Source organism: Carcharodon carcharias, chromosome 2 (genome assembly GCF_017639515.1).
Source record: "Carcharodon carcharias isolate sCarCar2 chromosome 2, sCarCar2.pri, whole genome shotgun sequence".
Taxonomy (NCBI): Eukaryota; Metazoa; Chordata; class Chondrichthyes; order Lamniformes; family Lamnidae; genus Carcharodon; species Carcharodon carcharias.
This window is the reverse complement of record NC_054468.1, coordinates 149,392,701-149,464,789: the sequence shown is the minus strand read 5'-3', so window position 1 is coordinate 149,464,789 and position 72,089 is coordinate 149,392,701. Positions and strand designations below refer to the sequence as shown.

The 72,089-nt window shown below is 46.1% G+C and overlaps 1 protein-coding gene across 1 annotated transcript; it reads right to left on the bottom strand.

Moving 5' to 3' along the window:
• Positions 1–40,434: 40,434 nt before the first annotated feature.
• On the bottom strand, positions 40,435–41,526 carry LOC121288370 (5-hydroxytryptamine receptor 1E). Its single transcript, XM_041206927.1, has one exon. It carries the CDS (start codon positions 41,524–41,526, stop codon positions 40,435–40,437), a length of 1,092 nt encoding a protein of 363 aa, XP_041062861.1.
• Between the last annotated feature and the right edge of the window lie 30,563 nt (positions 41,527–72,089).

The window sequence follows — 72,089 nt, the reverse complement described above, 5'->3', positions numbered from 1 at the left end:
TTGCGATTGAGGTGTGTTGCAGGGGGTGGAGCAAGGGCTACCTGAGGTTAAACATAGTGCATAAGGAGTGGGGGAGAGGGAAACGGCCACACTTTAGGGAAACCTTTTATAAAGTGACCATTCCTCTGTGGCTGAGACAGTTCAGACGCAGCCACATTGACATGCGTGGAGTTGGGCCTGTAGCTTATCCGCCCAATCAAGCAATGCAGAGGCATGCAAGTGCCACCAAATGCTCCAGATCTTTTCACCCCTTGGGCACAGACTGCAAACTAATGATCATTTTAGTGGACTGCAGAACAGTTGGTTGACTGGGCACATTGTACAATCTCCTTGCTAAAGCTGGCCGTGGAGCTGGTGGAGGCGCTCACAGCCCCTTGCGAAGTCTCCCCCATGGTTCAAGCTAACAGTGCAGCCATATCTGCACCTGAGCTGAGAACACAGCATGCAGTCCAGTGGGCAAAGCTGCTGCTAATCGGTCAGGTGAAGTGGGGTGGAGGTTGTTGTAGTTTTGGGCAGCCATGCAGTGCACTAAACTCTGGCCATCCATAGGGTGGCCAGCACTCTCTGGGATGTGTTAAGGGGCCTTCGGACTTAACCAGGATAGATTCTTAGTATACCCAAGCTACTCACTCATCTCTCTCTTTCATCCTGCAGGAGGGGTAGCTGTATGGCTTGTGGCTTATAGAGAGTGGAGACGATGGAGAAGACAGCGATGGAGGTACCTGGTAATGCAGAGAGAGGAGCAGTACCCTCAGGAAGAAGGGGTGACTGGGGCTCCTGTACATACTGCTGAAGAGCCAGAGTGAGCCGTCACTTTTCGGTGCCTTCTAGACCCAGGACCTATAGATCTATGCCTTACATTCCTGCCAAGAACCGGTGTCGCCGAAGACTGCACATGTCTAGGGAACTGGTTAGTCACATCTGTCAGCTACTGTGGGATTTGGTGCCATGTGGTCATGGAGGGCATCCACTGGCAGTGGCCATGAAATTGACAGCGGCGCTCAATTTTTCCACCTGTGGCCCCTTTCAGGGCTCCACAGGTGACCTCTGTGAGATATCAAAAGCCCCCACCCATGAATGCATCCATGAGGTCACTGATGCCATCTTCATGTGGGCATACAACTTTGTGCGTTTCACCGGGGCCAAGAGAGCCAGGATGCAAGAGCGCTGGGACTTGCCCAGATCTCACATGTGCAGGGTGCCATCGACTGCACTCACGTGGAGCTCAGATCTCTGTCACAACAAGGGTCAACTATGTCAACTGCAAGAGCTTCCATTCGCTGAATGTGCAGCTGATGTGCAACCACCACAAACGCATCCTGCAGGTCTGCGCACGGTTTCCAGGGAGTGTCCACGACTCCTACATTCTCAACCAGTCACAGATTCCTGATGTCTTCCAGGGTCCACAGAGGCTGCAGGGTTGGATTCGAGGGGACAAGGGCTACCCACAGAGGATGTGGCTGATGACACCCATGCACGGCCTCAGACTTGGTAGAGCAAACCATCGGGATGCTGAAGATGCGGTTCTGGTGCCTGGATCGGTCTGGTGGAGTCCTGCAATACAATCCACAGAGGGTTTCACACATCATCGTCGCCTGCTGTGCCCTTTTCAATCTGGCGCTGCAACAGGGAGAGCAGTTGGCTGAGGAGGAGATGCAGGAGCTGGAGGTCTCCTCTGATCAGTGAAAAGGACAATGGCGGTGATGAGGACCTCACACTGGCAAGACAAGGCTCGGGAAGCCCTCGTAGCTGCTAGATTTGTGGAGGACAATGACAACATGCGGTGAGGAGACACCGTAAATCTTCAAATTGCATCTATGAATGTTTAACTCCAGTCTGGCCCATGGCAGCGCACATGCCCTTTATGATAATGCTGCTGTCATGGAGATGCAGAGGAGGCCTTAAAGTCGCTTGATCGCAGGAGGATGATGACGACATGCAGTGAGGACACTCCATAGATCTTCACATAGCATCTGAGAATGTCTGACCCCTGTATGTCTGAGCGCAGCTCCCTTGAATTCTGTGATCAGGGTCATATCATAGTGACACAGCCATGAAACTTTAAAAGCATCTGATCCTTTGGCCACCTTCAGCACCTGAGCCCTTCAGGAGCTGATGCACAGCATCACTGGTCACATATGCTGAAGAGATGGGGAGCCAGCCCCACCTTAAAGGTGCTGAGAGCACACTAGAGAATGATGAAACACCTGCCCAAGACATTCTAGCAACAATGACAAGCACTATCGAGGTGCAGGCATCAGTAAAATATCCAGGGAGCGAGAGGCTGGGCCATCACTTTGGTCTGAAGGCTGCACAAAGCACAGGGAAGAGGCCCTGGACTGAGATACCTGCCTTTATCTTATGCAGAAAGGTTCACATCTGAGTGACACGAACACTGCTCATCAGAACAAGGAGCCAAAGGCAGTGGAGACATTCTTGGGAGTTTGTTGACAATAGTGAACATTATGTACAAGTGATTAACACCCATGCCCAGGGTGTGCTTCTTGATTGGTCTCAGCAGCAGCTTGTTACTGCTGAGCTATGTATGTAGCTGTGGCTGTTGCTGCTGCTATTTTCCTGTGGTTGTTCCTATCATTGTGCTGCTGCGTTTCCTCAAACCTTCTTCAACCCTCTGTGTTGCTGGGGACCTAGAGAGAGAGAGAGAGAGATGGGTATCCTGTGTAAAACAAAAACAGAATCACCTGGAAAAACTCAGCAGGTCTAACAGCATTGGTGGGGAAGAACAAAGTTGACGTTTTGAGTCCTTATGACCCTTCAACAGAACTAAGTAAAAATAGAAGAGGGGTGAAATATAAGCTGGTTTAAGGTGGGGGGGGGAGTCGGGGGAGAGAAGTTGGTGGGGGTGGGGGGGTGGTTGTAGGGACAAGCAAGCAGTGATAGGAGCAGATAATCAAAAGACAAAAGAACAAAGAGGTGTTGAAGATGGTGATATTATCTAAAAGAATGTGCTAATTAAGAATGGATGGCAGGACACACAAGGTATAGCTCCAGTGGGGGTGGGGTGAAATAAGATTAAAAGGGAATAAAAGGTATAGATTTAAAAATAATGGAAATAGGTGGGAAAAGAAAAATCTTTATAAATTATTGGAAAAAACAAAAGGGAGGGGGAAGAAATGGAAAGGGGGTGGGGATGGAGGAGGGAATTCAAGATCTAAAGTTGTTGAACTCAGTATTCAGTCCGGATGGCTGTAAAGTGCCTAGTTGGAAGATGAGGTGCTGTTCCTCCAGTTTGCGTTGAGCTTCACTGGAACAATGCAACAAGCCAAGGACAGACATGTGGGCAAGAGAGCAAGGTGGAGTGTTAAAATGGTAAGCGACAGGCAAGTCTGGGTCATTCTTGCAGACAGACCGAAGGTGTTCTGCAAAGCGGTCGCCCAGTCTGTGTTTGGTCTCTCCAGTGTAGAGGAGACCGCATTGGGATCAACGAATGCAGTAGACTAAGTTGGGGGAAACGCAAGTGAAATGCTGCTTCACTTGAAAGGAGTGTTTGGGCCCTTGGACAGTGAGGAGAGAGGAAGTGAAGGGGCAGGTGTTGCACATTTTGCGTGGGCATGGGGAGGTGCCGTAGGTGGGGGTTGAGGAGAAGGGGGTGAATGAGGAGTGGACCAGGGTGTCATGGAGGCAACGATCCCTACGGAATGCCGCCGGGGGGGTGAAGGGAAGATGTGTTTGGTGGTGGCATCATGCTGGAGTTGGCGGAAATGGCCGTGGATGATCCTTTGAATGCAGAGGCTGGTGGGGTGATAAGTGAGGACAAGGGGGACCCTATCATGGTTCTGGGAGGGAGGAAAAGACATGAGGGCGGATACGCGGGAGATGGGCTGGACACGGCTGAGGGCCCTGTCAACGACCGTGGGTTAAGGAAGAAGGAAGACATGTCAGAGGAACTGTTTTTGAAAGTGACATCATCAGAACAGATGCGACGGAGGCGAAGGAACTGAGAGAATGGGATGGAGTCCTTACAGGAAGCGGGATGTGAGGAGCTGTAGTCCAAGTAGCTGTGGGAGTCGGTAGGCTTATAATGGATATTGGTGGACAGTCTATCACCAGAAATTGAGACAGAGGTCAAGGAAGGGAAGGGAAGTGTCAGAGATGAACCATGTGAAAATGATGGAGGGGTGGAAATTGGAAGCAAAATTAATACATTTTTCCAGGTCCCGACGAGACCACGAAGCAGCACTGAAGCAATCATCGATGTACCGGAAAAAGAGTTTTGGAAGGGGGCCAGAGTAGGACTGGAACAAGAAATGGTCCACATACCCCATAAAGAGAGGCATAGCTGGGCCCCATGCGGGTATCCATAGCTACACCTTTTATTTGGAGGAAGTGAGAGGAGTTGAAGGAGAAATTGTTCAGTGTGGAACAAGTTCAGCCAGACGGAGGAGAGTAGTGGTGGATGGGGATTGTTCGGGCCTCTGTTCGAGGAAGAAGCTAAGGGCCCTCAGACCATCCTGGTGGGGGATGGAGGTGTAGAGGGATTGGACGTCCATGGTTCGAGGAAGTGGTTGGGGCCAGAGAACTGGAAATTGTTGATGTGACGTAAGGTGTCAGAGGAATCACGGATGTAGGTGGGAAGGGACTGGACAAGGGGAGAGAGAAGGGAGTCAAGATAACGAGAAATGAGTTCCGTGGGGCAGGAACAGGCTGACATGATCAGTCTGCCGGGACAGTCCTGTTTGTGGATTTTGGGTAGGAGGTAGAAGTGGGCCGTCCGAGGTTGGGTGACTATCTGGTTGGAAGCTGTGGGAGGAAGATCTCCAGAGGAGATGAGGTCAGTGACAGTCCTGGAAACAATGGCTTGATGTTCAGCGGTGGGGTCATGGTCCAGGGAAAGGTAGGAGGAAGTATCTGCGAGTTGACTCTCAGCCCCCACGAGGTAGAGGTCAGTGCGCCAGACAACAATAGCACCACCCTTGTCAGCGGGTTTGATGACAATGTTAGGGTTGGACCTGAAAGAACTGAGTGCAGTAAGTTCAGAGAGAGACAGGTTAGAATGGGTGAGAGGAGCAGAGAAATTGAGATGACTAATGTCACGCCGACAGTTCTCAATGAAAAGATCAAGAGAAGGTAAGAATCCAGAGGGAAGGGTCCAGGTGGAGGGAGAATATTGGAGGTGGGTAAAAGGATCCGCTTAATGGGGAGAGAACTCCTGCCCAAAGAAGTGAGCCCAGAGACAAAGGCGGCGGAAGAAATGTTCAGGATCATGCTGAGCCCGAAATTTATTGAGATGAGGGCGTAAGGGTATGAAACTAAGTCTTTTGCTGAGCACTGAACATTCAGTGTCGGAGAGGGGAAGGTCAGGGGGTATAGTTGAATACACGGCCGGGGCTGGGATTGGAAGATGGAGTGGGGACGGAGGGACAGGCAGGGATGGAGGCTCCTAGATGGGTGTTGGTGTCGATGAGTTGTTGGAGCTTGCATTCCTTAGCACTTGTGAGAAAGAGAAAAGCTTTCTTGTTGAGGCGTCGGATGAGACGAAGAATAAAATGAAACTGGGGGCACGCGCAGTTTTGAAAAAGGGTACGGCGGTGCTGCTGGAGGGAGAGGTCGAGTGTGTTCATATGGCGGCGCATGGCACTGAGTGTGGATCTCAGAATGCGACGGGAACAGCATTTCGAGAAATGTTTTATGTCCCGGATATACCTGTAATCCTGGGTGGGTTCGAAACATGAGGGGTGGAATTTCAGTTGAAATCTTCGTGGGGTAAGTCGGTGACGGAGACAGTCACTGAGGAAGGAAATATGGCTGTGAAAGCGGGTTTAAGTAAACACCTTGTCAAACACCAGGAGGGAAATGGAAAGCAATGAAGCTGAACAAGGCAAAAGAGAGAGACAGAAATCCTGTCGGAGAGAAGAGCAATACTTCTTCAAAATAGGCATTTCTTGAAGAGAAGTGGAGTCAATTAAACACAGAGATAAAAACAAAAAACTGCGGATGCTGGAAATCCGAAACAAAAACAGAATTACCTGGAAAAACTCAGCAGGTCTGGCTTATTACTTAGTTCTGTTGAAGGGTCATGAGGACTCGAAATGTCAACTTTGTTCTTCTCCGCCGATGCTGGCAGACCTGCTGAGTTTTTCCAGGTAATTCTGTTTTTGTTTTGGATTTCCAGCATCTGCAGTTTTTTGTTTTTATTTTTGTTTTTATATATGGGTATGCTGTGTGCCAGGCAGTATCAGTTGCCTGATGAAGACATCGCCTTCCCCCTTCAGGAAGAACATCGAGGCCCCACATACCCTTTACCCTTTACCTCCCATCTTTTAACACTCTCCCTCTGTTTTTTGTCATCCTGGAGGGGGAGTTTACACCATCCTTTCTCCCTGTCCCCGGGGTGGGATATTGTTGAATATAGAGCTCGGGGTGGGTGTTGCTCAGCCCTGTGGCTGTGACAGGGTCTCCTGTAGCCAGGCCTTCCCGGACGAATGTGAAGGGGGTATTGTCACCAGTGGCGGGGCCCCCTAAGAAAACCCATGCGGGTGCAGCTGCTCCAGCGGCCCGGTCACCCTTCTGCCTCCTCACCAAGGTCCTGGGGGTGAATAGCTACACCCACCCTGAAATGATGATTGAAGCATGTGTCAAGGCAATGGCTGGGTTTGCCGCCTCAAAAATGTATGGCAAAACCGTACGGGCAGTGCACCTGGCCCTAGAAAAGGGGCCACTATGGGTGGGGCGTTTCTGGTGATGGACCACTTGGAGGTCACCGCCCAGAGAATAATCATTTTCAATGTCATGTCTTGTCCCCAGTGAACTCCTCCTCCCCAACCTCCATCAACTGGGGTAAGTTAGGTCAGGGGTTGCATTGATCCCGCTCAGCTTCATGGATCCAGCCCTCCGACATGTGTACCCCTTCCGGCGCCAGGTTTTTTTAATCCACCTAGCCTGGGGGGGGGGCGGAGGAGAATGTGTGGAGGGGGGCTTTAATGTGGAATATGAGGGCCTGGCATCGTCCCCGCGTGGGTTCCTGGGTCCGGCAGCGGTGTGCTGGTGGTCCTATTAAAGCAGGTGGGTCTGCCCAAACCCAAACAGAGGGTAGAGCGTCCGGAGGGGCTGGACGAGGCGGCAGGGCCCTCGCTGATGGAGGTCTCCTCAGCCTGCAGCCCACCCTGGAAGAGAGACTACCCCTCGGAAGGGGAGGACCTCGTGAGTCACGAGGTTGGATGTGTCCCCTCCCCCCGTGAAGTGGTAGTGTTAGCTCCGTCCTGTAAGTCCTCGCTTTGTCCTCTGGGGGGAACCTAAATCCCTGACCCCTTGCTGCAGTCCCCTGAGCAGGGCCCCTCGGGGCTCAGTGAGGGTATCGGCCTTGGGGTGGTGCCCCACCCTGACATACCTCGTACCCCCGAAGTGCCATCTGGCCCACCAGGGTACTGCGACATGGCCCCGAACGCTGGGTCATTGGCCGGCGGTGGTGAGGAAGGTCTCCCCGCTCCCTCCCAACCTTCAGCCTCGTTCCTCCGTGCTAGGTCAGGCGCTTTCTCCGCAATCACCAGGTGACCTGGTGCCGCGGTGGCAGGTGGGGGGGGTGGCGGTGGGGTCGGCTGTGGGGCCCTGAGCTGTTGCTGCCTTTTGGTCAATATCCTCGACAGGGGACCAAGGAAAACCCCTCTACCCTTGCTCCTGGGGGTGGGATTGAGCTGGAGGTGGAGCCGACTGGCAGCTCCAAACCAGCCCCTGTACTCAATGCGGGTGAGGGGTTGGAATCTGGAGGTGACGACCTGGAGGAGGATGGGGTTTCAGTGGTAAGCACCGGGGTCGACTTAGAATCATTGTCGGGTGAGGTGGTGGATCCCCTGGTGCCCCCCCCCCCACCAATTCTCCCCTAATCCCTTTACAGGGTCCCCAGTCGGCCCTGGACCAGTGGCATTCTTTTCCTCTTGTGTTCTGGTTCATCCGCAAGGCCCTGCACCGGAACTCTAAGAGGGGGGTCCACACATTTCTCGCTGGGCTCCTGGAGGAGAGGAATGATTAAAATGATCCTCTCCTTCTTGCACTTTGCATTAGGCGTTGATAGCACAGACTTCTGACAATGAAGACTACCATAGCCAGCCTCAACGTCCACGGCACCAGGGATGCACAGTGCAGGTTCCAGAACTTCTCAATCCTCAAAGACTATTGCGGTGTGCTTCCTGCAGGAAACCCAGGAAATTCCAGGAGAATGGGGGAAGGTTGGGGGGTGGGGGGTGATAGAGGACATCACAGTGGGCCCTTACTGCATCCAAAAGGCACTTGAGGGATGTGTTATTAAACCTGGGGGCTACAGTCTTCCTATCTTTTGGGACCATGTCTTCCATGCAGCAATCGTGGGCTGGGAGTACTGAGAGGTGTGCGCGCAGTTGCACTTTAAATATGGTGCCTGACGTGAAGCTGCAAGGTGATGGCGTGGTGTGCAAATGAGAGCCCACCCGCCATGGAAACGGCGTGTTTCCTGGAAATGCATAATTAATGCAGCGGGTTTGGGATGATAGACTGTGAGAAGCCGCCATTGCGGCCGATGGGCAAAGCGCGTTTTATCTGCCCACTACCGCACTTAGTGCAAATCTGGGACTATGTCTCTTTAATTTCAATCCCTCTCTGTTTAACTCTATCCTGATTTTTAAAATTAATTAGTAAGCATATCTATGGAGCATATGTCAATGACCTGAATAAAAATGTTATCTCACTCTCCTGTGTGACATTAACCATTTCATGCCACATTATTGTCAAGCAACTGATTATGTCTGAGACCTGCTTTTCAGTACATTTTCACCATTTATCTCCCCATGCTAGTTGCCTCATATCTGCAGACACACCTCAGCATCCCAATATCATGCCACATATGACATCCAATACAAGTCTTTCAGGTAATTTTATCAACAGATTGTTGTGGGAGGTTGGAGGAAGGGGGTGGGTGGGGAATATGTTGTCTGGACATTCTTGCTTATCATCCCCTGCATTATCCTGATGTCTTGTGTACTGACTGCCCTAGCATGCACAGTTTTCTTATGGTTCAGTATAGACAAGGACACAAACATTTCCAAGAGAAAGCTATTAATTCATTATTTGTAACTACACTTTCCTGACTTTTGCTAGAATGTACATTGTTACCATGTTGAATTGTGGTCCAGTGATTTATTCCAATTCACCCAAGAAAATTATTTGAGAATAATTCCTGTTTTTTGGGTAATTTTCCTGTTTCTATCCTATATCCATTGTGCTAGAATGTGGGTTGGAGACACTCAGGCACAAAAGGAAGGGGGAGCAGTTTCTTTCTCCCTGGTGCTCGGGTCAAGGATGTCTCAGAGCGGCTACAGGATATTCTGAAGGGGGAGTGTGAATAGCCAGTGGTCGTGGTACACATTGATACAAACGACATAGGTTAAAAAAAGGGATGAAGTCCTAAAAGCAGAATGTAGGGAGTTAGGAAGTAAGTTGAAAAGTAGGACCTCAAAAGTAGTGATCTCAGGATTGCTACCAGTGCCACGTGCAAGTCAGAGTAGAAATAGCAGGATATATCAGATGAATACATGGCTGAAGCGATGGTGTGAAGGGGAGGATTTCAGATTCCTGGGACATTGGGACCGGTTCTCGGGGAGGTGGGACCAGTTCAAACTGGACGGGTTACACCTGGGCAGGACTGGGACTGATGTCCTAGGCGAATATTTGCTAGAGTGTTTGGGGACAGTTTAAACTAAAATGGCAGGGGGATGGGAACCTATGCAAGGAGTTAGAGGAGGGGGAATCAAGGACAAGAACAAAAGACAGAAAGGGGGATAAGAAAAGTGATAGGCAGAGAAATCAAGGGCAAGAATCAAACCGGGCCTCAATGAAAAATAGTGGGAAGGGGACAAGTAACGTTAAAAAGACAAGCCTTAAGGCTTTGTGCCTTAACACGAGGAGCATTCACAATAAAGTGGATGAATTAACCACGTAAGCAGATGTAAACAGGTATGATATAGTCGAGATTATGGAGACATGGCTGCAGGGTGACCAGGGATGGGAACTGAACATCCAGGGGTATTCAGTATTTAGGAAGGACAGACAAAAACGAAAAGATGGCGGAGTTGCATTGCTGGTTAAAGAGGAAATTAACACAATAGTGAGGAAAGATATTAGCTCTGACGATGTGGAATCTCTATGGGTAGAGCTGAGAAACACTAAGGGGCAAAAAACATTAGTTGGGGTTGTATATAGGCCCCCAAATAGTAGTGGTGATGTTGGGAATGGCATTAAACAGGAAATTAGAGATGCATGCGATAAAGGAACATCTGTAATTATGGGTGACTTTAATCTGCATATAGATTGGGCAAATCAAATTATTAACAATACGGTAGAGGAGGAATTCCTGAAGTGTATATGGGATATTTTTCTGGACCAATACATTCAGGAACCAACTAGAGAACAGGCCATTCTAGACTGGGTATTGTGTAATGAGAAAGGAATAATTGGCAATCTACTTGTGTGAGGCCCCTTGGGGATGAGCAACCATAATATGATGGAATTCTTCATCAAGATGGAGATTGACGTTGTTGATTCTGAGACTAGGGTCCTGAATCTTAATACAGGAAACTAAGATGGTATGAGATGCGAGTTGGCTATGATGGATTGGGAAACGTTGCTTAAAGCGATGACGGTGAACTTCAATTGTTTATTCCTGTCTGGCACAGAAGTAAAACAGGAAAGGTGGCCAAACCATGGCTTACAAGGGAAATTAGAGATATTATTAGATCCAAGGAAGAGGCATACAAATTGGCCAGAAAAAACAACAGACCTGAGCATTGGGAGCACTTTAGAATTCAGCAAAGGTGGGCCAAGGGATTGATTATGAAGGGGAAAATACAGTATGAGAGTAAGCTTGGAGGGAACATAAAAACTGACTGTAAAAGTTTCTATAGTTATGTGAAGAGAAGAAGATTGGTGAAGACAAATATAGGTCCCTTACAGTTAGAAACAGGGGAATTTATAATGGGAGCAAAGAAATGGCTGACCAACTAAATACATGCTTCGGTTCTGTCTTCACAAAGGAGGACACAAATAACATACCAGAAATGTTGGGGAGCACAGGGTTTAATGAGAGGGAGGAACTGAAAGAAATCAGTATTAGTGGGGAAATGGTATTGGAGAAAATGATGGGATTGAAGGCCGATAAATCCCCAGGGCCTGATAATCTACATCTCAGAGTACTTAAGGAAGTGGCCCAAGAAATAGTGGATGCATTGATGGCCATCTTCTGAGATTCTATAGACTCTGGAACAGTTCCTACAGATTGGAGGGTAGCTAATGTAACCCCACTATTTAAAAATGGAGGTAGAGTGAAAACAGGGAATTATAGACCAGTCAGCCTCATGTCGGTAATGGGAAAAATTCTAGAGTCCATTATAAAAGGTGTAATAGCTGAGCACTTGGAAAACAGTGGCAGAATCGGACAGAGTCAGCATCTATTTATGAAAGGGAAATCATGCTTGACAAATCTGCTGGAATTTTTTGAGAATGTAACTAGTAGAGTTGATGAGGGGGATCCAGTGGATATGATTTATTTGGACTTTCAGAAGGCTTTTGACAAAGTCCCAGATAAGAGATTAGGATGTAAAATTAAAACGCATGGGATTGGGGGTAATGTATTGAGATGGTTGGCAGACAGGAAACAAAGAGTAGGAATAAACGGGCCTTTTTCCGAATGGCAGGCAGTGACTAGTGGGGTACTGCAGGGATTGGTGCTGGGACCCCAGCTATTCACAATATATATTAATGATTTAGATGAGAGAACTAAATGTAATATCTCCAAATTTGCAGATGACACAAAGCTGGGAGAGAGGGTGAGCTGTGAGGAGGATGCAGAGAAGCATCACTGTGGTAGCTGAGTGAGTGGGCAAATGCATGGCAGATACAGTATAATGTGGATAAATGTGAGGTTACCACTTTGGTACCAAAAACAGGAAGACAGATTATTATCTGAATGGCTAAAAATTGAGAGAAAGGAATGTGCAACGAGAGCTGGGTGTCCTTGTACACCTGTCGTTGAATGTAAGCATGCAGGTGCAGCAGGCGGTAAAGAAGGCAAATGGTATGATGGCCTTCATAGTGAGAGGATTCAAGTACAGGAGCAGGGGTGCCTTGCTGCAATTATACAAGGCCTTGGTGAGACCACACTTGGAATATTGTGTGCAGTTTTGGTCTCCTTATCTGAGGAAGGATGTTCTTGCTATAGAGGGAGTGCAGCGAAGGTTTACCGGACTGATTGCTGGGATGGTGGGACTGACATATGAGGAGAGATTGAGTCGGTTAGTGTTATATTCGCTGGAGTTCAGAAGAATGAGGGGGGATCTCATAGAAACCTATAAAATTCTAACAGGGCTAGACAGGGTAGATGCAGGAAGGATGTTCCCGATGGTAAGGGAGTGCAGAGCCAGGGGTCACAGTCTGAGGATATGGGTTGACCATTTACGACTGAGATGAGGTGAAATTTCTTAACCCAGAGAGTGGAGAGCCTGTAGAATTCATTACCACAGAAAGTAGTTGAGGCCAAAACATTGACTGTTTTCGAGAAGGAGTTAGATAGAGCTCTTGGGGCAAAAGGGATCAAAGAATATGAGGAGAAAGAGGGAGCAAGCTATTGAGTTGGATGATCAGTCATGATCATAATGAATGATGGAGCAGGCTCGAAGGGCTGAATGTCCTCCCCTGCTCCTATTTTCTAAGTGTCTATGTTTCTATGAATGCAGTGACAAAAGCAGATTCATATCCTATATTGCAGTTGGAAGATTGCATTGAGAAAGTGGGACAATCAAAGTTTATCACAAAAATGGACTTGCTGAGAGGATATTGGCAAGTACCATTATTGGAGAGAGCAAAAGTATTGGCTTTTGTGATGCCAGATGGACTATATCACTTTAAAGTCATGCCATTTGGCATGAAAATGCACCAGCAACATTTCAAAGACCGACAAAGTAAATGCAGGACTAAGCAATTGTATTGTTTATTCATCAATGACTTGATAGTTTTCAATCAAACATGGGAGGAGCGTTTACAACATCTGGAAGAACTGTATAATCGACTGCAAGAAACTAATTTGGTGATGACCTTGGCTAAAAGTGAGTTTGAAAAAGCACAAGTTACATATTTAGGCATGGGACATGGTAAGGTGGCTCAAAGAGATGTGAAAATCAAAGCCGTTGTGGATTTCCCGGTGTCTACAACAAAAAGATAAGCTTTGAGATTCCTGGGGATGAGTGAGTTTTACTGAAAATTTGTACCAAATTTTAGCAATGTTGTTGCTCCATTGACTGAACAGTTAAAAAAGAACAAGAAGTTTCAATGGGCACAGAAGTGTCAAAAGGCATTTGACAGTTTAAAAATTGTATTGACTATGACACCAGTTTTGGAAGTACCTAATTAAGCCAAGCAATTTAAGTTGGTCATTGACGCAAATGATGTTGGCATTGGTGCTTTGTTGTTGCAAGATGATGAAACTGGAATTGAGAAACTGTTCGGGTTTTTGTCACGAAAGCTGAATGTACAACAGAGAAGATATTAAACAATCGAAAAGGATACTCTGGGGTCTGGTGTTAGCATTGCAGCATTTCGAGTCTTGTGTTGCAAACATTTCATCAGAAACAATTGTTCATACAACCACATACCTTTAAAATTTCTGGACAAATTTCGAGACCAAAGTGCAAGGCTGTTCAGATGGAGTTTATTGCTGCAGCCATTTAATTTACAGATTATACATGTGGCTGGATGAAACATCTAATTGCAAATGCATTGTTGAGCGTTTAAAGCTCAAAGGGAAATTGAAGATTTAAATCCTGGACACTGAACTGAAATGACCTCTGTTGATACAAAGGATTTATTATATATATATATTATTTTAATACATGCATTTGGTAATGTAATAGTTTGGGTGTATAGTAAGTATTGTAAGGTGGGTTGAGAAAATGAAGCCATCTTTTAAAATTATCATGATTCATTTTCTCATAAGGATGGAGGTGTGACGAAAGTATAATAATTTTCATAATATTTTTCTGGTTTAATGTGAAGTAGGCTTATGGGGGTAAGTATAATTGGTTCTGTCTGTGTGATTTAATTACATTTGGAGTCAAGTAGACAGCAAGCTTGAAATCATCAAAAGAAGCTAAGTTTTTGACATGCTAATGAGTAAACATGGATGCTGGCTTAGCATGTAAAGTGTGAAGGGAATTTGCATTTTTAGATAAACTAAGAGATTGTAGGATTTCAAAGGGATCTTAGTCTGTTTACAACTAGCCAGCTAAGCAAGGCTAAGGAGTGTGTTTATTTTTCCTAATGGTTACTGACAATATTGGCAACATGAAATCTTTTATATTATGAGCAAGATACAGTTTCAAAGACAGATGGAACAATAGACTTTACATATTAAAAAGAGAGAAACATATATAAAGACAAATGAAAAGCTATATGGAGAAGGCCATGTAAGATCTAACAGGAGTTTATGAAACAGCCTTCAAGAAGCCTCCAGCCATTTGTGCATAAGTCTGCTATGTAACAAAACTGAAGGTGGGAAAAGTCATTTGGAATTCCATCTTCAAGTGGGTATTGTGCTAACTTGTTGCTTCTGTTTTAAATCTAAAATCTATTTTGGACTGTTGCCTTAAAGGTGTAACTGAGAGTCAGATCAATTAGGAATTTTAAGATTAGTTATAGTAGTAAGTAATTGTAATCTTATGTATGTGCTTGAAATCTTTTGTGAATAAATATTTTAATTTAATATTTAAAATCTCTGAAGGTCTTGGTGGACTCATTACCTCTGAAGTCAGTGCACATATCTCCTAATAAATACAATTTGCAAAACCATTGTGATAGCATGACCAAGTTTCCCTTGTAGATTTGGACTGCCTGACATGCGTCATCTGCCACATCATAACACATGGCATCAGGTCAAACATGAGCAAGGAAACCTCCTGTTGATTACCATCCCCAGCTGATGAATCAGTATTCCTCCATGTTGAACACTAATTGAGAAAAGCACCGACTGTGGCAAGGGAACAGAGTGTACTCTGGGTGGGGGACTTCAATGTCCATCATCAAGAGTTGTTTGATAGCACCGCTACTGACTGAGCTGGCCAATTCCTAAAGGACATAGCTGCTTGACTGGGTCTATGAAAGCTGGTGAGTGAACCAACAAGAGGGAAAAACCTACTTGAGCCCACTTTCACCAATCTACCTGTCACAGATGTATCTGTCCATGATAGGAGTGATCACTGCACAGTCCTTGTGGAGCCAAAGTCCTGTCTTCACATTGAGTATAACCTCCATTGTGTTGTGTGGTACTACCACCATGCTAGATGGGATTGACTTCAAACAGATCCTGCAACTCAGGACTGGACATCTATGATGTGCTGTGGGCCATCAGCAGCAGCAGAATTGTACTCGATCACAATCTGTAACCTCATGGCTTGGCATATTCCTCACTCTACCATTACCACCAAGCCAGGGGATTAACCCTGGTTCAATGAAGAGTGCAGGAGGGCATGCCAGGAGCAACACTAAACATACCTAAAAATGAGGTGTCAACCTTATGAAGCACCAACACAGGACTACTTGCATGCCAAACAGCAGAAGCAGCATGCGATAGAGCTAAGCAATCGCACAACAAGACCTAAAGTCTGCAGTCCTGCTACATCCAGTCGTTAACAGTGGTGGACAATTGAACAACTCACTGAAGGAGGAGGTTCCATAAATATTCCCCTCCTCAATGATGGGGGAGCCCAGCACATCAGTGCAAAACACAAGGATGAAGCACTTGTAATCTTCTTCAGTCAGAGGTGCCGAGTGGATTATCCATCTTGGCTTCATCCTGAGGTTCTCCTAGCATCACAGATGCCAATTTGATACACTCCACCCTTGTGATATCAAGAAACAGCTGAAGGCTCTGGATACTGTAAAGACCCTCACAACATTCCGACAATACTACTGAACACTTATGCTCCCGAACCAGCTGCACCCCTAACCAAACTGTTCCAGTACAGGCACAACACTGACATCTTGTAACATTTCACCAAAGCTCCTTCAACAGGACTTTCCAAACTCACAACCTCTACCACCTAGAAGAACAAGATCTTGCCACCACCCGCAAGTTCCCTTTCAAGTCGCAAACCATCCTGACTTGAAACTATATCGCTGTTCCTTCACTGTCACTGGGTTAAAATCCTAGAACTCCCTTCCTAACAGCTCTATGGATGTTCCTAGAACACATGCAGTGGAATTGTTCTAGATTTGCACTAAATGTGGTAGCGGGTAGGAAAAAGAATGTTTTTCCTGCTGGTCGCAATGGCAGCTTTTCACGCCGTATCGCCCCAATCCTGCCTCAATCATGCATTCCCAAGAAACACGCTGTTTCAATGACAGGTGGGCTCTTGTTTTCCCACCGTACCATCACCTCACTGCTTCATCACACCGGGCAACATATTGAAAGTACAGCCACATGCACATCTCTCAGTGTTTGCAACCCAGGACCACTGCATGGAAGACATTGACCTGAAAGGCAAGAAGACTGCAGCCCCTCAGTTTAGTGATGTGGCCCTCGAAAACTTTTTGGACGCCGTGGATGTCTGCCATGATGTCTTCTACCCCCACTCGGGCTGCAGGAGGGGCAGCAACATCAATCTGACATAGGAGGCAGTGGCAGCAGTGGGCAGTGCCAACGCCCTGCAAAACAGGACAGCCACCCAGTGCTGCAAGAGGATGAATGACCTCCTCCATTCCACAAGGGTAAGCTACTCTTCTCATTACCCTCGACTCATACAGTTACAAACCTATTACACATCCACAGGGCCCTCACTCACTGCCGGTTCAAAGGACATCACCATTCACTCTCACAGAAGCCTTCATTGTCCTCATCCCATCTGTAGGACCATTCACCTCCCCACACATGCCAGGCATACTCATCAGCTGGCCTGGCAGGCACCCTGCTTACACTGTCCCCATCTGTATTCATGCCGGACAAGCTGGCACAGAACAGGAGGGAGAGGTCACAGGCTGATGGAGGAATGCCTGAAATCTAAGTCCTCACAGGCTTTGAAAATATAGTCATCCAGCTGGCCAGCGAGGATCTGAACCCTTCCTGCGCTGATGGCGAGGTTGACAATGTTCAATCAAGTGAGGGTCCAGCAGAGCAACATCCATCAAACAACCATGCTGTGAATGACGTGTCCTGTTTCACAGGCCACTGCCATATACGAATTGTATCTCCTTCCTTTCGCAGCCACATCTGGGAAACAGCTGAGGGAGTCCATGACCCAAGGCTTCCAATCAAGCTGCAAAGACACCTTGGAAGAAGAATCTGAAGGCACCCTCATTGAAGACCCGTCACAGCGCTCACGCACACTCTCCACTAGCGCCGAGATACACATTTCGCTGGGAAGTAGCTTTAGAGTTAGCTTCGGGGTCACAATATGTTGAGCACATCACATTGTCTGATCCACAGCAGGCGGTGGCAGTGACTTCCCGGGTGTCCGGCACTCGGAGGACTGCTGGAGGCCAGAAATTTTCTGAGTCCGAGTCAGGTGACAAGCCTCTGGACTTGGTCATATCACAGTTGCTGGAGCTGCAAAGGCAAGCTCGGGAACATCGGGAAGGGATATCCACTGCACTCCTCAGATTGCAAGGCAGATTGGAGGAGACTGTCTGCCTTCAGTTTGAGGTGATAGCGCCAGCATGCCAACATACTGAGGTCAATACAGGTAGGATGGCGGCTGCCACGGAGACCTTGGTCCAGGATATCGGCCCTGCAATGCTGCATGGCTGAACTCCATCCCTGACGCCATAGTTAGCTTCTAACAGTGTCAATGCGAGAGGGGTGCAGGACTGTTCGATCTCACTCCTGCTTCCCCTTCTCAAGGAGTCAGCCAGGGGCCCTCAGGCACCCATAGGAAGGAGGATCAGCGGGTGCACACCCCGGGCCATCCACCCAGGTGACTCCGGGAGAGTCCCACCGAACCGACTCCCCTCTTCCTGTGACCCCAGCAGCTTCAGTTCTGCAGGCCAAGGTGGGAGCCACTGCCACACAGCATGACCCCAAAAGCAGGCTGGGGCCCTACAGATCTCAGCTCTCCAGAGGATGCCTGTCAATGTCATCACAGACAGGGCGTTGCAGTCAGCAGGCAGCCTCCACCTCCGCTGTGGATATTGGGGGAGAACCAAGATGTAGCGACAGGTTTAGGAAGGTTCAGAAGTAATTTTTTTGAGTCAACCAAGTAAAGTAAATTAATAAAATTGGAGTCAAAATAAAAGGTAGCCCCTTAAAGGGAAACTGCAAAAACACACAAAATTTAAAGGAAAATTGCTAATATTAAACCAAAATTTGATTAACAGGGTCAATACAACACTCCAGTCCCCGCGGTGCCCACTGAGCCTCAACAGTGCTAGCAGACACTGTGCGCTCCCTCTCCAGACACATCCGGCCGTAAACATAGCCGCGGAAGAGGGACAGACAGTCGTGTTGGATGCCCACTGCCTGGACCTGTTAATGGCCAACTTGGCCAGGCCCAGGAGCAGGTTCACGAGGAGGTCCTCCTCCCTCCTGGTCCCCCTCCACACCAGGTGCCCATAGATCAGGAGCGTGGGACTGATGTGCAAACAAAACAACAGTAAAGGATTTTTTAAATAACTGAAAAGGAAGTGTAGCTTACAACACTCTATATAGACATGGTCCACGGACTCCACAAGGCCACAAAATACGCAGGTATCTAGGAAGTCCCTGAACTGACACAACCTACGATCTTATGGGCTTGCTGCATGCAATGCCCTCCATCCCAGGTCCCCGATGGAAAGTGGGAGGACACCCCTGTAGAAGCTCCTGGCTAAGGACCTCCGCTGCTTGATGGCAGGCGAGGGCAAAGAAGTGAAGGGTGTGCAGCAGCAGCCCATACAGGAAACCCCTCCACGACATGCTTAAGGCTGAGGCGACTCAGTTTGCAGGGCATTGTTACCCGAGGGAGGGTTCGGAGCTTGGGGCCAATGTGGAATTCTGTCCGAACAGGGGAATGCTCAGACGGAGGACCATGCGCACCTGCGCCACCTCAAGGCTCAGTATGACGTCAGGGCCGAGCATGACTGTCCTAAGGTCTTGGATGACATTGGCCGCGAGCCGGATGTCCACGGACATGTGAAGCGCCAACTCCTGTGGAAGCATCCAGCCCACTCCTCCGCCACCCAGCACGTCCCCGATACTGGTCATCCCAGCAGCCACAACACTCCTCTCCACCAGCCACCGAAAAGGGCGGAGCGGCTGATTCCTGAGCAGCGGCTCTCTGACGATAGCTGCTACTCCTGACGGGGGAGAGCTGCATTGCGAGGCGACCATGTTCCAGACTTTGTTCAGGTCCTGGTAAAAGACGGGCAACGCCTGCAAGGAGCCACCGAGGCCCCTCTGTTCTATAAACAGGAGCTGCACGTCATAATTCAGGCCGTGCACCTGACGGAAGAAATACTTTGCCAGGGCACACCATCTCGGAGGGAGCTCGACTTAAAGGTATCGCTGCAGGGCCAGAAGGTGGAAGGTTGCCACAAGGGTGCATAGGCACACCAGTGCCTGACCACCCTCCCTAAGCGAGAGACTCAGAGCCTCAGCAGTGACCCAGTGCAGCCTCTAGTCCCAGAAGAAGTTGACAAGCATTCTTTGGATTTTTGTGACAAAGTCCGGGGGAGGGGTCAAAGTGACCAGCCGGTACCACGACATAGCAGCAATCAGCTGGTTAATGACCAGAACTCGACCAAGGTAAGACAGCACTCAGAGCAGTCCTGTCCAGCGCCGCAGGCGAGCGGTGTCTTTCGTCTCCAGTTCCTTCCAGTTTGCCGGCCAGGATTCCTCAGCAGGGCAGAGATGGACCCCCAGGTAGAGGAGGCTGGTCCTGCTCCAGGTGAAAGGCCTGAGCTCCTCGGGTAGGCGATCCATCTGCTATGGACCGACCAGGAGTCCAGAACATTTACCCCAGTTGACCATGGCAGAGGACGCGGCAGAATAGTCCTCCTGGCACTCGCACATTCTCCGCAGGTCAGCCGGGTTGGTGAACATGAGGACCACTTCATTGGCATAACTCGAAAGGACCACCCCGATGCCCGGCCAGTGCAGAGCCAATCCTGATAACCTCCTCTGCAAGAGGCGCAGGAAAGGCTCCGTGCAGATAGAATACAACTGGCCAGACAGGGGGCAGCCTGATGCATTCCCCTCCCAAAATGAAGGGGCACCATCAGGGACCCGTTAACCTTAACTAGACACTCTGCAGCAGTGTACAGAAATCAGATCTGGGTGACTAAATGCGTCCTGAACCCGAATGCTCGCAGAGCTCTGAATAACTATTCGTGATCCACCATGTCGAACACCTTCTCCTGATCAAGAGACAGGAAGGCACTTGACAGACCAGCCCTCTGGGAAAAATGAATAATGTCCCAGACCAGATGGATATTATCAAAGATGGTATGGCCCGGGACAGTGTGGGACTGGTCAGGGTAGATCATGTGGTCCAGCACGGTGCCAAGGGAAGAAGCCATGGACTTGGCAAAGATCTTATAATCCATGCTGAGGAGGGAGACCGGGCACCAGTTTTTAAGGAGGCGGAGATCCCTCTTCTTAGGCAGCAGGGCAATGACAACACTGAGCCATGAAGGGGGAATCTCCCCGGTTGCAATACTCTCCCCCAGGACCCCCACATAGTCGCTCCCCAGGATGTCCCAGAACTCCCTGAAGAACTCCACGGTCAGCCTGTCCAGCGCCGGGGATTTGCCCCTGGAGAGACTGTCGAGGGCGCTTGTCAGCTCCCCCAGACTTATAGGGGAGTCAAGGTTTCCGGCGCACTCCAGGCCGATCTGCGAGCATCCTCGCTGGACGGATCCGGAGAGAACAGGGCAGTATAGTAGGCTTTGGCAATGGCCCCAATGCCCTCCAGATCCAAGACAAGGGATCCGTCGTCGGCCAGCAGCATAAGGAGCTGCTAACGGACCCTGTGCCTTGTTTCCAGCGAGTGGAAGAAGGGGAAGCCGCGGTCCAGGTCCTAAAAGAACCAGATCCGTGACCTCATGTACGCACCCCAGGACCCGACGAGTTGCAGGTCCCGCAGCGTGTCCTTCTTCTCATCGTACACCAGCCAGGTCCGCGTCGGTATGATGGAGACGTGCCTCCAGGTCAAACACCTCCTTCTCCAACTCCTCGACCCTGGATTTCCACCTCTTTGTCGACCCCCTCGCGTACTCCTGACAAAAAACGTGGACGTGAGTCTTGCCCACGTCCCACCAGAGCCTCAAGGAGGGGAAGCCTCCCCGCTTCTTTCTCCAGCCGGCCCAGAAATGATGAAACAAGTCCAGGAACCGCTCATCTCCAGCAGCAGGTTGTTAAATTGCCAGTATGCAGACCCTTTCCGAGCACAGAATGGAGCGAGCTCCGCCCACACCAGACGGTGGTCCATGCACAGCACCTGCTGCTCAGAAGTTGAAGGAACGCAGGACACAAATGCCTTGGAAATATAAAGACGGTCAAGTCTGGACACTCCAACTCCAGGTGACACGAAAGTGAAAACGCTGGAATCAGGATGGAGATTTCGCCAGATGTCCACCAAGTCGAAGGACCCCACCAGGTCCCGCAACTTACTCACACCCAGCGTGCGTTGCTGGGCACCGTGACAGTCCCGGGCCTCGAGGGTGCAGTTGAAATCCCCCTCGAGGACAATGCACTCGCACACATTGATGGAGCCAAGATGAGTGGACACCTCCTCAAAGAAGCTTACTTGCTGCTGCGCACCCAGGGGGGGCGTACACATTCACAAAGTGAAGCATCGCACCCCCCAGGTGCACAATAAGGTTGAGCAACTGGCCTGGCACCGGCTCCTTGACCCCCAGGACCTCCGACAGAAAATGTGGGGCCAACAAGATAGCCACCCCTGCCTGAATTGGAGGCCTGGTGACTCATTTGGATCCCCCCTCGCCACTCCAGGAGCCACATAGCTTTGTCTCCTGGAACGGTAAGGGTTTCCTGCAGGAAGCACAGCGCATACTTCCTGTCCCGGAGGACCGAGAAGTTCTGGAACCTGCACTGTGCGTCCCTTGTACCGTGCATGTTGAGGCTAGCTATGGTAGTCTTCATTGTCAGAAGTATGTACTACCAACATCTAACGCAAAGTGCAAGAAGGAGAGGACTATTTTAATCATTCCTCTCCTCCAGGAGCCCAGTCAGAAATGTGTAGACCCTCCTCTTAGCAGTCCGGTCTAGTCCAGGGGCCTAGAGGGCCTCGCAAGTGGACCAGAACACAAGAGGAAAAGAATGCCTCCAGTCCAGGGCTGACTGGGCTCTGTCTCGGCAACCGCAATTGCTTGCTAAATAATCCTGGAGTTCCCGTAAATGGATGAGGGGGGAATCAGTGGTTGGTACCTGGGGATCCACCACCTCACCTGACAACGACTCTAAGTTGTCCCCGGTTCTCACCACCAAAATCCCATCCTCCTCCAGGTCGTGGCTTCCAGCTTCCAACCCCTCCCCCGAATTGAGTACGGAGGCTGGTTCGGAGCTGCCAGTCGGCTCCACCTCCACCTCAATCCCACCCTCAGGATCAAGGCCAGAGGTCTGGCCTCTGGTCTCCTCTAGGGGATATGGACCAAAGGGCGGCAGCGGCTCAGAGCCCCTCTCCTCCCCAGGCACTGGGTCACCTGGCAAGTCCGGAAAAATCTCTGGACCGAGGATGGAAGCGCCTGCCGCCAAAGGTTGGGAGGGAGTGGGGAGGCCTTCCTCGACACCACCACGCAATGCTCCAGTTGTCAGGGCCATGAAGGAACTGCCGCAGTCCCCTGGCAGGCCAGATGGTATCTCAGCAGTACAAGGTGGGTCGGGGTGGGGCACCACCACAAGGTTGATACCCTCATCAACCCCCTCAGGGGCCTGCAGCAAAGGAACGTGGGTTTGGGCTCCCCCCAGAGGGCAGAGCAAGGGATTATTGGGCGAAATGCCACTATCACTTCACTGGGGGAGGGGACACATCTGGGCCAGGCTGGGGGCTGGGGAGACCTCCATTTGTGAGGCTCCCACCACATTGTCCAGCCCCTGCAGACGCTCCACTCTCTGGGGTTTAGGCAGGTCTGCCCTCTTTAACAGAATGGCCGGTTTGGGGTCGCATGCCCCACCACTGCTGGACCTGGGAACCCATGTGGGGACAACACCAGGCCCAGCACATGACTCTGAGGCACACGTGGGCCTGGGAACATGAGCAGGCATGTCGCTGGGGCTAGATGTTTTTACCCGAGCCGGTGTTTTCGGGGGTCTGGGGATCAGGGCGCACTTGGGGGGTGCCCCCAGGTGGCGGGTCTTCCTCCGCACCTTCTTGTGGCACGGGGTCTCTCCCCCCACCTCGCCGGCAGCTGAGATGGCAGCGGCTGCTGGCGGCACCTCCCTTTTCGGGGAGGAAGATGGAGTGGTTGTGGGGGGAGGAGTAGCAGTGACAGCTATGGCCGCTTGGATGGTGCTGGCAGTCTTGGAGGTGGTGCAGACATACCCCATCTCTACATGCCACCTGCAGTCCAGAAGACCCTGTGGGCAGCCCCCTTGTGAGAAACATCCTGCCCACAATGAGCCCCTTTTTTAGGGCCAGGTGCACTGCCCACTCTGACCTCAAGAAACATACATTTTCAAGGTGGCAACTACGGCTGAGGGGCTGACGACCCCAGGCATAACCTTTATGCACGCCTTGATTTTCATTTCGGGGTGGGTGTAGCTCTTCACTCTCAGGACCTTGATGAGGAGGTGGAAGGGTGACAGGGCTGTGGGAGCAGCTGCTCCCGCATAAGTTTTCCTGGGGGCCCTGCCACTGGTGACAATACCCCCTCCACATTCGTCCAGGAAGGCCTGGCTACAGGCGACCCTGTCACAGCCACAGGGCTGAGCAACACCCACCTGAGAATAAGCAAGCTTGAAGCAAAAGACAAGCTTTAGACTCATTTTTTCACAACAAGCACTTATTGTGAGTAACAGCAATGACCATCTCCAACAATAGAGAATCTAACCATCTCTCCTTGACATTCAATAGCCTTCCCATCGCTGATTCCCCCACTATGAACATCCTGGGGAGTACCATTGATCAGAAACTGAACTGGACTAGCCATATAAATACAAGAGCAGTTCAGAGGCTGGGAATCTTCGGCAAGTAACTCACCTCCTGACTCCCCAAAGCTGTCCACCATCTACAAGGACAAGTCAGGAATGTGATGAAATATTCTCCACTTGCCTGGATGAGTGCAGCTCCAACAATATTCAAGAAGCTTGATACTATCCAGGACAAATCAGCCGGCTTGATTAGCACCCATCGACCGCCTTCAACATTCACTCCCTCCACCACGGATGCACGGTGGCAGCAGTGTGTACCAGCTACAAGGTGCACTGCAGCAACTTACCAAGGCTCCTTCAATAGCATCTTCCAAACTCACAAACTCTACCACCTAGCACAAGGACAGCAGCTGCATGGGAACACAGCCTGCAAATTCTCCACCAAGCCATACAGCATCCTGACTTGTAACTATATCATCGTTCCTTCACTGTCACTGGGCCAAAAATCTGGATCCTGCAACGGTTCAAGAAGGCAACTTACCACCATCTTCTCAAGGGTAATTAGGGATGGGCAATAAATGCTGGCCTAGCCAGTGAAGCCTACATCTTATAAATGAATACATTTTTAAAAAGCCACACCTATGTGCTGTTAGGGAGGGAATTCCAGGGTTGTGTGTGACTTGGATGGTAACTTGCACAGTAAATATAGCTACATTTCTCTTATGTCTGCCCCTGAGTATTCTGCAGTATCAGTGATACAAATTGTGTTACACTGCTGAGCTGCAGCATAAATTGAAGGCAATGACATGAGGAGGATGCTTCTGCCACTCAATAGTTGTTGAGTAAATCTCATTTTTAGGATAAATTCTGTTTTAATTCAGTATTAACAGTATCTCTATTTGGAAGAAAACTTGCATTTCCTTAGTACCTTTTGTAATCTTAGTATGTGTCAAAGTGCTTCAAAGCCAGCAAAATATTTTTGAAGTCTTATAATGTAGGGAAATACATTCATTCTCTATAACAACACATATTCAGTCACTGTTCAAACTCATTCTTGCTTTAAAGCCCAAATAATCCATGCTTTCAGATTGCTTACATGTTCACCAGGATGTTGACAGGAATGTAGAATTTCAGCTATGAGGAAGGTTTGAGTAGGCTAGGATTAGTTTTCTTCAGAGCAGAGGAGGCTGAGGGGAGATTAAATTGAGGTCTAAAAAATTTGAGGGGCTTAGATAGGGTGGCTAGGAAGAATCTATTTCCCTTAGCCGTTAGGTGAACAAACAGGGGGAATAGATATATAATAATTGGTGGAAAGATTAAGGGGGAGTTTCACCTAGAGGGTGATGGGATCTGGAAGTCTCTCTCTGAAAGATTGGAAGAGGCAGAAACACTTTTTGCACTTAAAAAACACTTTAATACGCACTTGAGATGCTATAATGTACTATGGACCAAGAGATGGAAGGTGGGATTGGACTGGATTGTTCTTTTTCTGCAGGCATGCACACGATGGGCCAAATGGTCTCCTTATGTGTGTAAATCTTTCTTTGTTTTTACAAGAACGGCATTGACAACTTGAGGTGAAAGGGACTGCCCTTGACATAAAGGCAGTATTTGACTGAGTGTGACATCAAGAGACACTCAAAACTGAAGTCAATGGGAATCAAAGGGAAACTCTCCACTACTTGGAGTCATACCCAGTGCAAAGAAAGATGGTTGTGGTTGTTGGAGGTCAGTCATCTCAGCTCCAGAACATCATTGCAGGATTTCCTCAGGGCAGTGTCCTCAACCCAACCATTTTCAGCTGCTTTATCAATAGCCTTCCTTCCATCATAAGGTGATATTGTGAATATTCCCTGATGCTTTCAGTGTCCTGTACCATTCTTAACTCCTCAGATACGAAACAGCCTGTGCCTGCATAGAGCAAATCTTGGGCTGATAAGTGGCATGTAACAATCCGGCCATGCAATTTCCAGGCAATGACTATCCTCAACAAGAAAGAATCTCTTGACACTCAACAGCTTTTCCATTGCTAGATACCCCACCAGCAACATCCTTGGGGTTACCATTGAACAGAAACTTAACTAGACCAGCCACAAATAGTGTGGCTACAAATATGGGTCAGATTCTGGGAATTGTGTTGAGGAGCTACCCTTTTGACTCCCCAAAGCCTGTCCATCATCTACAAGGCAAAATTCAGGATTGTGATGGAATACTCTCCACTTGCTTGGGTGAGTGCACTTCAACAACACTCAAGAAGTTCGACACAATGCAAGATAAAGCTTGATCAGCACCTAATTCACCGCCCACTCCATCTCTATATTCACTACCTCTAACACCAGTGCATATTGGTAGCAGTGTGTTCCATCAACAAGATGCACAGCAGCAAATTGCCAAAGCTCCTTTGATTGCACCATCTATACCCTGAACCATTTACCACCTAGAGAACAAAGAGGGTGGGTATATGGGAATACCCCCATCTGCAAGTTCCCCTTACACCAATAATGTTACAAGAGATTTATACACACATCCAACCGTTGGATGATCAGTCCAGCATAGCTTCTAGGTCCTCATAGGTGGGATGACAGGCCAGGCCACCTCTTTCAACTGCAACCCTGATATTCTGTTGTCACTATCTTTTATACAATTATTATTATGCTCATTCCCATCTTGCAGAGGCTGCAAGGGGCATTCTCCTTGCCCCCAACCCCCTCCCCCACCAATTGGCTTGCTTGGTTGTTGTCTGAATTGTCAATCGTTCAAACCTATGCATCCTTTGTGTACCGATCATTGTGATTTGCTAGCTAGCCTTACCCCCAAGTTGCCCAGTTAGAATATACATAAACTGTGTCCTGTTTTGCAAATTTCTTCTCAACTGCAGATGTCTGGTTTCATAATTCCTGCGGTGCCATCTGAGTTATTTACATTGCCTGGATAATCAACCATCCAAATTATTTAATAAAAACAAAAAAACTGCGGATGCTGGAAATCCAAAACAAAAACAAAAACAGAATTACCTGAAAAAACTCAGCAGGTCTGGCAGCATCGGCGGAGAAGAAAAGAGTTGACGTTTCGAAACGTCAACTCTTTTCTTCTCCGCCGATGCTGCCAGATCTGCTGAGTTTTTCCAGGTAATTCTGTTTTTGTTTTTGATCCAAATTATTTACATTGCCTGGCTTTATTAGCCATCCATTCTGATTGCATTATCTGGCTTCATCAACCATATAGAAAATATGGTTAATGTATCACAGCTTAGCAATGCAGTAAGTTTTCCAAAATAAATTTGCCCATTAGCATTGCTTCTCACTTCTCAAATAAAGTTCTCAAAGCATGCTGATTAGTTTTGTTGAGTTTGTGGTTTTTGTTCATCAATGTTTGCTATCTGTCTCTATCAGATTCTCAGAGCAAGACTTAAAGAATGTTCTTGTTCCCCTTTTATCGGTGAAAGGCAGTTTGTTACATTCAGCAGCTTAATTTTACTTCAAAAAATCTTTTGACCTGATGAAGCATTTTAATATCCACAAGTGCCAAAAAAGTCTGTACATCCTTACAGTCCACCTTCAAATGTGTGTGCACCCAGATTTTAGGTTACAGATACTTACTTGAGAGCATTGTATTGTTTCTACTGCAGCTTCAATGTTTCTTGTTAGTGAAACTGAATCTTGATATGGCAAGTTAATGTTAATAGGTATAACTCAATAACCAGCTGAACTATGACCAAAGTATGGAAGATGATTCTTATCCATGGATGGACCTTGATATTCATACCGAAATCCCACCAAGGCAAATCATCGCCTGACTTTAGTTATTTCCTGATCCATCTGGATCAAAATTAATAATGGTTTTATTGATTAATATGTGTCATTGACTCCACCAACTGCTTAGGCAGGGGTAGTATGTTGTATTCCATTCTAGTAACATTTTGTTCTGTCTGCTTTTCTAACTCATCTTTCACACTAATAGATAATTGGTCATGCGTATATATTTAGTATCACCCTCATGCCAATCCTTACAGATCAGACAGAGTAAAACCAAAATGGCCAAAAGGCCAGGTCATACTGTACTGGTATTCCTGGTGAATGGTGGTGATACAATATTCCCCATTTTCTCTCATGGGACTGGATTTTATGGTCCCTCTACCAGTGTATTTGAAACTGGGGTGTAAAATACAGAGCATTGTCTTCCCACTGCCTTCCTGCCCACCCCTGACCTGTCTTCTTTGGGGGGGTCTTCTGTGCCCATTGAAGGCACACACACACAAGGTCATGCCCCTTCTTAACCCTCTCTGTTTGGCTTCTCAAACCCAGCCCCGCACCCTCCTCACTCCCCTCCCTGGGGCCTGTCAGTCAGGCCCCACCAATACCCCAGAGTTACCTGGCAGCCTGGCTCCATAACCTCTTCTTCTACCAGACTGCCTGTAGTCCCAGAAGTGGCCACCATTTGAACCTAGCACTGCTGGGACTACAAAGCTGTTAGCTAATCTGATTGTCTGGCAGGTCTCTGAGGCAGGACATCCCCTCCCTGATAGAGGGAGGGGGGGGGGTGTTGGTGCGAGGTGGGGTGGGTGTGGAAGTCTCATCTTAAAGCATTTAACATAATATAGCTGTAGGGCAGCCAACTTTTTGGTGCATGAGCTCATGACCGTCTTTTTAATCGGGGGTGGGAGACGAGGAATACGCCGCCCTGTAAAATCCAGCCCATGGCGAAGTGCTTCCTGGAGTCACCTTCACGGTGCAATTAAATGTCATGTGATTCTATTTAAACCCACAAGCAGGGGTTGCATACATTGCTGGGTCATTGGGGCAAATGAATGCATCCTGGGCCCGGGTGCATCCAGTAAGGTCTGGGGTCACCCATGTGGTCCCATCCATCCACATATTGGGGACTAACTAAACTCGACAGAATGGCCTCCCCAGTGTATGCTTATGTTTTCTACATGGAACAGAGGACTTGGGGTGTACGATCCTGTAGAACAGGACAATACAATACTCTGCACTAGTCAGTCACAGCAATGTTTCATTGGGTATACTTGCACCAATTTTCTGGCCTGACAACTAGCTAGATTACGTTAGCAGTTTGACATCATACTCAAATGCTGATCAGTCATCCATTAGAGAAGCTTCCCCTCAGCAATCTGCTGAAGGTTTTCCCTAGTTTGTTGAACCAACCAAGATACATGCATTATACACATATCATTACTCGTTGTTTCATTGAAGGCATCATTGTTTTCTTGTAAAATTTTATTGACTGTTTTAGCACGGGACTTGAGATACTTGACTATATCTTGCAAGTGGATATTCATGATTTTGTCACCCTTCAGTTCTCCCTGTTATAATATGTTCATTTCATTTCATTCAGGATTTCCCTCAAGCTGTTTTTAAGTAGTTTTGCTCAGCCTTCTAGCTAGATCAAGGGAGTTGACAAAGGAGGTAATGGTGGAAAAGGTGTTCGCAATTTCATTAAGCTCTGGCACCTTCTGGCATGCCACGTGCTGTATTATCCCTCCCAGATCTCAGTCATTTCTGAGGTATCATTCACCCTAAGATAATTTGGAACTCTACTGGGATACAAGAAGTCCTCTAAATCCTCCTCTCTCAGTATGTCACTAGTCCTTTCGCAAAATTTCTCAATTACTTTATGCATTAGTTGTCCATACAATTGTATACTCTTAGATTTGCAACACTGTGGCATCACCTCATGATGTATATCATGGTATGGTATCATCTGGGTAGAACTAATCCTCGTCCATTTTTTAGTGCTGGAGTGTGTTTGGAATAGACAACTGGAGTTTCTTATTTTTCTCATGTCCTATTCATTGGGAGAGGGATTTTCGGATGAATCTTTAACTCTACTACATTCATGACCATTTCATTCAACATGTCTCTTTATGTGTTAGGGGACAACACTGTTATTGCTGATATACCATTAATAGAGTTCTTACCGCTATTGTGTCTAAACATCATACAGTTGGTCATATTCTTTCAATCTTTTCAGCTATAGGCAAGATGTCTGAGTTATACAACTTGAACTCATCTGTTACCACACATGGATTTAGGCATTCATAAATTCTGTCATGACTTTTCCACCAAATGGCCAGCACAACAGGGTCTTAAGATTGTGTTGGGTCTCCTAAGGATCCCCTGTTTGATAATAGCTTGAATGGTCACCCATTTCAGCCTGTAATAACCACACCCATGGCTCAATAGTAAAGATAGTGGGGTGGTTTCTACACTTTATGCATAATCCTCTGTGCTCTTGAACCTCATACAGTAACCGATACTGTACATGAACACACTGTTCCACAATTAACCATGATGTATTGGAAGGTAATATTTGGATATTGCCTTGGGGTGGCATCACAAGGACAACAGTCTACATTTCAGGGGAGTCATTTTCTCTCATTTACTACATAGTGCTAAGGTAAGAGTCTGTGGGTCTTGCCTTTGGGTGAAAGGTGGCTCTGGATCTGGGGCTGGAGAGGTTTCTACAGCTCAAGTGCCCTGTTCACCTTCACCTGGAACATGCAGTACCTGGGGAGCCACGGCATTGGGCATTTACTCCATATCATACCAGTAGCCTGGTTGTATCCTAACCATGTTTATTCCTGTGGCTTACTCAGGCTGCCTTGATGGGCCCTTCTGATATTGTGGGATGCTCCCAGGCAGAACTCTCTCAGGGTTTTCCACAAGTTATCTAGGAACTTATGCTGATCACTTCTTTGACCTGTTTCTCTGTCAGTGTAGGAATCAACAAGAATGTTGGGGTTTTCATTGGTCTCCCTGCAACCAACTCGTGGGGAGGATATCTTGTTTCCTTTGACTCTGTACTGGGTATGTTCATCAAAATTAAAAGTAGTATACCATACAACTTGGCAGGGTTTTCATTCAGTTCTCTAAATAAGAGCAGTTTTAAGATATGATTCATTATTTCCACAATTTCTGGCGGCTGAAGGAAAAGGTTACATGCCTTTTCCTTCAATCTCCAACATTTTTAGAGTGGGCTGCATCATCTTTGAGATGACTCCCTTGTGATGGAGTCCCTATCGAGAAAACACCTCTTTACTAGTACTCTTTGCTGTTCACAATACCATGATTCCACCTACTTGGTGAAATTGGTCACTAACACCAGACAATATTTATTGCCCTTCTTAGTAAGGGGTAAGGTTTTAATAAAATCAATCTAGACACATTTCTATGACCTTTCAGGTCTTCAGGTATGGTCCTAAGATGTATTTTACCTGTGTGGACCGGGATTATTGGCAGCAAATATCAAGAAATTTTTTTACATAAATTTTCCACCTCTCCACTAAGGTGGGGCCAGTATATTACATCTTCCAGTCCCTTTCAGGTGGCATCAGATCTTGGATGTCCCATCCCTGGATTTCCATTTGTATAACTGAATGAATTCCTCTTCGTATCTCTTTGGAAATATTCACCTTTAACTAGCAGTCCTTCCCTGGAACTCTCTAGAACTATCCACTTATCACTTTTAACTAGCAGCCCTTTACTATGGTACTCTCTGGAACATATGTGCAGTTCTGGTCGCCACAGTATAGGAAGGATGTAATTGCACTGGAGGGCGTGCAGTGGAGATTCACCAGGATATTGCCTGGGATGAAACATTTAAGTTATGAAGAGAGATTTTTGTTAGAACAGAGAAGACTGAGGGGTGACCTGATTGAGGTATACAAATTATGAGGGGCATGGACAGGGTGGATAGGGAGCAGCTGTTCCCCTTAGTTATAGGGTCAGTCACGAGGGGACATAAGTTCAAGGTGAGGGTCAGGAGGTTTAGGGGGGATGTGAGGAAAAATTGTTTTACCCAGAGGGTGGTGACGGTCTGTAATGCACTGCCTGGGAGGGTGGTGGAAGCGGGTTGCCTCACATCCTTTAAAAAGTACCTGGATGAGCACTTGGCACGTCATAACATTCAAGGCTATGGGCCAAGTGCTGGTAAATGGGATTAGGTAGGTAGGTCAGGTGTTTCTCATGTGGCGGTGCAGACTCGATGGGCCAAAGGGCCTCTTCTGCACTGTGTGATTCTGTGATTCTGTGATTCTACACACATATCATCTCTAACTAGTAGCCTTTCTCTGGAACTATCCACTTATCACCCTTAACTAGCATCCCTTCTCTGACTTTTACATCCCAAGCTCCATAGGGTACTTCTGTATTTCTTCCATCTTCCTTTTCCTTTATGTTTGCTCTGAGCACTATTTATCTAATATCTCTGCAATTTCATTATACTCCATTATAATTTCAGCTGTCCTGCCTCGAATTGGCCCATGCATACTTTCACTAATCTTTTCCTATTTATATATCCATAGAAATGTTTACTATCTGTTCTTATGTTTGTGGTATTCTACTCTCATACTCTCTTTTTTCTTATTCATTTCAGGAATCTCTTTTGCTACATTCTAAAACCCTCCCAATTTTCAAGCTTACAAATCTTTTTGGCAACATTATAAACCACTTTCTTTGATCTTTAACTCCTTTCGTTAACCATATTTGGGCTACATATCTGTGGGGTTTTATTGCCTGAAAATAATGTATATTTGTTACAAATTATATATTAATTCTTAAATCTTAAATTGTGTATTAATTCTTCAATCATAGAATCATTGAATCTTAGAATCTTTACAATACAGAAGGAGACCATTTGGCCTGACTTGTCCTTGCTTGCTCTCTGCAAGAGCTATTCAGCTAGTCCCACTTCCCCACCTTTTCCCTGTTCTGCATTTTTTTCTCTTCAGATAATCGTTCAATTTCCTTTTGAAAGCACAATTTATCTCCACCACATTCTCAGGCAACGCATTCCAGATCCTAACCACTAGCTGAATAAAAATGTTTACCTCATGTCGCCTTTGGTTCTTCTGCCAATCACCATAAATTGATGTCCTCTGGTTCTTGACCCATCTACCAATGGGAGCAGTTTCTCCCTATCTACTCTGTACAGACCTTTCATCATTTTGAACATTTCTATCAAATCTCCTCTCAGCCATCTTTTCTGAGGAGAACAATGCTAGCTTTTCTAATCAATCCATGTAACAACAGTCCCTCATCCCTGGAATCATTCTTGTAAATCTTTTCTGTACCCTCTCTTAGGCCTTTGCATCCTTCCTAAAGTCTTGTGCTCAGAATTGGGCATAATACCCGAGCTGAAGCCAGACTTTTTTAAAGGTGCACATAACTTTCTTGCTTTTGTATTTTATGTCTCTACTTATAAAGCCCAGGATATTGAGCCTTATTAACTATTTTCTGAACCTGCCATGCCACCTTCAACAATGTGTGCACATATACCCCAGATCACTCTGCTCCTGCAACCCTTTAAATTTGTATCCTTTGTTTTATATTGCCTCTGTTAGTCACTTCTTGACTTGTTGTCTACTGTCAAGTCTTTTAATAAAGCCCGAACCACCTTAACCAATTCACTGCTATAACTAAAAAAAACCAGAAAATCTTGGAAATACTCAGCAGGTAAAACAGCATCTATGGAGAAAACCAGAGTTAACATTTCAGGTTGATATCCCTTCATCTCCATACCAACATAATTTGTTTTGTTTAGATGTTCCAGATCATCTCTAATCCCCTCTCCAGCTTCTTCAATGCTTCCCCCTGCACGACTAATCCTCTCCTTCACATCACCAATCCTTGCTCTTGCATCTTTCATCCACCCTCACCCCACCCTGGATCTCTAATCCTCTCTTTCACATCTCTTATTCTCCCTCTATTCTCCCAGCACCTCTAATCATCGCCCACTGCTCTAATCCAATCCCCAGCATCACTAACCCTCCCTCGATGCTCTTCTTCCTTCCTTCCACTTTTCTAGTCCTCCCCCAGTTTCTTTAATTCACTGTACCCACCTTTAATAATCTCCCACATTTCCATTCCTCACCCCAAGCATTTCGAACCCCTTGCATATCTAATGCTCCATCCTGTATTTCTAATAAACCTCCCCCAAAATCACTACTCCTTCCCTGAATATTCCTAACCCCCTCCCTGCATCTTTTAGCCTTCCTCCAGCATCGCTAATCCTCCTAATGCACCCTAATCCACTCTCCACCCAACATTTCTAAATCTCCCCTTTGCATTTCTAATCCTTGCCCAGCATCCCTAATACTCCCCAACATCTCTAGTACCTCCACATATAATTGATCATTACCTCCAACATCGTTAATCCTTGTCCATCATCTCTAATCATCCCCCCAGTATCTTATTCCTCACCCAAATCCTTATTCATCCTCCTCATCCCTAATTTGGAGGAGTAGAAATTTCCTCCAATTAAGTATTGGAAGGACTGAAGCCATTGCTTTTGATCCCAGCTCCAAACTGCATTCCTAGTCATTGACTCCAACCCTCTCCCTGCAACAGTCTGAGATGAAGCCAGTCTGTTCACAACCTCAGTGCCACATTTGATCCTGAAATGAGCATCTGCCCTAATATTTGTGCCATCTCTGAGATGGTCTAGTTCCATCTCTGTAACATCAAATTTGTCTCTGTCTGAACTAATCTGCTGCTGTAACCCCTTTCACGCCTTGTCATCTCTAGACTTGGCTATTTCCAATGTCCTCCTGGCTGTTCTCCCACAACTTCAGATTATCCAAAACTCAGCTGTCCACATGTTAACTCACAGAATGCTCCATTTCCCTATCACCTCTGTGCTTGCTGACCTGCTTAAAAGTCTCAGCCTGCTTCTCTGGGACTTTGACCCAGTTGTTTCCTTAAATATTAGGCCCTCTAACCAGCACTCACTCCTCATGCGCACCCCCTCCACTAACTTCACATGCCCATACATGCCAACTCATGTCCATCCTGGCCTTGCCACAAACCCCAATGACCCCTCATACTCTCCATGCCAAACCATGCACCCCATCCACCTCCATGGTCCCTTTAGTCCCATGCCCAACTTAGTGCTAACTCATGCCTATTCATGACCCCCCACCTATCCCAATGGCCCCTTACCATCCCTATGTCAACTTAGTGCCAACTCATGATCAGTCCAACTATCACCCTTTGTCCTTACACCTTCCCTGCCAACTCACCCAGTATCCACCGTAGGCAGGTCTCAGGAGTCATGCTGAGATTAAATTAAATGAAGTTCTGAATGCCTGTTATAGGCTTCACTATATAAAAAGAAACACACCCATTCATGAAAGCCCATTCAATAAATTTAAATCCCCTCAGGTACTTAATCCCTTATAAAATCAAATTTTGTATTCATAACCCCAGGTCAAAGACAGCTAACCCTTTAATAACCTCTTTGAGCTGTCAGTTAAACTGTGAATTTACAATCTCTCAGTGTGATAATGATATGTTGTAGATAGCAGCTAACTATTAATAATATAATGATAGCCAGGAGGCGCTCAAGGACCATCATCTAAAGGGAATGCAAACAAATGGTCTGGGAGGTCAATTCCTAGAGTCTGACGCCAAGGAACTGGCAGCGTTGCCACATGATGTTTAATGACCTTGTGTGGCTGGCCAGGATCTGTGAATACATCCTCACATGACATTTTTTACCTATTTCTCCACCAGTTTTTCTCGCTGCTCAATGCAACACACCTTGATTGCTCACTCAGCAACAGTGTCTGGCCCTCAGGACTCATGCCTAGTGTCCAGATACTCCACCCCATCCTCACATACATTGCAACGATGCCAGCTTCATACCCACCTCCCACTACTTCCACATACCTCCAGCTATTGAGCAGTTGCAGGCACAGGAACCAAGCACAGAGCAAAACAATCTGAAGGCACAGTGTTAGTTTCCAAATGTGCACTGATGATATGCAGTTCTACCTCACTATCACCTCTCTTGAATCCTCCACTGTTGCTAAATTATCTGACATCCAGTACTGGATGAGCAGATCTTTATTCCAATTAAATATTGGGAAGATTGAAGCCATTGCTTTCGGTCTCTGCTCCAAACTCCTTTTGCTAGCTACTAACTCCATTCTTCTCCCTGGCTGCAGTCTGAGATGAAGCCAGTCTGTTCATAAACTTGGTGCCACATTTGATCTAAGATGAACTTCCGAACTTAAAATCATGCCATCACTAAAACTGCCTATTTCTACCTCTGTATCACCTGACTTTGCCTTGTCTCAGCTCATCTGCCCTTGAAACCCTCATCCATGCCTTTATTATCTCTAGACTCAACTATGCTAATAGACCCCTGGCTGGCTTCCATCGTTCTACCCTTTGTAACCTCGAGGTCATCATAAATTCAGCTGCCTTTGTCTTCTCTTGCAGCACGTCCCATTCTCCTATTACCCCACTTGCTCGCTGACTTGCATTGGTTCACAGTGAAGCAAAGCCTTGAATTTTTTTTTATTCCTTCGTGAGATGTGGGTATCGCTGGCTAGGCCAACATTTGTTGCCTATCCCTAATTACCCTTGAGAAGGTGCTGGTGAGCAGCCTTCTTGAACCACTGCAGTCCATGTGGTGTAGGTACACCTACAGTGCTGTTAGGGAAAGAGTTGCAGAATTTTGACCCAGCGACAAAGAAGGAACAGCGATATATTTCTAAGTCAGGATGGTGGGTGACTTGGAGGGGAACTTGCAGTTGGTGGTGTTCCCATGCATCTGCTGACCTTTCACAGGTGGTGGAGATCACGGGTTTGGAAGATGCTGTCTAAGGACCCTTGGTGTTCTGCAGTGCATCTTGTAGATGGTAGACACTGCTGCCACTGTACTTTGGTGGTGGACGGAGTGGATGTTGAAAGTGATGATTGGGGTGCCAATTAAGTGGGCTGCTTTGTCCAGGATGGTGCCAACTTTCTTGAGCGTTGTTGGAGCTGCACTCATCCAGGCAAGTGGAAAGTATTCCATCACACTCCTGACTTGTGCCTTGTGGACAGGCTTTGAGAAGTCAGGAGGTGAGTCACTCCCCAAAGAATTCCCAGCCTCTAATCTGCTCTTGCAGCTACAGTATTTATGTAGCCAGTCCAGTTCAGTTTCTGGTCAATGGTAATCCCTGGGATGTTGATAGTGGGGGATTCAGCTATGGTAATACCAAGGGGAGATGGTCATTGCCTGGCACTTGTGTGGCGTGACTGTTACTTGCCACTTTTCAGCCCAGGTCTGAATGTTCTTTAGGTCTTGCTGCATATGGGTAAGGACAGCTTCGGTATCTGAGGAGTTGCGATTAGTGCCGAACATTGTGCAATCATCAGCGAACACCCCCACTTCTGACCTTATGGTGGAAGGAAGGTCATTGATGAAGCATGGTTGGGCCTAGAACACTAACCTGAGGAACTCCTGCAGTGATGTCCTGGAGCTGAGGTGACTGACCTCCAACAACCATAACAATCTTCCTTTGTGCTAGGTATGACTCCAACCAGTGGAGTGCTTTCCCCCTGATTCTGATTGACCCCAGTTTTGCTAGGGCTCCTTGATGCCACACTTGGTCAAATGCGGCCTTTGTGTCAAAGGCAGTCACTCTCACCTCACCTCACCTCTTGAGTTCAGCTCCTTTGTCAATGTTTAGACTAAGGCTGTAATGAGGTCAGGAACTCAAACTGAGCGTCAATGAGCAGGTTATTGCTGAGTAAGTGCCGCTTAATAGCACTATCAACAACACTACCCATCACTTTGCTGATGATGGACCTGTAATTGGCTGGGTTGGATTTGTCCTAATTTTTGTAGGACAGGACATACCTGGGTAGTTTTCACATTGCTTGATAGATGCCAGTGTTGTAGCTGTACTGGAACAGCTTGGCTAAGGGTGCAACTAGTTTTGGAGTACAAATCTTCAGTACTAGCATGTTTGTCAAGGCCCTTAGCCTTTTCAGTATCCAGTGCCTTCAGCTGTTTCTTGATATCACATGGATGGAGTGAACTGAATTGGCTGAAGACTGACACCTGTGATGCTGGGGGGAACCTCAGGAAGAGGCCGAGATGTATAATCCACTTGGCACTACTGGCTGTTGCAAATACTTCAGACTAGTCTTTTGCACTGATGTGCTGGTCCTCCATCATTGAGGACGGGAGATACTTGTGGAGCCTTCTCTTCCCGTTATTTGTTTAATTGTACACCCCATTGACACGTGGATGTGGCAGGACTGCAAACCTTAGATCTAATCCATTAGCTCTGTCTATCGTATGCTGCTTTTGCTGTTTGGCACGCAAATAGTCCTTTATTATAGCTTCACCAGGTTGACACCTCATTTTTAGGTATGCCTGGTGCTACTTCTGGCATGCCCTCCTGCACTCTTCATTGAAGCAGGGTTGACCCCTTGGCTTGATGATAATGGTAGTGTGGGGGATGTGCTACACCATGAGGTTACAGATTATTGTTGTATATAATTCTGCTGCTGCTTATGGCCACAGTGCCTCATCAATGCCCAGTTTTGATTGCTAGATCTGTTTGAAATCTATCCCATTTAGTATGGTGGCAGTGCCACACAGCACAATGGAGGGTATCCTTAATGTGAAGTCAGGACTTAATCTCCACAAGGACTGTGAGGTAGTCACTCTTACCAATATTGTCATGGACAGACGCATCTGTGGCAGGTAGATTTACAATTCTCTTTAAAATTTTAAAACTTTAAAATTCTCATCCTTGTTTTCAAATCCCTCCATGGCCTTTCACCCCCTGACCTTTGTAATTTCCTCCATCTCAATCATCTCAGTTCCAGGACATTACTACAGGAGTTCCTTAGGGTAATGTCCTAGGCCCAACCACCTTCAGTTGCTTCATCAATGACCTTTCTTCCATCATAAGGTCAGAAATGGGGTTGATTGCACAATGATCAGCACCATTTGTGATTCCTCAAATACTGAAGCAGTCCATGTCCAAATTCAGCAAGACCAGGACAATATCCAGGCTTGGGCTGGCAAGTGGCAAATAACATTTGCACCATATAAGTGTCAAACAATGAACATCTCCAAAAAGAGAGAATCTAACCATCGCCCCTTGACACTCAGTGACATTACCATTGCTGAATCCTCCACTATCAACATCCTGGGTGTTACCATTGGCCAGAAATTGAACTGGACTAGCCGTATAAATGCTGTGGTTACAAATGCAGGTCAGGGGCTAGACCTCCTGTAGTGAGTAACTCATCTCCTGACTCCCCAAAGCCTGTCCACCATGTAAAAGGCACGAGCAGGAGTATGACGGAATATTCTCTGCGTGCCTGGATGAGTGCAGCTCCAACAATACTCAAGAAGCTTGACACTATCCAGGACAAAGCAGCCCACTTGATTGGCACCCCTTCCACAAACATTCACTTCCTCCACCACCGACGAACAACGTACCATCTACAAGGTGCACTGCAGAAACTCACCAAGGCTCCTTAGGCAGCACCTTCCGAACCCCTGACCACTACCATCTAGGACAAGGGCAGTAGATTCATGGGAACACCACCACCTGCAAGTTCCTCTCCAAGCCACTCACCATTCTGACTTGGAAATATATCTCTGTTCCTTCACTGTCGCTGGGTCAAATTCCTGGAACTCCCCCCTCGTAGCACAATGGGTGTACCTACACCACAGGGACTGCAGCTGTTCAAGTAGGCAGCTCATTACCACCTTTTCAGGGGCAATTAGGGATGGGCAATAAATGCTGGCCTAGCTAGAGATGCCCAAGTCCTGGAAATGAATGGAAAGATCCTCTGAGAAATCTGCACTCCTCTAATTCTGCCTCTTGTGCATTCACAATTTTAATCATTCTATCATTGGTGGCTGTGGTTCTGTTGCCTAGGCCCCAAGCTCTAGAATTCCCTCCCTACGCTTTTCTCTTCTCCACCTCACCTCCTCTCCTTTGAGACACTTCTTAAAACCTACCTCTTTGCCAAGCTCTTGATCTTCTGCCCTAATATCTCCTTTTGTGGCTTGGTGTCAGATTTTGTTTTGTAATGCTCCTGTGAAGAGCCTTGGGATGTTTCATTCCGTCAAGGTACCATATAAATATAAATAGTTGTTGTTTTGCACAGAGAGAATAGGTTGTTTTTGTATTTTTAAATATTCTTTCTAGGTACTTTATCAAATATTACTTTAGTATTGCTGAATAAAAGAGACATGTTTTTGTAACTTTTCATCTTGCACTCATCAGGATAGATTGCAAGAAATACCAACATTTACGGGAAAAACAATAACAACAATAACAATACTCATGTAGTATAAATTGTTGATCCCTTTCTGTTCGTATTCTTATGTCTATCCCGATGAGTACAAGACAAAAAGCTTAGACAGCATGTCTCTTTTTTCATCAATACTTAAGGTCTGTACTACCAACCGACCATAAAATTATTGCAAAAAAAGCACTGATTTTCAAGCAGACAAAAAGTAATTTATTAATTTTTCAACAATTGCAAAAATGTTTCAAATCATTAAAAGCTCATTTTGTACAGTTGGCAAGACACGTGTCCTTCCTGTTTAGGGGGTGTCTAACCGTGCTTCCTGCACCTTGTAAGCTTCTGGAAGGCTAACTTGAAATCTTCATTGAAACTTGTGTACAAGAGAGGGTTAATTAAAGAATTGACATAGCCCAGCCATGTTAGACAATCAGCAACCAGGGGAGAAGCAGCCCAAAGGTGAAGACCCACAAGAACCTCTTTGATGAAGAAGGGTAGCCAGCAGATAATGAAAACCCCGAGTATAAGTCCCAGAGTGCGAGCTGCTTTCCGCTCCCTTGAGCTGGAGATCTGCTGGCGCTCGCACTTCCTCCCCACCCCGTTTTCGAGCGGCGAGATCCTGACTGTCACACGATCATTGTGAAACTTCAGCGCGGGCTCAGAGCTGGGTTGATTGGACACACAAGTGTGTGTCAGTTTGCAGCTCACGTAGGTGGAAATTTGGCTGTCGCTATAGCGACCACTGAAATGGCGGCTTGAGCCACGCTTCTGGTAAAGGTTCTTGGCTGCGTGGTAGATGCGGTAGTAAAGGATAAGAATTAAAGCCAATGGAACATAGAAGGCTCCAAATGTTGAGTAAATGGTGTAGATCACATGGTCGTGCTGTATAGTGCATTTCTCCCCTGTACTGTTAACACTGTGGCTCCTCCAAAACAGGGGAGGCATGGATATGGAAACAGAAATGGCCCATACAGCCAGTATCATGACTCGTGCTCGTTTCACAGTTCTTTTTCTAGTATATTCTATTGCATCTGTGATGGCCCAGTATCTGTCTAGGGCAATCACGCACAGATGGAGGATTGAGCATGTGCAGAATGTCATATCCAAGCTCAGCCATGCCTCACAAACAATATAACCCAGAAGCCAGGTCTCAGTAGTAATGTACATAATACTAATAGGCATTACTAAAATGGCGACAAAGAGGTCTGTCAGAGCTAGGGAACATATGAGATAGTTTGCAGGTTGGTGCAGTTTCTTTGTAATACAAATAGCAGCTATTACAGCAAAGTTGAACAAAGTTGCCATAATTGCAATCAAGGACAAGACTAAAGCAATGGCAGTCCTTTCAGTGAATGTTTTTGTTTGTCCTGGACAAGATGCATATGAGCAGTTTGTGAAGTTCATTGTTTTAAATATCCAGAATACAGATGTTTGCAATTTCCAAAGCATAACAGAAGCTTCCCATCAACTCATTTTTTGAAGAGTAAGATTGATTATTATTACTACAATGCTAAGTCATCAAACCAAAATCGTGGGTGTTCATCACCAACAATCTTGCTGTTGTTGATCAAATCATTTTCCTAAAAGGAAGAAAAGAAAAAATAATTATTGTAAGTTTCTTTCTAGCCACTCTGTTTTCTTAGTGTTTTGATGCTGGGTTTCCACCCAAAACCTGACTCCTTTGTTCTCATCACAGATGCTGTGTGGAACACTGCAGGATTTCTGATTCAAAGTGACTCCTAGTGAAGCAGAAGGCACACAATGCATGCGCACATTGGGCAACTTTTACAGGTTTGTGTATGTGCAGCCTCGGGTAATTTCATTAGAGGTGCAATCTCCAGCAGGCCAACTTTGTGCGTGTGCAGATTGGGCACTTTTCTTGCAGATTCGCACATCTGCAAACGTGTACAATGACACCATCGGGTATGTAAGCACAGCCACTCGTGATAACATCATCAGACGTTGGCATATGAACCTACTTTTGGTGTGAGTTCCAAACTCTTGAAGTTGCACACTCAACAAAAAGATGGTATGAAAGAAACTGAAAATTGTTTAAAGCATGAGTATTTGAGCATTGACTACTCTTTATTGTGCTTATTTACCTACCCTTATTGTACTTATTTTCGTAGCTTTTAACGCTCTTTGCAAGAGGTTGTATAACTGGGCCTGGTGTGTTCCTTTGCTGTAAATGTGATTCCTGATGATCCTTTGCCCTATCTCCCATAGTCTCTTCCCTTTCATTGCCTAAGTTTCTCTGCCTCTAAGAATGAATGTACTTTAGCCAAACTGCAAGTTCAAGTTTAATGTTAATTTTGCCTTCTCCCAATTAGGCTTAAATGTGGCTTCCAGCATGACCAACCTTTGACCATGCTTAAGTCTGTGTTTAAAAGCATAACACCGAGGACACTCGAAATCTGAAATAAAAGCAGAAAATACAGAAAATAATCAATACGTCAAGTGGTAGCTATGAAAAGAGAAAGCTAACTTTCAGATCAATGGTGCTTCATCACAAATTTGCTAGAGTTATTTGAGGATATAACAAGCAGAGCTTATAAAGGGGTACTGGTAGATGTAGTGTATTTGGATTTCCAGAAGGCATTCGATAAGGTGCCATATAAAAGGTTATTGCACAAGATAGGAGCTCATTGTATTGGGGATAATGTATTAGTATGAACTGAGGATTGGTTAACACACAGAAGACAGAGAGTCAGGATTAATGGGTCTTTTTCAGGTTGGAAAGACGTAACTAGTGGAGTCCCCAAGGATCAATCCTTGGGCCTCAATTATTTATCATCTATATTACTGGAAGGAGGGGGCAGAGTGTAATGTATCCAAATTAGCTTATGATACAAAAATAGCTGGGGAGGCATGTTGTGATGAGGAATTTGCAAGTGGATACAGATAGGTTGAGTGAGTGGGCAAAAACTTGGCAGATGGAGTTTAATGTAGGAAAGTGTGAGGTCATGCACTTTGGTAGGAAGAATCAAAAGGCAGACTATTATTTAAATGGAGAGAGATGCCAAAAAAGTGCAGGGATCTGGGTGTTCTTGTGCAAGGAATACAAAAAAGTTAGCATGCAGATGCAGCTAGTAATTAAGAAGGCAAATGGAATTTTGGCCTGTATTGCTAGGAGGTTGGAGTTTAAAAATAGGGAAGTCTTGTTACAACTGTACAGGGTGTTGGTGAGGCCACACCTGGAGTACTGTGTCCAGTTTTGGTCCCTGAATTTAAGAAAGAATATAGTGACATTGGAGGCAGTTCAAAAGAGATTCACTAGGCTGATTCCTGGGATGAAGGGATTCACTTATCAAGAACAGCTAAACAAGTTAGACCTTTATCCATTAGAGTTTAGAAGAATGACGGGTGATCTTATTGAAATGTACAAGATTTTGAGGGGGCTTGACAGGGTAGATGTTGAGAAGATGTTTCCACGAGTGTGAAAATCTTGAACTAGGTGATATAGTTACAGAATAAGGGGACACTCATTTAAAACTGAGATGTGAAGTATTTTCTTCTCTCAGAGAGTAGTGAATATCTCTACCCAAGAGAGTTGTGGAGGCTAGATCTCTGAAAGTATTTAAAAAGGAGGTAGATAGATTTTTGAAATATCGAGAAGTTGAGGGCTATGAGGAGCTGGCATGAAAGAGGAGTTGAGGCCTGGGGCAGATCAGTCATGATCTTATTGAATGGCAGGGCAGGCTTGAGGGTCCGAATGGCTGACTCCTGCTGCTATTTATTATGTTCTTGTCAGAATTAAAATCTTAAGTCTGTATTTTCCACTGTCTTTTCCACTTGAGGGTATTATTGGTTTATTTTCAGTTATAATTTGCTAGTGTTTTTCCTGGTCAGGAAGTGACTTTCTTGCAATTTAGCCTTTTTCTCTGCCGCTTCTGGATCTTAGTGACCTCCAAACATCAGTGTACTGGTTATATTACTGGATTAGTAATCCAGAGGGCTGGACTAATGTTCTGGCAACATGAGCTTGTACCCACATGCAGCAAAGCCTATTTTGCCTTGAGCTGGTAAGTGGCAATTAGCATTCATGCCACACAAGTGCAAGGCAATGACCATCTCCAACAAAAGAGCATCTAACCATCTCCCCTTGATGTTCAATGTCATTACCATTGTTGAATCACCCATCATTAACATCCCAGAAGGAAAAAAGAGTTAAAAACTTGGAAATAAGAATACTGGTCTGAACTGGTCTTGTATACTTTAAAATGGAACACCAGTAAAAACTGAGAGTAAGAGTACTGGCCCAGACTGTTTTTTCCTTCTGGGATCTTGGGGGCTTGACCAGAAACCAAACTGGACTAGCCATATAAATACTGTGGCTGCAAGAGCAGTTCAGAGGCTAGGAATTCTGTGGGGAACAACTCACCTCCTGACTCCCCAAAGCCAACTACAAGGCACAAATCAGGAGTATTATGGAATTTCTTCACTTGCCTGGATGAGTGCAGTTCCAACAACACTTTAGGAGCTTGACATCATCCAGGATGAAGCAGCCCGCTCAATTGGCACCCCATCCACCATCTTGAATATTCATACCCTCTACCAATGGCAGCAGTGTGTACCATCTACAAGATGCACTGCAGCAGCTCATCAAAACTTCTGCAACAGCACCTTCCAAACCCACAACCTCTACCACCTAAAAGAACAAGGGTAGCAGATGCATAGGAACACCATCACCTGCAAGTTACCCTCCAAGACACACACATCTTAACTGCGCTCTGAAATGGCTGAGCGAGTCACTCAGTTGAAGGAAATAGCTACAAAAAGGTTAAATAAGAATAAAACCAGTCAAAGCACCCGGCATCAACCTAGGTACTAGACATGAAGAAGGCACACCCAGAAAAGATGACCCTGCAAAGTCTTCCTCACTAACATCTGGGGTTCTGTGCCAAAATGGGCAGAGTTGCCCCACAAAACTAATCAAGCCACAGACTGACATAATCATATTTGCTGCATCATACCCTTCAACCAATGCCCAGACATCTCCATCACTATGCCTAGATATGTTTTGTTTGGCTACAGGACAGACACACTGTTGCAGTGCCGGCGCAGTGGTGTACGGTCAGGAGAAAATGTCAAGTGGGAACAGTGCAGTGAATGGTAAAATGAGATGTCTGAGGAGAGAGTGGGAATAGGAATTGTGAGAGGAGAGAGGGAATGGGACATGTGAGAGGAGAGGGAGAATAGAACATATGAGAGGAGAGAGGAATTGGATGTGTGAGAGGAGAAAGGGAAATGGGACCTGTGAGAGGAGGGAGGGAATGGGACCTGTGAGAGGAGGGAGGGAAGGGGACGTGTGAGAGGAGAGAGGGAAGGGGACGTGTGAGAGGAGAGAGGGAAGGGGACGTGTGAGAGGAGAGAGGGAAGGGGACGTGTGAGAGGAGAGAGGGAAGGGGACGTGTGAGAGGAGAGAGGGAAGGGGACGTGTGAGAGGAGAGAGGGAAGGGGACGTGTGAGAGGAGAGAGGGAAGGGGACGTGTGAGAGGAGAGAGGGAAGGGGACGTGTGAGAGGAGAGAGGTGATGGGACGTGTGAGAGGAGAGAGGTGATGGGACGTGTGAGAGGAGAGAGGTGATGGGACGTGTGAGAGGAGAGAGGTGATGGGACGTGTGAGAGGAGAGAGGTGATGGGACGTGTGAGAGGAGAGAGGTGATGGGACGTGTGAGAGGAGAGAGGTGATGGGACGTGTGAGAGGAGAGAGGGAAGGGGACGTGTGAGAGGAGAGAGGGAAGGGAACATGTGAGAGGAGAGAGGTGATGGGACGCGTGAAAGGAGAGGGAGAATGGGACGCGTGAGAGGAGAGGGAGAATGGGACACATGAGAGGAGAGGGAGAATGGGACACGTGAGAGGAGAGGGGGATTGGGACCTGTGAAAAGGAGAGGGGGAAGGGGATATGTGAGAAATAAGGGAGAAAGGGATGTCTGAGAGGTGAGGGAGGATGGAGCGTTTGAGAGAGGGGGAATGGGATATGTGAGATAAGAGAGGTAGAATGGGACGTGTGAAAGGAGAGGGAGAATGGGACGCGTGAGAGTAGAGGGAGAATGGGATGCGTGAGAGGAGAGGGAGAATGGGATGCATGAGAGGAGAGGGAGAATGGGACGCGTGAGAGGAGAGGGAGAATGGGACGCGTGAGAGGAGAGGGAGAATGGGACGCGTGAGAGGAGAGGGAGAATGGGATGCGTGAGAGGAGAGGGAGAATGGGACGCGTGAGATAGGAGAGGGAGAATGGGACAAGTGAAAGGAGTGGGAATGGGATGTGTTAGGAGAGGGGAAATGGGACTAATGAGAGGAGAGTGGGCTTGGGACATGTGAGAGGAGAGAGGGAAGCGAATGTGTGAGGAGAGAGGGAAGGGGATGTGTGAGAGGAGAGAGGGAATGGGACGCAGGAGAGAAAGGGGGAATGAGACGTGTGAAAGGAAAGGGGGAATGGGACATGTGAGAGGGGAAAGGGAATGGAATGTGTGAAAGGGTAGGTGGAATGGGTCATGTAAGGCTTAGAGAATGGGTTATGGTTGAGGTGTGTTGAGAGGTATCACATGAGCAATGTAAGAGAGGGGTTAGGGATTAATCAAGGATCCTGAGTAAAGCTGATGTCAATGGGAATCGGGGTGGGGGGGAAACACTCCACTGGTTCGAGTCATATCTAATACAAAGAAAGAAAGTTGTGGTTGTTGGAGGCCAATCATCTCAGTCCTGAAACATTAAGGTAGTGCCCTTGGGCGAAACATCTTTTGCTGCTTCAAGGGGGAAGGTTTAGGGGGAACATTAGGGGGAAATTCTTCACTCAGAGAGTGGTGAGTGTGTGGAACAAGCTACCATCTGACGTGGTAAATGCCGGGCTCACTTTTAAGTTTTAAGAATAAATTAGATAGATACATGGATGGGAGAGGTCTGGAGGGTTATGGACTAGATGCAGGTCAATGGGACTAATGGAATAATATTTCGGCACAGACTAGAAGGGCCGAATGTCCTGTTTTCTGTGCTGTAGTGTTCTATGGTTCTATCAATGATCTTCACTCCATCAGAAAAAGGAGATTTTTGCTGTGAACACAGTCTTCATTCAGTTCATTGCAACTTCTCACAAAATGAAGCAGTCTGTGCCTGAATGCACCAAATCCTAGACAAGATACAGGCTAATAAGTGGCAAGTAATGTTTGTGTCACACAAGTGCCAGGCAATGACCCATCTGCACCACACAAACTGCAGCAGTTCATGAAGACAGCTCACCACATTCTTCTCAAGGGCTATTAGGGATGAGCAATAAATGTTGGCCCTTCCAATGACATTCACACCCCATGAGTGAATAAAAACCAGAATTCTGTACCCCTTTTTTCCCTATGATCAGTTCTGCGCACCCCCTGGGCCTATTGTGAATTTGCTTCCTTGTGCACCTTGTAAGGGATTAACTCAAAGTCAAAAATGATGAATGACCATATGCAAGTTGCATCTGGAATTCATTGTCTTATCTCACTCACAATCTCAATAGTTCACGTTCTGTTTCCCTTAATTTGGTGTTTTTCAGTTGATCCATTTTCGGTCTTCCTGAGGTGTTAATGTCAATGATGGCTAATTTTTTCTTGCCATTTTCACATCTTTGGAGCCCAAGAGCAATAATAATTTCAGCAGTAGGTGTTTTAACAGGGTAACATGGTCTGCAGCCACACTGTTACAGAACCTTTGGATGCTTCACTATATTAAAGGTGCTATATTCAAGTTGTTGTTGTTACAAGCAAAGGGTTGTCTGTTTAAGAAATGTTCCGCCCGCACACTTGCAACGAAAAGCAAGAAATGGAGGATCCAAATTCTCAGCCACTCCAGATAAACCTCATTGAAACTATGCTGTGTGCTCTAGGGACAGCAATGGATCCACTTCACTGGGATGAGTCTAAATCAGCAGTAGATGCTGCAGTTGGGGCACTTCTAATATTGTCAGATGTTACCCATATGGTGGCTGAAAAGTTGTTGGAATAATGGACTGGCAGAGGGCAAAAAAATCATGACTGCTGCCAGTATGGCAGGCATTCAACTGAATGATGAGCTGGATGTTGTCACACATCAAATACACATTGTGTTGTGGTACTGGTACATCTCAGCATTGAGTTGGAGAGCCTGCAAAGCCACCTGCATGCAAACTGTTCTCCTGGCGTACAGAGCTTCTGTCACCTCCAAGACTTTGAAAGGGTGGCAATGTTAGCTATGGTGCCTGTAGCACTGGGCATGACTATTCTGCATACTTTCGGCACACGCTCATAACACCTGCACTAACACCTTCATGAAGATGGAATGCTGCAGGACCAAGCTGTAAGTTCTTCAAAACCAGCACCCTCAGAGCTGGAACTACTTGGCTGCAGAGCTAAGTTTGCATCCTTTCAGTGTTGAGTGGAAATAACCCTGAAGGAGTTACAAGTTGAGTCCAATGTGTTAACTCCACACCTAGCTCATTGCAGAACCAATCACAAAAGCTTCCTGTGGCAGGGTGTTCCACAGTGTGGATGGGTGGAGTTTGTGAGCGGAGCACCGGGGATGCCACTGCCTCGCTAATGATGGAAAATATCCCACCTTACATACCATCCAACAAACATTTTCCTCGAGGTTGCCACCACTATCGACCTAACTAGGCACTACACAGAATACAGCAACAGATTCGTTGTTCCAGCGTCCAATTAGATTCCACCGCCAGGATTCAAGGCCTGACAGGATCCAGGATAGAAAGCAACAACAGACCATGCATCCTCATCCCCGCTCTGGGAGACTGCACACCTTGAGAGCCTCCTCAGGCAGATAGATCTGTGACTCACTGAAATTTATTTTCCAGATAAATTGCCATGGGCTGCAAGACCATCATCACATTGAGCATTAATGTGACTGAGAACAGGCTGTGTGTCACCTTGTAACCGCTTGTGCGTTTCCTGATGACAGTTCCACCAGGATGAGATGAAGAAAGTAAAGAATTGATTTACATTTTTCATTGCAATCACAAGGAAGAAAAATACCTTCATTTATAAACCACCATTCAGGAATTTCTGGACATCCCAAAGCACCTCATACCCATTTGCATACCAATATATTCACTATTATAAAGTAGGCTAAATAAAAATGTTGTTGCATTTTATCATTGCTATAATGTAGGGAATATAGTAATTGATGAAAATCTGCCAACCTATTTTCAAAGCCTTTAAACTATTTTGCTGTTTCTGAGCCTGCATAAATGCAATGGAATTGAAAGCAGTGTGAGAGGAGAGGAAGTCGGGAGTCTGAAAACAGAACGTGTGGAGAGGCAGTCTGGAGTATGAAAACAGTGTGAATGGAGGGACAGTCGGGAGATTAAAAACAGCCTGAGAGGAGAGGCAGTCAGGAGATTGGAAACAGTGTAAGAGGAGAGACAGTTGGGAATCTGAAAACAGCGTGAGATGAGAGACAGTCAGGAGTGAAACAGCACAAGTCCTAAAACACATGCCTGTGTAATTAAGAAACGGATAATGGGCGTTGTTGGCATTTAATAAGCAGAGTAAATTATAAAATACATAAGAATTACTCTAAATTAATTAAGAAAACATTTAAAATAAATTACTAAATAAATACTGTAGTAAACGCTTTATTTATAGTGTGAGGTATGTCAATGCAGCTTGGCCATGTGAAATGTACATCGGCCCATAGAGTCCGCACTGCCTCTCTGCCACCTAGTCCCAGTCCCCTGTTTTATCCCTGTAATCTTGCACATTCTCTCTTTTCAGGTAGCAATCCAATTCCCTTTTGAATATTTCAATTGAACCTGCCTCCACCGCCCTTGTTCCAGACTCCAACAATCTGCTGGGTGAAAAAAAATTTCCTCACATCACATTTACTCCTTTTGCCAACTATTTTGAGTCTGTGCCCTCTAGTTCTTGATGTTCTCTTGAGTGGGAACAGTTTCTCATTATTTACCATGTCCCTACCCCTCTATCAAGAATACCTCTATCAAGTCTCCTCTCAGCCTTCTTTTCTCCAAAGAAAAGAGACCCAACCTCTCCAATCTATCCTCATAGCTACAGTTCTCTATTGCTGGAATCATTCTTGTAAATCTCCTCTGTATTCTCCAAAGCCTTCATATACTTCCTCAAATATGGTGCCCAGAACCAGACGCAGTACTCCAGATGAGGCTTAACTAGTGTCTTCTACAGGTTCAACATGACCTCCTTACTCTTGTACTCAATACTGCTATTAATAAAGCCTAAGATACTATATGCTTTATTAACTGCTCTCTCAACATGCCCTGCCATCTTCAATGACCTATGTATGTATACATTGAGGTCCCTCTGTTCCTGCACCTCTTTTAGAGGCTCTCCCTTTATTTTATGCTGTCTTGCCATAATTTTCCTGTCAAAATGAATCACCTCACACTTCTCTGCATTGAACTTCATCTGCCCAATCCATAAACATGTCTATGTCCTTTTGAAGTTCAAGACTATCCTCAACACAGTTGACAACATTTCCAATCTTTGTATCATTTGCAAGTTTTGAAATCATGCCCTGCACACCACAGTCTAAGTAATTGATATATATCAGGAAGAGTAAGGGTCCCAACACTGACCCCTGGGGAATTCCACTGCAAACCTTCCTCCAATCTGAAAAACAATCATTTATCATTACTCTGTTTCCTGTCACTTAGCTAATTTCTTATCCAAGTGCTTACTTTCCCTTTTGTTCCATGACCTAGAATTTTGCTCACAAGTCTGTTGTGTGGCACGGATCTAATGCCTTTTGAAAATCCATATACACCACATCAACGGCGCTTCCCTTATCAACCTTCTCAATGACCTCAAAAAACTCCAGCAAGCTAGTTGAACATGATTTTTCCTTGTTGAACCCATGCAGGCTTTCCTTAATTATCCTGCACTTCTCTAAGTGACGATTGACTTTATCTTAAACTATAGTTTCCAGAAGTTGCCCTGCCACTGAGGTCAAACTGACTGGTCTGTAGTTGCCAGCTTCATCTTTGCACCCCTTTTTGAACAAGGTTGTAACATTCGCAATTCTCCAATCCTCTGGCACCTCCCCTGTGTCTAAAGAAGACTGGAAGATTATCACTAGTGCCTCTGCAATTTCCACTATCACTTCTCTCAGTATCCTTGGATGCATCTCATCCAGTCCTGGTACCTTATTTATTTGAAGTAAAGATAGCCTTTTCAACACTTCCTCCTACTGTCGCTAGTTACCTCTTCTCTTGCATCAGCCTGGGCAGCATCTTCTTCCTTTGTAAGATAGATGCAAAGTACTCATTCAACACCTCCAATATTTTTCCAGCCTCCACATGCATGTCCCCTTTTTATTCCCTAATCAGCCCTACTCTTTCTTTTACTACTCTTTTATTACTTACATGCTTATGGAACACCTTGAGATTCCATTTTATGTTCACTGCCAGCCTCTTTTCATGCTCTCTGCTTGCTTTTCTTATCAGTTTTTTCACTTACCCTCTGGTCCTTCTATGTTCAGTCTGAATCTCCATTGCGTTTTCTACCTGACATTAGTCGTATGTGCACTTCTTCCTTTTCATCTTTAGCTCTATCTCTCTCGTTATCCAGGGTGCTCTGGGTATATTTGTCGTACCTTTCTCCTTCAAGGGAATATACCTTGACATTGCTTGCAATACTATCTCTTTGGAGGTAGTCCATTGTTCAGCCACCATCTTTTCTGTCAAAATTTGATTCCAACCCACTAAACTTAGATGTATTTTCATCCCACTGAAGTTTGCTTTCCCCTAATTAATTATCCCTGCTCTGGATTGCTCCCTGTCCTTTTCCATGATTAACCTAAACCTTATGATACAATGGTCACTGACCGCCAGAGGCTCTCCCACTGATATTTGATCCACTTGGACCAACTCATTCCCCGGAACCAGGTCCAAAAGTGCATGTCCTCTCCTTGGACTGGAAACATACTGCTGCAGAGAATGATTTGAACATATTCCAGGAACTCTCACCCCTCTTGTCCCTTTGAACTATTTCTATCCCTATTTGGATAATTGAAGTCCCCAATTATGATTACTCTACATTTCTTGCACCTCTCAAAATTTCTTTCCAAACTTGTTTCTCCACATCCCTTCCACTATATACTACTGGTTTATATACTACTCCAATCAATGTTATTGCACCTTTTTCATTCCTTACCTCTAGCCAGAGAGATTCCATCCTTGGCCCGCTGGAACATCCTCCCTCTCCAGTACTGTAATGTGACCTTTAATCAATATTGACACTCCCCTGCCTTTTCTTCCTTTCCTGTCTATACTAAACACCTTTTACCCAGGAATATTTAACACCCAGCCCTGCCCTTCTTTGAGCCATGTCTCTGTCATAGCGATATTATCATAATTCCATTTGTCAACCTGTGCCTGTAGTTCACTAATCTTATTAACCACACTCTGTGCATTCACATACAAGCACATTAGCCCTGATAAAGGCTTTTTTTACTTTCCCCTTTATTCTGAGGCTTTGAAATGAGCACAGAGGAGATTTACAAGTATGATTCCAGAGATAGAGAACTGTAGCTATGAGGATAGATTGGAGAAATTGGGCCTGTTTTCCTTGGTGAAAAGAAGGCTGAGAGGAGACTTGATAGAGGTATTCAAAATCCTATATCACCACCTTCAACACCTCTTTGTTCTTTTGTCTGTGACATCTTTTGATTATCTGCTCCTATCACTGCTTGCCTGTGCCTACAACCACACTCCCCCTGACTTCTCTCCCCGCCCCCCCCACACCTTAAACCAGCTTATATTTCATCCCTCTCCTAATATTACTCAGTTCTGTTGAAGGGTCATGAGGACTCGAAACTTCAACTCTTTTCTTCTCCGCCGATGCTGCCAGACCTGCTGAGTTTTTCCAGGTAATTCTGTTTTTGTTTTGGATTTCCAGCATCCGCAGTTTTTTGTTTTTATTCAAAATCCTTATGGGTGTGGACAGCGGAAATAGTGAGAAACTGTTCCCACTCAAGAGAACATCAAGAACTAGAGGGCATGGATTCAAAAATAATTAGCAAAAGGAGTAAATGTGATGTGAGGAAAAATTTTTTCATCCAGTGGATGGTTGGGGTTTGGAACATACTTCCTCTGCTGAATTTTGCCATCGGCGAGCAGGGGGCAGGGCCCGCTCGCCAACGCGCAAAATGACGCAGGATGATGTTGGGGGGAGCCCCCGATGTTACCCCGCCCCATTTAAATCTTCAGGAAAGTGGGGGCACAGCGAGATCAGCTGTCCGCCCGCTGACCTGTCAATGGCCAATTGAGGCCATTGACAGGATAATTAAAACAATTAAAGGACCTGCCCGTCCAACTTTAAGGTTGGTGGGCAGGCCAGGAGCCCCGGCGGGCTTCTGAAAAAACATGAAACCTCATCCACCGGCGGGATAAGGTTTCATGTAGGGTTTAAAAAAGTTTATTAAATTTTCAGTGAAATTTATTAACATGTCCCATCTCATGTGACATTTTCACATGAGGGGGACATGTTAAGGATTTTTTTATTTTTCTATTTTTAAAGTTTATACAACTGTCAGCGATCTCCCTGAGGCAGCACTTAGCCTCAGGGAGATGTGCGCATCTGCGAAATAGCGCACTTTCGCACTTGGGGAATCCCCCCCGCCCACACAGGAAAAGCATAGCGTTTCCCGCCTGGCGTGACACCTTAATTGGCCCGCCCACTTAAAATGGCAGCAGGGCCTGCTTCTCCGGCGGGGATTGGCTCCCCACCCGCCGGAGATTGGGTCGAGCCCGCCCACCTGGTGGGCAGAAAATTCTGCCCCCTGATAGGGTTGCAGAGGCAGCTTCGATTGAGGTATTCAAAAGGGATTTGGATTGCTACCTGAAAAGAAGTAATGTACAAGGTTACAGGGATAAGGCAGGTAATGCGAGACTAGGTGGAATGCTCTTTCAGAGAGCCAGTGCAGGCTCGATGGGCCGAATGGCCTCCAACTGCACTGTAAAGATTCTGTGATTCTGTGATTCAGTGATGTATCTACAATAAAATGCAAGCCCAATACTCGCTGTTGTGTCAATGCTAAATTGTATTTTCTCACTGGGTTACCCTACCAGTTATCTTGTTTCACTGCCCAGTAATACTGTGGTGTTTGGTGTGACATAATTGTGTTTTCAGCTGGTAAGTCACAGGGCTGAATTTTACGCCAGCAGGATTTTACAGTCCTGCTGAAGTCAATGGAATTTTGAATGGCCGCGACAGGATCGTATAATTCCGCCCATAGTGAAGCAATTTAAGCTGACCACTAACTCACTCTTTGGTCAAGTTTAGCAAATAAAATGACATGGTTTCAAATTTCTTTCTCTTGTGTTTCAATACAGTTCTTTATTTGGTATTCATAAAATGATGACTAAATCTGCAGTGTATTTTCTCACTTCCCAGGCTCTATTTAATGTTCTTCCGGACAGTCTCCAAATACTCCATAAATTTAAGCGCATCCAAGATTCTTCTGCAAATTTCTCAACCCACACTCAGTTTTACTGATCATTACCCTTATCATTGCTCACATCCAGTGAGTGGTCCCCAATCCCCCAACATCTCAAATTTATAATTGTCACCCTCATGTTGAAATTGTTTCATAGTTCTTTCCCATTTCTGTAACCTCTTCCAACCCTATAATCTTCATTCTCATTCCTTTGAACTGTCCATTGCCTTGGCTTGGGCCTCTTATGCATTACCCCCGCCTCCTTTGTCCCACCATAGATGACGGTACTGACAGCTGCGTAACCCCCATGTTCTAGCATCCGTGACCAAAAAAACCCCTCCATTTCTCAACCTCCCTTTTTTCTTTTAAAGTCCTCAAGTTTTTGATCACTGCTCCCAATATCTCACACTTTGCTTTTGCATCCATGTTTTGATTATGTCTCTGTGAAATGTTTTGGGAGGGGTTCCCATGTTAAAGGCAGTATATAAATGCAAGTATATAATTGCAAATTAGGCATATGGCTTTCTTGTGTCAGTTTTGTGCAGTGCTGCTGAATGAAAATTTAGCAATGTTTGGCAAAAACAAATTAACTTAATATAACTTAAAATGACTTAAAAACACTTTAATTTTAAACTCATCTACGCTAAACTCCTAAGTATTAAGCCCAAAATGCCACTACATTTTATCCATTTAGTCTAATAGTATGAGAATAAAGGGAAGATGAAGGCAATGATTAGAGGCTTCAGTTAAGAGTTCCATGTGGAGCTGTGGACGTTGCATATTGAAAGTGCATGAAAACCATAGACAACATAAATTGTAGATTCACTAAGATGATGCCTGAAATTTCTAACCATTGCCTTCTACAACTTTTTCATCTTCCCTTTTAATTTGGCCTGTATAAGGCACAAGTCAGGAGTGTGTTGGAATACTTTCCACTTGCCTGGATGAATGCAACTCCAACAACACTCAAGAAGCTCGACAGTACCCAGGACAAAGCAGCCCACTTGACTGGGACCCCATCCATCACTTTCAACATTCACTCCCTCCACCACCAATGCACAGTAGCAGCAGTATGTACTATGTACAAGACGCACTGCACCAACTCACACATCTTTCAAACCCATGACCTCCTCACCAAGAAGGACAAGGGCAGCTGATGCATGTGAACACCATCGCCTGCAAGTTCTCCTCTAAGGCCCACGCCATCCTGACTTGGAAATATATCGCTGTTCCTTCACTGTCGCTGACTGAAAATCCTGGAACCCCCTTCCAAACAGCACTGTGGGTGTACCTACATCTAATGGACTGCAATGGTTCATGAAGGTGGCTCACTACCACCTTGTCAAGGGCAATTAGGGATGGGCCTAGCCAGCGACACCCACATCTTGTGAATGAATAAATAAATAACATATCGCACACAGTATCAAACACATAATGACACTATTCACACACACTGTGACACATCACATGCACTGTCACAGCAATACCGACTCGTACACAGTCACTTACCCTGCACTCAATACACACACAAGATGCACTGTCGCACCCTCGATTTGATATGCACACTTCGCACACAATATTACACACAGTCTTTGCAGCCTTCTGTCTTGTGACACAATGGTTTACCAATTGGTGGTCAACTCTACTCAGGAGCCCCATTCTGGTATGGCAGTCCCTGCCTCATTTATTGCAGAGGAAGACAGTGGGCTGAGAAGGTGCATGATTTACTGGTTTCTGTTTTCTCTGGACCCTCTTCTCAGTCAGCTGAGATTTCTGTTTCTGCTCACCCCTTCCAAAGCCCTTTCAAACAGTCAGCCTCCAGAGGTTACGGCCATTGGCAACTGTCTTCCAATTGTCAGTGTCAATGTCCACCATCTTCATATCTTACTTGCAGGTGTCCTTGCAACAGAGGTATGGACGTCCAGTAAGTCATTCACTGTTAAGAAGGTGTTTCGGTATATGGCCATCATCCGTTCAATGAACATGGCTGAGGCAGCACAGACATCATTGGCTTAGAAATGAGTGTATGCTGATGGAATTAACATGCTCCAGGATCTCTGAGTTTGTGAACTTGCCCTGTCAAGAAATGCTGAGGATACGTCTGAGACAGAGAAAGTGGAAACTGTTCAGTCTTTTCTCCTGCCCAGCATATCTCGTCCAGGTTTCACCACTGTAGAGGAGTCTGCTGCGGCTGCAAATTTGGTGGACTTGCAGGTTGGTTTTCTCAGTCAGGTTGCTGTTGTTCCACACACTCTTAAAAACATAGAACATAGGAGTAGGAAAAAGCCTTTTGAGTCTGCTCCACCATTCAGTATGATCTTGGCTGATCGTCTGTCTCAACGCCATATTCTCGCTCTCTCCCCATACCCCTTAATGCCTTTAGAGTCTAGAAATCTATCGATTTCCTTCTTACATATATTCAGTGATTTGGCCTCCACAGCCTTCTGTGGTAGAGAATTCCACAGGTTCACCTCAGATTCTCCTCATCTCAACCCTAAATGGCCTACCCTGTATCTTGAGATTGTGACCCCTTGTTCTAGACCCCCCAGCCAAAGCAAACATCATCCCTTCATCCAGTCTGTCCAGCCCTGTGAAAATTTTATTCGTTTCAATAAGATCCCTTCTCATTCTTCTAAACGCCAGTGAATACAGGCCTAGTCAACCCAATCTCTCCTCAAACAATGGAATCCCTCATCCCAGGAATCAGTCTGGTGAACCTTCGCTGCACTGCCTCTATGGCAAGTATATCCTTTCTTTGGTAAGGAGACCAAAACCGCACACAATACTCCCGATGTGGTCTCACCGAGGCCCTGTACAGCTGCAGTAAGACATCCTTGCTCCTGTACTCAAGTCCTCTCGCAATGAAGGCGAACATGCCATTTGCCTTCTTAACTGCTTGCTGCGCCTGCATGCTTGCTTTCAGTAACTGGTGGACAAGGACACCCAGGTCCACATTTCCAAATCTATCACGATTTAAATAATATTCTGTCATTCTGTTTTTCCTACCGAAGTGGATAACCTCGCACTTCTCCACATTATACTACATCTGCCATGTATTTTTCCACTTGCTCAACCTGTCTAAACTGCCTTGAAGCCTCTTAAAATCCTCCTCACCACTCACATTCTCACCTAATTTTATATCGTCAGCAAATTTGGTTTGTTCTGATGACTGTTCTGATGAAGAGTCATACGGACTCGAAACATTAACTGTGCTTCTCTCCGCAGATGCTGTCAGACCTGCTGAGTTTTTCCAGATATTTTTGTTTTTGTTGCAGCTTTAGTGATGTGTATGTTGATTTCAGCTCCAAGTAACAGACTGCTGGTGATTGCAGCCGAGATATGTGAAGCAATTGACAACCTCTAGCATCACATTGTCAATGCTGATACATGGTGGTAGGGCAACATCCTGAACCATGACATCTGTCTTCCTGATGTTGATGGTCAAACCAAACTCTTTACAGGCGTGAGAGAGCCTGTCCATTTGCGCTGGTATGAATGCTAGTGTGGCATCGTCAGCATAAAACAGCTTTCTAATGAGCATTATTTGCACTTCTCTCTTGGTTCTCAGGCAAGCACAGCTGAACAGCTTTCTGTCAGTTCTGGTAAGTAAATAGACACCCTCTGTAGATGATGTGAAGGCATTTGACAGCAGCAAAGAGAAGAATATATCAGAGCGTCGGTGCCAGAACACAACCCTGTTTGGCCCCACTGAGGATCTCAAAGAGTTCCAATGTTTCCCCGTCATAGCTGACCTTACCCATCATGTCATCATGGAAAGAGGGGATCATACTGACCAGCTTCAGCAGGCAGCCAACTTTCTCCAGCAGCTTAAATAGACCACCTCTGCTTACATGGCCGAATGTCTTGGTGAGATCGATGAAGGCAATAGAGAGTGGTTTCCTTTGTTCACGGCATTTCCCTTGCAACTGCCGGACTAAGAAGATTATGTCAACTGTAGATCTTCTGAAATCACATTGGGATTTGGGGTAGATGTGTTCAGCCAGGAACTGACAAGTGCAACACAGCAAATAGTTTTCCCACAGTGCTCAGCATGGAGATGCCTCAATAGTTGTTACAATCACTGCGGTCGTCTTTGTTCTTGCACAAGGTCACAATGTTTGCACCATTCTGGGGCACTGACATCTCCCTCCAACAGAGGCAGGGAAGAGAATGCTGCAGGTGTGCCTGTTTCCTGTGCTTGATGAGTTCAGGTGGTATTACATCAGCACCTGAAGCTTTGCCTATGGTAAGTGAGTCAATGACTTTGTGAAGCTCCTCCACTGTGGGTTTGATATCCAGCTCTGCCATGACAGACAGGCTGTCTGTGGTATCCAGAGTTTCCTTGCTGACAGTTTTCTTCCTGGGATACAACTCAACGTGTATTCCACTCATCTCTCCAACTGTTTATTGCAGACAGAGATAGGGCTGAAATAGGGTCAATGGAGTCTCACTTCTGGTTACCTCATAGATCCCAATATATGAGTTCTGACTGGTCAGTGTAGCTATTTACAATATTTTTCCCAATAATCTCACTGTTGAACTTGCTAGTATAATACCAGATATCCCTTGATCAACCAACCGATCTTGGGTCTGATTGCTATACTGTGAGCAACTTCCTCAATGTTTGGCTTTGATTCCTAATCTAGTCTATGTGAAACCTAAGAGATTGGCCTAAATTCAATATGGAATATTAATCTATTATCACTCCATGTTTGAATGAAGAAGGGTTGGTTCCCCTTCTATCCACTTCATGCAGCCTCCAAATTTCCCTCCCCTTGGTCACTTTATCTGATTTCTAGCAAAGTAGTCGCCAAAATACTCGTCATTTTTAATGAACAACACATGCATGGCACTGAAGAGGCTGTAACCAAAGACATCATGGACAATGAAACTGCATATGAGGGAGAGGTTCACACCTGGCGATTCATTGTCAGTAAACACTTCCTTTCTGGTTTTGTTTATGCTGTTTCTTTAACTGTATTTTGTTGCTTAAAGGCATTGAGGCAGGAGAAACATTGAATAGTCAAACAAGTTGCAGTTACCAGGCGTGAAATTGGTTTTCAGTGAAAGCAATGAACCATGCAATGATTAATTGTCCATTGTACACTGTGCTCCATTTTCTTTCCATTGACTTCAAAAGCAGATCAGGCACCATGGAAAATGTGCTGCTGATTCTCTATCACCCACACCAGTTATAGCTCCATTATCTCTTGAAATACTTCATGTAGGATGATACTTCAGTGCAGTTTTGAAGAAAAGCTGCAAAAGTTTTATGACTGAAATAGACTTTTGTGTAAGGTAGCAAGGGATATGGAGAAAAGGTGGCTAAATGGAGTTGAGATAAAGATCTGCCATACTCTAAGTGAATGGCAGAACAGAATTGATGGGCTTATGGCCACTCCTGTTCCTACGATCCTGGCGACAGAAGATATTTAAGTCTTTTAAATCTTAAAGTGGCAGGCATCTTCTGTTTGCTGAGTAGAAACTTTGTCTAACAGCGTCCATCACTGTGGGACTAGGGAATTGAGAGGAGATATAATTTCACCCCATCACCATTTGGCTTTGCACTATGGATGTCTTCATTAGGCTCCCATTGTGATGTGCTCCTTGGAGGACGAGGAAGAGGTTGTTGCAAGGATGTTCAATTCCAGGAACATCAAGTAAGATTTCAGGAGAGGTTTCTATTTCAGGCACTATCCTAACATGATTATTTGGGCCTTATAGAGTAGCAATGCCTTTGCAGATTCAGGTTTATCAAGGCACTTAGGAATTAGGTGTGCGACTTACTGGCATGCAGGAGGGCCTGCAGTCAAACAGCAAGGCAGGTGAAATGATATCGATGATAGTAAAGATAATAGCTGTCTTCCCATAAGAGCTTGTTTTTGAAGTTTTGAGGTCGTGTCAGCCTATTTTATCACCTTTTGATAAACGTTGTGGTTCTCATTAATCTTTGTTCCATTTATTTTATTTTCTTTTCTCTCCATAGCACTATTATAGGAATCATTGGATTCCCAACGTAAACTTCCTAAATGAGGTGATCATAAGAAGGCTAAGTTGCTTAAGAGATATCAAGTGGGTCATACACATGAGAACCATTCACTGCCCACCTCTTTTAAAGCCAACCAAATAAACTAAATTAATAAAATGAGGGATAAAATAAAATGTAGCCCCAAAGTTAGGGTCACTGCAAAACCAAAGGCAAAATTTAAAGGAAACCCACCTCATAGTACATGCACACCAGAATCTTGAGATAAAGGTGATTGGCTTGTTTTGAAAGGTATTTAGTACTTGTAGAATTCCAAATTTTCAGTAAGTCGTGATGACACAGATATGTGAGAATATCTGAGTCACTGCTGTGCTGGATAGTTCTGCAGAAGCATCTCAATCATAGCATGGGGCGATTTCACAGGTATTGAATGAAAGAAGCCATGCCATGATGATAAACAAAATAAAAAAGAATGACTTTTATAATTGTCAAGCAACGACATCCCAAACCATTTTATAGCCAATTAAACATTTTTGAAGTGTAGTCACAGGGGAGAATTTTCACGTCAGCGTGTGGGGGGTGGGCCTGGCACACCGATGCATAAAATGATGTGCGGTGACGTAGGGCATGCGTCCCGATGTCACCGTGTGTCATTCAGATCTTTTGTTTGGCGCGCACGCGCCAGAGGTTAGCAGGCAGGTGAAGAACCCAAGCGGCCTTCTCATTTTTCAGGAAACTTCATCCACGAGCGGGATGAGGTTTCCTGAAGGTTTTATTAAATTAGTAAATAAATTTTGCTCAATTCATAAATATGTCACTGTCACATGAGGGGGCATGTGTAAATAATTTTTAGCTTTTTTATTAAAAATTCTTAATATGTTCTTAATCTCCCTGAGGCAGTTCCATCCTCAGGGAGATTTCTGCGCTCTTTTCTGCGCATGCATGGAAGAGCGCAGGCTCTGACTCCCTCTCTTCCCCCCACCCGGACAGTTCGTGCTCAATAGCCATGCGTCATGCTGGGTGGGCCTTAATTGGCCAGCCCACGTAAAATGGCGGTGCGGAGCCGATCGCGGAAAGCGATCTGCTCCGCACCTGCCTGCACCCGCTCCCGACTGGCCCACCCGATGTGGGGAAAATTCTCCCCATAGTTTTAATGCAGTGGGATTGGGTGACTGACAGCAGGAGATGGGGAAGGTTGGTCAACCAGCATTGTGGTGAAACCAAGTCAAATGGGAAAAACTGAAAAGAAAAGAAGTCACTGTTGTAATGAAGGAAACTCAGGTTAACATGGTCCCACAAACAGCATGTGATATTTGATCATCTGTTTTAGTGATGTTGATTGCGGGATAAATTTTGGCCAGGACGCCAGGAGGATGTCTTTTGGTTACCTTGAAATAGTGCCATATGTACTTTTACTTAGACTTGAGAGGCTAGCCAAAGCCTTTCTAATATCTAACATCTCACTTGAAAGACAGTGAACTGAACTGAGTGTCAGCCTAGATTACAGGCTGGATTTTCATGGAGTTAGGGAGTCTCTGTGGAGGGTTGAAAATGGCACCCCGGACTCCATTACGGGATTCCCAACCCCATTCCAGGGGTTTCCATTTTCAGCAGAGACCTTTAAGGGTGTGGGCTTCTTCTGCTCGCGAGCCCATACCCTGCACTCCTGACCTGGCCAGCTCCATCGTGGGATACACACATATTAATCCTTGGCAATTTTCATGGTGTTGGGCCAGCTTTTGAAGAGTCATGGTTCACGACATCTCAGAGGTGTCATGACCATAGCCTGCATGAGGGAATCCTTTGAAAAGTAAGTTCAAAAGGTCCTCCTCATGCCTATGCCAAGATATGCCTCCCACCTACCTCCTATAGCTTCCCATGCCCCCCCCATATCAAGCCATGACCCCCAACCAAACCCTCACGCCCCTCATATGGCACTTCCATATCCATTTACCCAATATACACTGGGTAGAACCAATGAACCCTATAGTAACAATAAGATGTGTAAAAGAAGTTTTAAAACAGTCATTAATCAATAATTTTCCACTTTCTTAAAAAAAACCTTTTTACTACAACCCAATAAAAGTATCAATCGTCCAGACTCTTTAAAGTATCAATGGTTGAAACTGCAAGCACTTGAAACCTCTTTATCTTGTGTAAATAAACATTGCAAGGTTGACAGCAGAGATAAGAGAGCTGTAGTAAAATGGAGTTTTTTCTAAGAAGGTCGAATATTATCAATGAATGACCTTATGTTAAAAGCCTTATTTACTCATCGTATTGTCACTATAGGGTTCATTAGTTCTATACAGTGTATAGTGGATGAGTGGGTACATAAGTACCATTGCTTGGCATGGGGTCATTGGGGCCATGGGGATGGTTTGGGAGGCATACCTTGGCATAAGCACATGAGGGATATAGGGATTGATTGGGGGCATCCATTGGCAGGGGAGCATGAGGTGGCATGGGTGGGGTATGGGGAGTGTGTTGGGGGTGAAGGCTGAGGGGTGAGGCCTGGAGAGCCTTCCCGATTTCATTATAACTGGGCTGAAGTCCCACAGCACCAAGGTAGGTCTTTTAAACAGCCTGCCTCTACACCTGGCAGCCCCTGTAGCCACTTCCGAATATTTTCCGGTGTTGGCTAGCCCGACTGCAGCTCGCACCCGTGCTCCTCTCCACCAACCACCCCCCCCCAACCAGGAATGAAAATCCAATCCTTCCTGGCACTTCCCCCCATGGCGGCCGGGCCTGGAATTTTCCCGACACTCACTTCCCACCTCAAGGTGTTAAGATATTATGTTATTATATTACAACCTTGAACTTGCTGACTATGGGGTGATGAAAGCAGAGATGAATGATTTCAAAAGGAACTTGGATGGGCACTTGAGGGAAATAAACTCACAGGGCTTTGGGGATAGAGCAGAGAATGAGACTGATTGGGCTGCTCCACAGAGAGCCGTCATGGACTTGATGGGCTGAGTAGCTTCCTTTTGTGCTCTAAATAGCTCTAAATCTCTGGAATATGGGCTTGATCCCACAATCTCTGACTCAGAGGTGGGAATGCTTCATGACTGGTACTCGCAAGGGCTGAATGGTTGCACCAAACGTGCAACCAACTACATTTGTTGATATTGGTGCACGTACTTGGCAGCAGTTATAGGGAACTGCCTTCACAGGTTCCAGGTCAATGAAGAACCAAATACAGAGTTGTGTGCAATCTGCTGTAAGTTTGGCTTCTGCTACAACGCACTGGGCTGACACAGCCAGTGACAGAACCAGTCAACTGCAGCCTCAAATCTGTACACGGTTTCCTTTTCTTTCATTTTTGTCTGTTAGAAAGAAGGAAAACACTGTATTTAGATATTGTTTTGCACCTTGTTAGGGTGCCCTTGCTGTATAAGTTGTAACATAGGAGCACTCAAGATTCATTTTAGACCCCACAGACTACAGTGATCAGATACTTGACCAGCCAATCTGTTTTAGTGTTGTTGTTTTAGGAATAGATATTGGCCAGGAAAGCTTCTTTGAATAGTGCCAAGGGATATTTTATGTTCGACCTCAGAGGACAGATTGAGCTTTGCTTTAATATCTCTTCTGAAAATTGGCACTGCCAACAATGCAACAGTCCCCTAGCACAGCATTCAAGTGCCAGCCAAAATTATGCCCTCAAATTTCAACTCATAACCTACTAGTTCAGGGCTGGAGTCAGACTATCACTTTTTAATTAAAAACAGAACATGCTGGAAATAATCAGCAGGTTAGGCAGCATCTGTGGTGAGAGAAACAAAGTTAGCGTTTCAGGTTGGTGACATTTCATCAGAACTTCAATTGCCTGCCTCTTCATCGTTGACAAACCAGCAAATGGGTAGAAATGCGCTTTCAGCCTTTCAAAAAACATTCAAGAGGTTTGTTTACCACTGTTCCCAACCAGCAATTGGATGCAACTTTCCTCTTCCAGCTCTTGTACATATTAAACTTGATTTGGTTTGCAGTTGAATCTTTAAATGAAGCTGCAACTAAGTGCATTACCAGTTCAGTAAGATTTGATTGATTCCTAAACATTTAAATGCATGGACCAGTAAATAATATCAGTTACTGCATCTCAAGGAATAAATGATGAATTTTGCAATATTTTACATAAATGAGATACATTCCATTCAGCAGCTCAATCTTCCAGATATTGCTTTCTTTCTATCTTCTCTGCCATATTGTCTATTATCCTTAAGAAGAAGGACAGGTGACAGGTTCTTTGTCTGAATGCACAAAGCATCTGCAATAAGGTAGATGAACTAGTGGCGCAAATAGAGGTTAATGATTTAGACCCCATCACTATTACAGAGATATGGTTAAAAGGTGATCAAGTTTGGGAAATAGATATTCCGGGGTATACAATAGTTTGGAAAACAGACAGATTGGGAAAGGAGAAGGGGTAGCCCTGATAGTAAATGATGGCATAGGGTAGAATTTTCCGAGCCCGCTGGTGGCGGGTTTGATAGGTGGTGTGCGCGGAAAATATGGCGCAACTTGTTTCGCAATGGCATGAAGGCAGGTCACGATCGTCCGCTCAGCCCCCCGATAGTGGGCTGCATTTCCTACCATTGGTCGGCGGAGAGCTAATTGTAATAAATTAGCATATAATTAAAAGACCAACGCATCGGGTTCTTGGAACCCCTTTCTATCATCTGTCCACATCAGCGGGAAAGCAAGCCGACGTGTTTCACAAGAGCACGCAGGCGACTGATGCCTGGCTCTGGAGGCGACAGCTGAGGGGGCGGGGATGGTGTCCAGGGTCAAGTGCTGGTGAGCCTCGGAGGCTGCTGCTGGAACGGGAGTGGTCAAGTGCTGCCCTGGCGCTGCATCTCGTGCACAGGCTATTGAGGTGGGGGTTAGGGTAAGCAAGTTGAGTGTCCGCACATTAGGGACATCTGTATAAATAGACCATGCCTCTGCAACTGAGACAGATCAGGCGCAACCACTGTGATAAGATTGGGGTCGGGCTTCTAGCCTGCCCACCCATGCAAACAACGCTGAGGCACGAAAGAACCACCATACGCTCCATACTTTACCCCCCCCCGACCTGGTACGACTTCGAATCTGCCTCCACTTTATTGAACCGCGGAGCAGTTGGACTGCACATGTTGTACAATCCCCTCACCAATGCTGGCCATGTAGTAGCCAGTGTCCTCTGTGTCGCAGGTTGACAGGGCAGCCACGCAGCACACACATCTCTGGCCATCTGAGTGGTGACCAGCACTCTCCGGAGAGCATTAAGAGGAGGCTATACAGGGTCTGGAAAGGTGCTAAATACAGCAAAAGTAACCATGTCTCTCTCTCTTTCATGCTGCAGGAGGACCACGTCAAGATTATGGATCCTGGTGACCTAGCTGTATGCCTGATGGTTTACAGAGAGCAAAGAAGATGGAGGAGTGAGCGACTGAGGTACCTGGCCATGCAGGGGCAGGAGCAGCAACCTCTTGAAGAAGGGGCAGCAGGGGCTCCTGCACACGCTGTCCAGGAGCAGCAGTGAGCTGTGGCTGGTTGATGCCTGGCGACACCCAGGGACTATAGACGCTGCCTGCCATTGCTGCAGATGACTATGAACCAGTGTCGCTGATGACTGCGCATGTCTAGGGACCTGATGGCTCACATCTGCCACTTACTGCAGGACTTGGTGCCAAGGGGACATGGAGGGCATTCACTGCCAGTGGCTCTGAAAGTGATGACGGTGCTCAATTTCTATGCCAGTGGCTTTTCTCAGGTCTCCACAGGTGACCTCTGTGGGATTTCACAATCCGCCACCCGCAAATGCATCCATGAGGTCATGGATGCCATCTTCTCCATGGCACACAACTTTGTGCAATTCGCCCAGGACCAGGACAGCCAGGATGTAAGAGCCAAAGAGATAAAAAAATCTCTGCTGAAGGGTCATAAGGACTCGAAATGTCAACTCTTTTCTTCTCCGCCGATGCTGCCAGACCTGCTGAGTTTTTCCAGGTAATTCTGTTTTTGTTTAGGATGTAAGAGTCATTGGATTCGCCCCAATATCAGGATTTTCACAGCTGCAGGGAGCAATTGACTGCACTCATGTGATGCTCAGATCTCCATCGCTACACCCAGTGGACTTCATCAACCACAAGGGCTTCCACTCACTGAATGTGCAGCTGGTATGTGACCACCAGAAATGCATCCTGCAGGTATGTGCACAGTTTCCAGGGAGCGTACATGACGCCTACATCCGGAGCCATTTGCCGGTCCCTGTAGTCTTCCAGGGTCCACAGAGTCTGCAGGGTTGGCTCACTGGGGACAGAGGCTCCCACAGAGGCCGTGACTGCCACCCGTGTGGCAGCCTCAGACTGCAGCAGAGCGAAGCTATAATGAGGCTCATGTAGCAACTCACAACATGGTGAAGCAGACCATCGGGATGCTGAAAATGCGGTTCCGGTGCCTGGGCTAGCCTGGTGGAGCCCTGCAATACAGTCCACAGAGGGTGTCACACATTGTTGTCTGCTGCGTCCCTTACAACCTGGTGCTGCAACAAGGAGAGGAGCTAGCTAGGGAGGAGATGGAGGAGCTGCATACCTGCTCCGATGAGGAGGATGCTGACGGGGATGAGGGTGAGGGGGTCCTCAGTGGTGACAGTAACGGGGATGAGGCTCTCGCACTGGCTGGATGAGGCAGTCGCGCTCGGGAGGCCCTCATAGCTGTCAGATTTGTGTAGGATGATGACGACATGCTGTGTAGATCCTCATATCGCAGTTGTGAATGTTTGACTCCAGTCTGGCTTATCGCAGCGCCAATACCCTCTGAGAATGCTGCTGTCATGGAGATGCAGATGATGCCCTAATAGTCGCTTGATCGCAGGAGGGTGATGATGACATGCAGTGAGGACACTCTATAGATCTTCACATAGCCCCTGAGAATGTCTGTCTCCTGTCTGGCCAAGGGCAGCTTGCTTGCGCTCCATGATCAGGGTCATCTCAGAGATGCAGCCATGAAACTTTAGACGCATCTGATGCTGTGCTCGCCTTCAGCACCTCAGCCCTTCAGGAGCTGGTGCACAGCATCACTGGTTGCAGATGCTGGTGTGATCGGGGCCAGCCCCACCTTAAAGATGCTGAGAGCACACACACAGAATGAGAGAACTCTGTGGCATCGGCACACTACATTCTGGCAGCAATGACTAACACCGCTGAGGTGCAGACATCAGTAATGTTTCCAGGGAGTGTGAGGCTGGACCATCACTGTGGTCTGAAGGCTGGACAGAGCACAGGGAAGAGGCCCTAGACTGAACCTTTTATCTTGTGCAGAAAGGTTTCACATCTGAGTGACAAGAACACTGCTCACCAGAACAAGGAACCACAGGCAGGGTGACATTCTTAGTTCATTGACAATAGAGGCATGACAGGGCAACTCAGTCCTGCGTTATGTACTGCCTGCAACATGTGGGAAGTCCTAGACACTCCTTGCGCTCTGACTGACCACATATGCAGGAAGTGCCACCAGCTGCATCTACTCGAGCTCTGAGTTTCAGTGCTTGAGTGGCAGCTGGAGGCACTGAGGTGCATCTGCGAGACTGAGAGTTTCGTGGATAGCACGTTTTTAGACGTGGTCACCCCACAGTTTACGGAAGTGCAGACAGAGAGGGAATGGGTGACCATCAGTCAGAAGAAAGGTGTTAGGCAGGTAGTCAGGAAATCCCCAGGGTGCATTTCGCTCGAGAATCATTTTTCTGTGTTCCTCTGGGGAGCGCGGCCACACTCATGGCATTGTGACTGGTTCAGCTGCACAGGATGGGAGGAAAAAGAGAGAAAGAGCAATAGTGGTAGGAAACTCGATAGTTTCTGTGGCCATAGATGTGACTCCAGGATGGTATGTTGCCTCCCTGGTGCCAGGGTTAAGGATGTCACTGAATGGTTGTAGGGCATTCTAAAGGGAGAGGGCAAACAGTCAGAGATCGGGGTACATATTGGTACTAATGATATAGGAAGAAAGAGGGATGAGGTCCTGTAAGCAGAATTTAGGCAGATTAAAAAACAGTACCTCAAAGGTTGTAATCTCTGGATTACTTCCTGTGCCATGTGCTATTGAGTATAGAAATAGGAGATTGGTCCAGATGAATGTGTGGCTTGAGAGATGATGCAGGAGGGAGGACTTTAGATTTCTGGGACAATGGGACCGTTTCTGGGGGCGGTGGGACCTGTACAAGGCGGATGGGTCGCACCTGAACTGGAATCGGACCAACGTCCTTAAGGGGAGGTTTGCCAATGCTGTTGGAGTGAGTTTAAACTAACATGGCAGGGGGATGGGATCCTAAGAGGAGGTTCAGCAGGGGAAGATGCACAGCCAAAATTAGAAGAGCGAGCAATTGAGTCTGGAAGGCATAGAAATTATAGGCCAGTTAAAGCACAAGGGAGTTTGGCAAGGTTGGATGGTATTTCTTTTAATGTAAGGAGTCTGACGAATAAGGCAGATGAGTTGAGCGCACAAATTAACATATGGAAATATGATGTCATTGCTGTCACAGAGACATGGCTGAGAGAGGGGCAGGATTGGCAGCTCAATATTCCAATCTTCAGGCAAGACAGGGAAGGAGGTAAAAGAGGAGGGCATATCACAATATTGATCAAGGAATCAATTACAGCAGTAAGGAGGGATGACATCTTAGAAGGCTCCTCAAATGAAGCCATATGGGTAGAACTTAAAAAAGGAGCAATCACATTGCTGGAAGTGTACTCTAGTCCCGCAAACAGTCAGGGAGAAATAGAAGAGTAGATATGTCAGCAAATTTCAGAGAAGTGTAAAAATAATAGGGTAGTAATAGTGGGGGGTTTCAACTTCCCAATATTAACATATTCCAATCAAGATAAAGGGTGGGACCAACAAATCCAGGGAACCCTGGATGTTGAGGGATATACAGGATTGGAGAAAGAAAAAAGGAACGCTTATGGCAGATACCGAGGGCTCAAAACAGCAGAAGCCCTGGAGGAGTATAGAAAGTGGAGGGGGGAACTTAAAAAGGAAATTCGGAGAGCAAAACGGGGGCATGAGAAAACACTGGCAGGTAAAATAAAGGAAAATCCAAAGTTATTTTACTAGTACATTAAGAATAAGAGGATAACTAGGGAAAGAGTAGGGCCCATTAAGGACCATAGTGGTAATTTGTATGTGGAGCCGGAAGACATAGGTAGGGTTCTAAATGAATACTTTGTGCCGGTGTTCACAAGTGAGAGGTACGACTTGGATATGGAAATCAGGCAGAAGGACTGTGATATAATTAAAGAAATTAGCATAGAAAGGGAGGAGATTCTCAGTGATCTGGCAGACTTAAAAGTAGATAGATTTCCAGGCCTGAATGAATTGTATCCCAGACTGTTGAGTGAGGCAAAGGAAGAGATAGCAGGAGCGCTGGCAATAATTTTCAGTACCTTTCTGGCCACAGGAGAGGTGCCAGAGGACTGGAGGACAGCCAATGTGGTACCGATATTCAAGAAGGGAGGAAGGGATAAACCAGGGAACTACAGGCCAGTCAGTCTAGCCACAGTGGTGGGGAAACTATTGGAAGCAATTCAGAGGGACAGAATTAATCTACACTTGGAGAGGCAGGGATTACTCAAGGACAGTCAGCATAGTTTTGTTAAGGGGAGGTCATGTCTGACCAATTTGACTGAATTTTTCAAACAGGTGACCAGATGTGTAGATGAGGGCAATGCATTTGACGTAGCCTTCTTGGACTTCAGCAAGGCTTTTGATAAGGTCCCACATGGGAGACTGATAACAAAGGTAAGAGCCCGTGGGATCCAAGGCAATTTGGCAAATTGGATCCAGAATTGGCTGAGTGGCAGGAAGCAGAGGGTGATGGTAGAGGGGTGTTTTTGTGACTGGATGCCTGGGTCCAGTGGGGTTCCATAGGGATTGGTGTTGGGTCCCTTGCTGTTTGTGGTATATATAAACGATTTAGACTTGAATGTAGCAGTAAGTTCGCGGATGACAAAAATTGGTGGGGTAGTAAATAATGAGGAGGATAGCCTTAGATTACAGGAGGATATTGACGGGCTGGTCAGATGGGTTGATCAGTGACAAATGAAATTTAATCCGGATAAGTGTGAGGTGATGCGCTTGGGCAGGACAAACAAGGCACGGGAATACATGAATGGTAGGACCCTGGGAAGCACCGATGACCAGAGGGACCTTGGTGTCCATGTCCACCGGTCCTTGAAGGTAGCGGGATAGATGGATAAGGTGGTTAAGAAGGCATATGGGGATGCTTGCCTTTATTAGCCGAGGCATGGAATATAAGGGCAGGGATGTTATGCTGGATAAAAGCAAAATACTGCGATTGCTGGAAATCTGAAACAAAAACAAAAATTGCTGGAAGAACTTGCCATTTTCACACTCCACCCTGCTCTCTTGCCCACATGTCTGTCCTTGGCTTGCTGCATTGTTCCAGTGAAGCCCAACGCAAACTGGAGGAACAACACCTCATCTTCCGACTAGGCACTTTACAGCCTTCCGGACTGAATATTGACTGAATTCAACAACTTTAGGTCGTGAGCTCCCTCCCCCATCCCCACCCCCTTTCTGTTTCCCCCTTCCTTTTTTTTTCCAATAAATTATATAGATTTTCCTTTTCCCACCTATTTCCATTATTTAAAAAAAATTTTTTTTAAATCTTTTATGCTCTCCCCACCCCTACTAGAGCTATACCTTGAGTGCCCTGCCATCCATTCTTAATTAGCACATTCGTTTAGATTGACAGCATCCAGGACAAAGCAGCCCACTTGATTGGCACCACAAAAATTCACTCCCTCCCACCATCAATACACAGTGACAGTGGTGTGTACCATTTACAAGATGCACTGCAACAACTCACCAAGCCTCCTTAGACAGCAACGTTCAAACTTTAACTTTACCACCTATGTGTTCTTTTGTTCTATTGTTGTTGACATCTTTTGATGATCTGCTTCTATCACTGCTTGTTTGTCCCTACAACCACACCCCCACTCCACTTCTCTCTCTCTCTCTCCACCCCCCACACACACACCTTAAACCAGCTTATATTTCAACTCTTTCTTGGACTCGAACTCAAGTTCTGTCGAAGGATCATGAGGACTCGAAACGTCAACTCTTTTCTTCTCCGCCGATGCTGCCAGACCTGCTGAGTTTTTCCAGGTAATTCTGTTTTTGTTTTGAATTTCCAGCATCCGCAGTTTTTTTGTTTTTATCTCTGTATAAAACGCCAGTTAGGCCACAGCTAGAATATGGCATGCAGTTTTCGAATTCGCAATATAGGAAGGATGTAATTGCACTAGAGAGAGTGCAGAGGAGATTTAACAGGATGTTGCCTGGGCTGGAGAGTTTTAGTTATGAAGAGAGATTGGATAGACTGGGGTTATTTTCCTCGGAGCAGAGCAGATTGAGGTGGGACATGATTGAGGTGTCTTAAATTGAGGGGCATAGATAGGGTGGACAGGAAGGAACTTTTCCCCTTGGTGGAGGGATCAATAACCACGGGGCATGGATTTAAGGTAAGGGGCAGGAG

What these genes read in the sequence shown, in the direction of transcription:
- LOC121288370 (XM_041206927.1), bottom strand. Translation starts at nt 41,526, where the DNA reads ATGAACTTCACAAACTGCTCATATGCATCTTGTCCAGGACAAACAAAA.